The sequence below is a fragment of the Eumetopias jubatus genome, unplaced genomic scaffold (assembly GCF_037043125.1).
Source record: "Eumetopias jubatus isolate StellerSeaLion01/CBP00866 unplaced genomic scaffold, mEumJub1_p1.0 scaffold_3, whole genome shotgun sequence".
Taxonomy (NCBI): domain Eukaryota; kingdom Metazoa; phylum Chordata; class Mammalia; order Carnivora; family Otariidae; genus Eumetopias; species Eumetopias jubatus.
The window spans coordinates 19,352,277-19,421,019 of record NW_028274809.1 but is presented as its reverse complement, the minus strand read 5'-3'; the positions used below and the strand labels follow the sequence as shown (position 1 = coordinate 19,421,019).

The following is a 68,743-nucleotide window of genomic DNA, read 5'->3' as shown; positions in this document are numbered from 1 at the left end:
GTGAGAAGGGAGAAAGTGCAGAAACAGAGTAAGGTGCCTTCTCTTTACCGCCCAGAAGTGAACCTCAGGGAAGTGAGTCCAGGCTGAGGAGGGTAGTGGTGAAGAGGGCTCACAGCTCTACAAAGAGCCCAGCTTGGGTGAGGGGCTGACTGAGGAAAGAATGGAGATGGAAAATAGGATACAGAAACACAGCTGGAGCCATGACTCAGCACTTCCCCTGGCAAAGGACTGGGGTGGCTCTCCCAGCACAAGAGCAGCAGAGAGGGGAGGGAAGTAGGAAAGCAAATGTGTGGATAGACAGTGATCTGACCATTTGTTGCATGGATATACAACCAAAGGCACACAATTTAACCCAGAGAGCAGGTACATATACATTTATACTGATGAAGGCTCCTTCAGACATAACATGTACACATCTCCACTGCCTACTTCCCTGCCCCTCTTCCTGGAGCAGAGGACATTCTGTCCTGAGAGCTATGCTTGCCTGTCCCTGTAATACCTTGGTACTTAATGGGAAAGGAGAAATGAAAAAAAAAAATCGCAGACGTGGGGGCGGGGGTGTTGGTTGTCATGGTAACTGCTTTGCCTGCCAGACAGAGTGCCCAGCAACCAGAGCATCTGGCAATATCCAAGGGGATATCCTGTGGCCTCTACCTATGGGGACTCTGCCTCAGGCCCCCAGATGGGCATCTCTGGAAGATTTTGACAACAGAGGCTGCCACAGCAACCCCTTCCAGCCACATCACCGTGACCAAAGACAGGTGACAGCCAGGTTTGGAGGGCTGACCGTCTTTGCACGCCCCACTTTAAGTGGTACTCCTGATCCCTTTATACATGATAAACAACATTTGCTGTCAGTGACCTCAAGACAGCAGGTGTTAACACTTTAAGGACCTTCATTAAGACTGTTACCTTCCCTCTGAACACCTTGCTAAACACCCTACAAGAAGGTCATGTATATCCACACAGGCTAGGTGTGTAAATGCGGGCTAGGAAAATTGTTTTAGTTCGGTAATGAAAGATTGGGTGCAAAATAGATAAACTGCAGGGGATAGTCTCAGGATTCAACACATTAGTTGGCCTTAGTTTAATACATTGATGAGGTTTAGAGTCAGTCTCTCTGTTGCACTTACAGGCAACACCCACCTCTATTTTTGTTTTTTCTTTCCTCTATCTTAGGTTTAACCTCTTAGTTTCTGGATTAAAATTCCCCCAATCTAGATTAAGCTTTCATGTTTTTCTTTCCCCCTGGATTTTTTCCACTAGTTCTTTAGTAATTAGCTGCTCCTAGGGTCTCTTTCTATTTGGAGATATTGCCCACAGTAGTAACTCCCCTTTCTTAAGACTTCCCCTCCCCCCTTTCTTTACACCCCTTGGTCATAGTCTCCTGTGATTGATATTTATCTTCAAGTCCATAAATCATAAAATTAGTTTCTCTGTGTGCATTTTTACATATGACTACTTAAAAGGAAAGAGGGGTTATCACCCATTCTGTTATAATCTTTCAACATTTTACTCCTTAAAAAAAAAATTTACATATGATCCCAGAAAAACACAGAATATCAAGTAAAGCATAAGAAAGAAGAGTAATGATGGCGGGCTTGCCCTACCAGGTACTTAAATGTATTATAGAACTAAAGTAGTTAAAAATATATGGCACTGACTTAGGAATAGAAAATAGAACAGAATAGATATTCCAAAGCTGAACTCTGGCATACATGGGAATTTAATATATGATAAAGGCACCATTTCAAATCCACTGGGAAAGATGGGTTAGTCAGCATATGGTTTTGTACAACTGGGTAGTCATTCATATGAAGAAAAAAGGTCAATTATTCCTTATTCTTTACCCCAAAATAAATTCCAGATTTTTTTAATGTAAAGGGAAAAGCTATAAAACCCTTATAAGAGGAGACAGTTTTTTTTTTTAAGATTTTATTTATTTATTTGAGAGAGAGAGCACAAGGTGGGGGGGGTGCAGAGGGAGAAGCAGGCTCGCCACTGAGCAAGGAGCCTGATGCTGGATTTCGCGAGCCAAGGCAGACGCTTAACTGACTGAGCCACCTAGGTGCCCCAAAGAAGAGACAGTTTAAAAGTACCTACTAAAAATGTAAATGCACGTAGCTTTCTATTCAGGAATTCTGATTTCTAGTATTGACCCTGGAGAAATACTTGAATATGTGCACATAGAGACATGATAAAGATATTTTTGTTGTGTTATTGTTTGGAGAGAGATAAATTAGAATCAATGTAAATATTCACCAGTATGTTAGGGGTTAAATAAGCTTTGATACAGCCAAATTACTGAATACTATAGTATTCAGTTAAAAAGAATGGATTAGACTATATGTACTGATGAAAGATCTACAAAACATGTAGTATCATTAAAAGTTGCATAACAATATATACAGTACAATATAATTTATGCAAAAGCAAAACAAAATTAAAGCTTAATTTGTGTGTGTGTGTAATAGAAGCTTGAGAAAGATATACATCACTCTTAATAAATGACTTCTTGGAAGAACTGGGATTGATTTTGTCTAGAGGACATGCACCTTATCTGTGGAGTTTAATTTTTTACAGCAAAAATGTATTAGTATATTGTTTGCATAATTAGAAAGTAGTAGTTAATATATGGCAATAGTCAAATATTAAATAAAAATACTTAGAGAAAACAAGGATTATTTATTAGTATTGTTACTAGTGCATCTTGGGTTGGGTGATGAACATTTTTTTTGGCATAGACCTTGAAGGAAAAGATTTATTCATCTGACTCCATTTCAACTATTGAATGTTAGAGAAATAGAGAGAGAAAGAGCAACCACAAATAAGATTAAAAGACAAGTGACAAGCTGAGAGAACATATTTGCAGCAAAATATATTTTCAGTAGAAAATTAACTGAAACTGTGAAGATGTCATTCATGCCAAAAATGTAAATAATCAATAAACACATAGAAAGAGATTTTGTTATTGACAAGGAAATTCAAGTCAAAACAGTAATGGGAGATTCCATGTCTTATACTGACAAAGATTATATGGAAAATGTCGGCAATGATAAAAGCATGAGGAGATGTGCACTTTCTCATATTGGGGCAATTATATATATATATATATATATACCATATATATGTGTATGTGTTAGTTCAGTCTTTTTAGAGAGCTACTTGGCTAGGGATCAAAATGTGAAAGAGAGTACTCTTTGACCCAGCTTCACATTTCCAGAAATTTGCCCTAAGGAAATAAGTGGGAAAGGACACAAGGGTGCTTATCATAACATTGTTTATAATAATAAAAAAATAGATGTAAGAGTAGGAGATTAAGTAAGTTGTGATAAATCAATATTTGTTGGGATATTATGGACCACTAAAAATGATACATCAGTCTGTATTTATTGACATGAAAAATGACCATGATAAAATGAAAATATCTGGCTAAAAACAATATAATATGGCCCTATTTGTGTAAGAGGGAGAGAGAGATCTTTAAATAGCTGTCCTCTTCATGTCATTCAGATCTTGGCTTAATAGCCACCTCTTCTTGATGAATTCATCTCAGCCTGCCCCATAGTCACCTTCCTTCACATACCCCTGATTTCTTTTCTTTTCTTTTTTTTTAAGATCTTATTTATTTATTTATTTGACAGAGAGAGAGCACAAGCAGGGGGAGCGGCAAGCAGAGGAAGAGGGAGAAGCAGGCTCCCCACTGAGCAGAGAGCCGGATGCAGGGCTTGATCCCAAGACCTGGAGATCATGATCTGAGCTGAAGGCAGACACTTAACCATCTGAGCCACACAGGCACCCCTCCAATTTATTTTCTTCACAGAATTTGTCACCCCCAATTATTTTTTGTTGCTTATTTACTTTGTATCCTCTCAATAAAATGTCTGTCTTGTTCACTCCTAGATTTCCTGCACCAGCATAGTGCTGGGCACACAGTAGGCAGTCAATAGATCTACACCGAATGATTCTGTATGTGTGTGTGCATGCGTGCAGCAATAGACACTTTTAAGAAGTTTACTAAAATATTAATGTTGCTCTAAATGGTGGGATTTTAAATGATCAGTTTTACTCTCTTCTCGGTATTTTTCTGAGTTTCCTAGTTTGTTACAACGAATATTATTATTATTACCTTAAAAAGGAAGGAAAATCATGATGAAAGAAAAAGAGAGACAGAGAGAGAAATATGGAAGGAAGGGAGGGAGGGTAGGAGGAAAGAGGGAAGGAAGGAAAGAAGGAAGGGAGGGAGGGAGGGAGGAAGGAAGGGAGGGAGGGAGGGAGGAAGGAAGGGAGGGAGGGAGGGAGGGAGGGAGGGAAAAGTGAGGCTGGGCAGTGTCTGGGCAGCCCTGCCCTCCTCCTCTCTCACATATCTCCAAAGTCTCTTCACTCCCTTCCCTGTCCTCAACCTCTTTCCAAATCCCAAGAATTTAAGAGTGTCTTTTGCTGTACAAGTAAATTTAGATACCTATCTAGCACTGTGGGCATACATGTAGCCCGTTTGGTGAATGAACACACACAGAGCATGGGTACACGCATACACACTCTTACAAGGATCCCTCAAAGGCTATTTAAAAAACACTATCTTTGGCATAAATGCCACAGAAGACCCATTATCCTTTATTCAAATAATAAATGTAGGGGAAATTTTTCTCTTCACAGGAACTTATTCATATCCATTCTTTAAACCATGAGAACTAGCACAGTGCCTGGCATTTAGTCGGGTCTCAGTAAATGTGAAATAGTGACAGTTTCCATGTTTGTCTTTGGTTGCCAGCAAGTATACAACTATACTTTCATTCTTTAACCTATTTTGTAATTTATTTCTATATGTAGCAAGAAGTAGAGATATAATTGTGTTTTCCCAAATGAATAACAAGTTGTGCCAACCTTTGAACAGTCTTCCTTTCCCTATAGTGAATGCGATCTTTATCTTTTATGAAATTCCCACATATACATAGGTCTGTTTCAAGGCTCTACTCAGTTCTGTTGGTCTACTTAACTATTTCTATGCCAAACCACACCTTTAATAACTGTAGCTTTGCAGTATGCTCATTGTTCTTTTGCTAAAATTGTCCAGGCTCTTCTTAAACGTAGTCCATAAGAACTTTAGAACCAAGCCTATCAGAGACTGTATTACTTTTATAGACCAGTTTGAACAGATTTGACATTTTGCAATATTAAGTCATTCTACCCAGGAACATGCTAAGTGTTCCTTTTATTCAGGTCTTCCTTTATGTTCCTTAGTGGAGATTTGTCATTTTCCTCATTTAGATGTTTTCATGTCTTTCATTAGGTTTATCTAGGAGCATATTTTCTATTGCTGTTATAAATCTATTATTCCCAATTATTTCCCTTGTTTTTATGGGAGTTATAGGATAACCATAAGTTTTTGTATGTTAATCTTGTATGTTACTGGACATACTAGTTTCATTAGTTTTAATTGTGTTCCAGTTGGATCTGTTGGATTTTCTAGGTAGGCAGCCATACTATCTGCAAACAAGGACATCTTAATATCTTCCTTTCCAAGATTTGCATATAGAATATATCTTTTCTTGTCTTATTGCATTGACTAGGACCTTTAGTAGAATGTTCAGTGGTGGCAGTGATAAGGTTAGAAGGGGATAAAACAGATTTGCCTTGTCCTTGACTTATGAGAATGCTTCTCATATTTCACCAACTGCTTTTTTATTTGTCCTTTAAAACTGAATATTCCATTTTGTGTATATTGCTATATAGTAAGTCATCTCAAATAACTTTTTGGAAGGTGATAAGACCTTAATCAAAATAATCATTCAAATTGCCTGTTCTGAGGCATGTTGGCCTACATGATCCTGGGCATGTGCAGTTTGGGGATAAAGGATGGAGTGGCTGGATGTTCCCTTGCTACTCCTCCTCCCGCACTCTGCCCAAACATTTAAAGGCAGTGTGATATGATGCACTGAACAAAATTCCAGGAATCAGACGTTTGAGTCCTTATCCGATCATTAACTAACTAATTGATCTAAGTTATTCAACCTCTCTGAACTTCAGTTTTCTCATCTATCAGATGGAAACAAGGATTTCAGATGTGTTGTGGCTTAACAGGAATGACAATATTACTGTTGTTGGGGTAACAATCATTGCACTATTAACAAACATTGACAGAGGTAATAAGGGACCAAGACAGAGTCCAGAATGGAGCCCAGGGCTGCTCTGACCAGCTCTGCTGGCCCCTGAGGCAGTGGGGAGCTCTAGAGACCTGGACCTCCCATGAGCTATCTATAACCTTGGTGACATGTGTTTATTTCCTTGCTGCAGGCAAGGTTCCAGTGGGATCCACGTGCATCTCTCTGGAATGCCAGCCAGAGGACTTGCTTCAGCTGCTGGTATGTAGACACTTATGCCAGCCAGGCCCAGCCCAGCAGCATTCCTGAGTTGAGGCCTTTAGGCCAGCAGGCCAGGTCCCTCTTGGGATTCCACACTCTAAGGATCCCATGGCCCCAGGCTGGCTCTTGCCAGCAGGGAAAAACAGCTGAACCTTTCCTCTATATTGCACCTGCTTTGTGACCAAGGGTGGTGATAGGTGCATTTTGGGGCATCTTAGGACACTAGGCATGAAGAACCTTCAAACTGTGAGGATATGGAATTGCGTGCACACATGCATGTACCAATGGCTGTACTAACATCCATGCTTCAACATGTAGTGGAAATATGCTGAGATTTGCAGCAAATCTGAGCCCTGCTAATTCCTCACTGTGGGACCTTGAGACTTTTCCTCCTGTCATATGAGGAATTACAGAAGTTGTTGTAAGTATCAGGTAACATCATGTCTACAGATGTGCTTTGTAAACTGTAAAGTGCAGTACACATAAGGTGGTCCTGAGTTTTAGATGCATGGTCACAGATGTGGTCATTGTACAGAGGTGTGTGCAAGATGGATCCAGAACTTGTCTCTCTGTCTCTGTGTGTCAAAAGTAGAAAACCAAGGGAAAAGGGTAAAGGTATTGGAAAGGTGATCACAGGAAAGAAGGATGAAGCCCAGAGGTTGCTATCAGACCACAGACCCTTTCCCACTTTTCCCATTCATCTCCCCATCTGGTGTCACCCCAGATATCTCCATACTGCAGGATAAAAAAGACAGCACTGCCTGAAGCCTCCCTGATAACTTCCTGCTGTGTTGCTAAGCAACTTGTCCTCCTCTTCCAGAAAAAGGAACCTGATGTTCATGCTCAGGGTCTGGCCTCCAGACTCCTTTAACTACTCCCCCCCTCCCCTAATCTCTCAGAAATTCAAGGAAGGAGCTTCTCTGACACATGGAAAGAGACTTGGGGTAGGTACAGTTGGAGGATTAGACCATGGGAGATGGTTTGAGCTCACAGGGCAGGTCTCTGTTCTGGGCTGGTTGATGCTGGGGGGATGACACTTAGGAAGCCCCTCTCTGCGCTAGACTCTTTAGGCATATGCTCTGTCGTGGTAGCTAACCAACAAGGTGGGTATAATCAGCATCTTCTTTCTATAGATGAGGTCCCTGAGGCTCAGAGAGAGTAAGGAGCCTTCTTGGTTCCAATGAGAGTATGCAAAGGCTGGGTTTGTATCCATGTCCATTTGGGCTCCTTCTACTCTATCATGTCATTTGAGATAAATTCAAGGGTCACAGTTGGCCACAAGACTTCTGATGGGCATTTCTCACTTTATTTGTCTGGAACCCATGGTAAGTGCTGGATTTGGAACTTGTCGTGGGGTTGGGCTGGGGTTTAGGCATAGGTTATAGTCCTGCCACTTCCTGGGCCTCTCAGAATCTTAGGATCTGTTCATTCTTCCATGAGAGATGATAAGGGAATAAGAGGTGGGGAAAAGAGTGAGGTGGGCTGTTAGGGTTTGAATCACACCTCTATCTAGCAGCACTGTGACCCCAAGCAAGTTCTTTAACATTTTGTGCCTTAGTTTTCCTCATCTACAGAATGGGAATAATACTAGAACCAACTACAGAGGGTCATAAGGATTAAATGAACATAAAGCTCTTTAAATAGTGCCTGGCACGTAAGTGTTCAATAAGTATTAGCCATTATTATTATTATTATTATTATTATTATTATTATTATTTCTAGGAGGCTTTAGCATGTAAAGCTCTTTCACATCCTTAGTGGTTAAGAGAACTCACTCTTTCTGAATGAGACTGGGTGCAGATTCTGTTCTGCCCTTTCTCACTGTGTGACTTCAGGCTTAACCCCTCTGTGCCTAGTTTCCTCATCTATAAAGTGGGGGAAATCATAATGTCTATTTCAGAGGATTGTTGTAAAGATTCAATGTGATTTGGATATTAGTTATGGTAATGTTAGTTGCTGTAACAAGAAATCCTGCAAACTTCAAGGAATAGTCTAATGCATGTTGATGGGTGATTTCTTTCCATGTGGTGTTTTAGGAACCAAGATCCATCCATATGGTAGCTCTGCCTTCTCTTAGGAACTAATCCTCCTCTGAATCCAGATGGCAGAAAGGGAATAAGAAAGTATGGAAAAGGCACATCCATTTCTAAATGCTTGGACCTGTGAGCAACACATACTATCATTTCCATTCGTATTCTGTTGGCAAAAACAAATCACATGGCTCCCACCAAAATATAAGGAGAGCTGGAAAATGAGTCCCTGGCTCAGCAATCACTTCCCAGTGACACCTCTACTCTGTGAAGTAAGGAGCATGCAACTTTGGGGGGAGGGCAGAGCTAGCTGTGTCTGCTACATTGAGAGAAATAATATTAGGATATTATTTGGGTAGTGGTAAGTGTGAGAAGCAGGTTAGGTGCTATTGCTAATATTATTCTTTTTAAAATTTATGTATTTATTTTAGAGAGAGAGAGCAGGAGGAGGGGTAGAGGGAGAGAGAGACTCTCAAGCGGACTCCACGCTGAGCGAAGAGCCTGACACAGGGCTTGATCTCATGACCCTGAGATCATGACCTGAGCTGAAATCAAGAGTCAGACACTTAACTGACTGAGCCACCCAGGTGCCCCATATTGTTAACATTGTTCTTATTTAATCTACACAATGACCATGGGAAGTAAACATTACTATTGTTCACATTTTATTTTATTTTATTTATTTTTAAAGATTTTATTTATTTATTTGACAGAGAGAGAGATAGCAAGAGCAGGAACACAAGCAGGGGGAGTGGGAGAGGGAGAGGCATGCCTCCTGCTGAGCAGGAAGCCCGATGCGGGGCTCGATCCCAGGACCCTGGGATCACGACCCAAGCCGAAGGCTTGGTTTTATTTTATTTATTTTTTAAAGATTTTATTTATTCATTTGAGATAAAGAGAGCATGAGTGGAGGGCAGGCGGAGAAGGAGAAGTAGGCTCCCCTTTGATCAAGGAACCCAACATGGGGCTCCATCCCAGGACCCTGGGCATGACCTGAGTCGAAGGCTTAACTGACTAAGCCACCCAGGCATCCCTATTGTCCACATTTTAGAAAAGAAAACAAAGTCTCCAAATAGTATAGACAGATTTCCAAAGTGACAAGGCTGGTAACTAGCTGAGATCCTGTAATTCTAGATTCAGTATTACCACAAGAAGAAATGGAGGATGCACTGGGTATAGGAGGCTGCCCCATGTAACAGTAGCATGGCCCCATCACCAGTCAAGAGGCTGGTTCTTGGTGAAGCTCAGTAGGTGGGTCCAGAACAAGGTCTGGATTGGCCTAAAAAAGTAGATATGGCCACTCAAGTTCCTCCCAGGACACTTAGGGGCATCTGATTGGCACTAGAGGAAAAGAGGCAGGGACTTGCTTTGTTTAGGGTGGTTTTGTTGGTTTGTCAATAGAAAATATGGATATATGTACCAAGGTACTTATGTAATCATTTCATCTTTCAGCCCTCTAAGGTAGCTTCTGTTATTATCAAATCCATTTTGCAGATATGGTAATTGAGGCACAAAGAAGAAAAGTAACGTGCTTGAGGTCACACAGCTAGTAAGGGACAGAGCCAGCACCCAAGCCTGGGAAGTCCAGCTGCAGAGCCCTTGTTCCTATCCCCCCATACTATGTTGCCATTGTCTACAAAGAAAGGAAAGACAGAAATAGCAGGCAGGATCCAGTGAGAGAATCCTCAGAAATAGAAAAAGTCACAGTCAGTGGGACAGTGGGTCACTTGTCTCTACATATGAAACCCACCATTCCAAGACAGAGGAGAGTCAGGGAGAAATACCACTGACAAAACTGAGGTAGGAAATGCTACCAAAGTCAAGGTGCAGTCAGACCCCCCAGCCCCACCCCAGAGTAGAGTGATCTACTCCAAGCTTGTAGGAACACAAGTAGGAAGGTGAAGGCTTGCAAAAGACAAGGGGGAACAAAACAGTCTCTGATTTGCTCTTTATCAGATGGAAGCCCTAACTAATGGCACTCATAAGCCATCAATCTGCCCTTCATAACCATCTTCTGCTATGACAATTAAACAGGAGTACACCTGCAATGGGCAAGCGGCAGGTCACACCCACATGAGGAAGAGGCTCTCCAGGAAGGCCCTGCAGGAGGGCATGTGGTGTGATGCTGAGGACTTGGGCTCAGGGGTCACAGGCTGGGCCAGCCACTTGACTTCTCCGAGCGTGAGCTTCCTCATCTGGAAGGAGAGGTGACCATCCCCACCTGGCGAGGTTGTGGCCCACTCAGAGGAGATACCACATGAAAAGCGTCCGCATAGGGCAGAGCCTGACAGAGTCAGGTTCAATGAATGGTAGGGTTGCTCCTTTTTATTATCAGCAAGTCTACTTGATATGAATTATAAATAGGTTGAGGAACAAGCTGAAGTTAAGTGCATCTTAAAGACATGTTGGAAAAAGGATGAAGGCCAGAAAAGCAGAAGGGTCTGAGAAAAGTACAGCACAGAAGCCCATTTTGATGTCTATCTGTGGTCCCCTGAGCTAACATGTGCCTCTGTGACTGTGCAAGTATATCAGGCGGCGTGGACACAGATGTCCTCACCCCGCATGCTGTTCGGGCTTCTGAGTCCATCTGCAAGTGGGGCTTGGTGACATGGCAAACACATTATCCTCCACCTGTGGAGGAGACACAGGTGTGTGTAATCCTGGCCGGGGGTGGGAGGGATCCTACAAAGAGGGTAATCAAGGGCCACTCAGGACAATGGAGAAACCACTCAGCACTGGGAAAAGGCTTGGGAGAGAAACCAGAAGACACAGGTCCTAGAACAAACCTGAGACTTTAGCCAAGTCTCTTAACCTATTGGGCCTTGGTTTATTTATCCTTCTAGCGGGTAAAGCAATCCTTGCCCTGTCTTCCTCCCTGACCGTGGACGGGACCCATAAGACAATGGATGCGGAAGTGTTTTATAAACTCTGTAAGCATGTGGTGTTGGTGCGGGGGAGGTAGGAAGTGAGCCATATTTTCACCAGTGACATGAATGAGGAGATGGAGAAAAGGCTCAGGACTTCAAGGAATGTAAGAGGGACTGGACCTTGGGATGGGAGAGGGGAGCAATGGTGGGATCAGTACCCTGGATGGCCAAGAACCAAGGGGTGAAGGGCCCATGAGGATAGACCTGGATCATCAGGAAGCTGAGTGTAATAAAAGTGTGGCTTCTTTGGGGCTTGGGTGAGACTAGAGTCACCCCAAGGCCACAGTGACTCAGAGCTTGGAAATATCACCGAGGAAGGGATCTAGCTAGAGCCGAGGTGGCCTGGAGAAGAGAATAGCCATCTATGGGATTTGGGGGCTGGACACAACCTTAGAAATCACCTTGGACAGACATTTTCCAACTTTTTTTTTTTTTTTTGGAACAGAGAGAACCTAGGTGACCTCTGAGTTTCCACAGAGTAGAATTCTCAAATCCCTGGTTGAGCCTCATTATTTTAAGGAGACACAATGGAATCCCAGAGAAGAGATGTGGTTGTCCAAAGGTGACGTAGCAAGTGAGTTGTCACACTGGGACTGGAATTCAGGTTTTCTGATTCCCAATCCTGTATCTTAGCTTCCAAATGGGCTCTGTGTGTAGGAAAAAACAGGGGGGCAGGGTGGGCTTTAAGGATGTGATTTCATAAGTATGAAGATCCTCAAATCTAAGGACACCTCCCCTCAGCTGCCCAACGGTGCCTGAAATCCCACCTTTACCAACTTACTCACAGGACTTCCAGAGTCTCAAGTTTGGAGAAGTTACCTTCTCTCCCCCTCCCGCAGGCCCCCGGGGAAGGGGCTGCTGAGTACTGACAGAGGTGCTTCATTCAATCAAAGTGACATGTCTGTCTTCCTGTAGCTTCCTACTGCAAGTCCCAATACTGCCCTTCGTCACACACATCCAAGTCCTCTGCCACAGGCCAGCTCTTTGAGTAATCGAGGACAGTTCTCGTGTCCCTTTCCCCAGTGTGATTTCCAGGCTACATCTCTCATTGTCATTGGTTCTCCAGCTTTCTCTCTTTTCACTGCCTGAGCCCACTACTCTGTATGTTCTCCATTTGGTGTTCTCTCGGAAGTGCTCTCTAACACTGTGTCCCATTATGCTGGGGGCACACTCATTAGAGCAAGTGGGTCATTTCCTTCATCTTTGGGGCCATAGCTCCATCAATGCATCCTCAGATCACAATGATTTTCCTGCATTCCACCCTTCGGCCTCCCATTTAATACTGTGTTGACTAAGAAGCCACTAATTTATACACAGGCTCTCCTGAGCCACTTCCTTGCCATACCTCAGACTCTGACCTCCTGTCTTTTCATTTAAAGATCTAAGAGCAGGGCCTCACACTCTTTGCCAGGAAATTTCACCTTGTTACATTTAGCCCACAATTCTTAGCAGCCCAGATCTTTTTGGATCACGGTTCTGTCTCTCTGGTGAATCCGTTCTCCTTCCCAGGTTCCTGCCCCCTGCAGAGAGGTCCTTTGCACCTCCCTCCAAGTCACCGAGGCCTTCACAATGTGGGACTCGTCCCCTGGTCCATCTGCCCCATAGAATATGTGAGCCTGCTCTTCCACCTCATGACATCTATAGGGCATAATAATATGGAACATGCCTGTACCAGAATATTAGGTGACTAAAGTAAGGTACCATTAAATTCTAAAAGGCACAGTGCAAAGGAAAGAGATTATGTCAAAGAGATATGAATAGTGGCCTCTGTGTAATGGGTCATTTTTCTCCATGCTTCATTACACTCTTCATCCAAGTCATATTTAATGAAGGCCTTGTGTGTGTATCTTCCAAAATTTCTATGCCAAGGATGTGTTATTTGGAAAACCAGGAAAAAATTAAGTGAAAATAAAATGAAAAAAATAAAGACTCTTTCCCTAGGTGGACCTTGATGACTTCATCAGCACTCTTTGGGGAAAAGCATCCCAGCCCTCCCTGTACCGAACTGTGCTGCCCTCCACCTGCAAGTCCCCTTCTTGCAGGGAAATCTTCTCGGCCTCCTGCGGGAGCCCAGGGTGTTCTCCCCTCAACCCGCAATCCACAGAAACCTTGGGAAAGAAGCACCAAGACCATGGGGGAAGGGGGGGCTTGCCTTTGTGTGCAGCCCAACATCGCAGCAATCACTTCATGCACCTGCCCGGGTGTTGTTCCATCTAAGGGAACGCGTTTAAGGCAGTTTTCCTGCCAACAGTTTTTGTAAAATGCTCCAAGAGAGCATAAAGGCCATGGTCCCAGTGGGTGCAGGATTCAGAAGGGCCTCCAGGAGGGTGGTGAGGAAAAGGGCCCAGCCATTAAGCGTCTGCCTTCAGCTTAGGTTGTGATCCCAGGGTCCTGGGATCAAGCCCCACCTCGGGGCTTCTGATCTCTGCCAAGAGATCAGAAGTTTCTCCCTCTCCCTCTGCCCCCCCACTCATGCGCACTCTCTCTCTCAAATAAATAAAATCTTTAAAAAAGGGGAGGCAACCAGAATGACCCACTTGAGTCACTTCTAGAACTTCCTGAGGGAGGCAGGGCTAGGGTTCCTCCTCTGCCCTCCTCTCTGAAGACCAAAGGAAGCCTGGAAGTGTCGGGGTCCTTCTGGACTCCAGGAGATGGGACACCAGAGGCTTCACCAGGCTAAGTCCAGGCTTAGGGGCAAAACCCGGCCCTGGCTTACCCTCCTCCGACCAGCAGAGGGCGCGCGCCACCCGCGAGAAGGAGAGTGCCTCATCAAGCCACCGCCGGGAGCCGCGGGTGCGGAACCCGGGGCGGGGGGATCCGTCTTTCTGAAAATCAGGAGGCAGATCCACAGAAGAGAGAGCGTTGCAGATACAGGGGCAGGGGAGCGTTTTGTGAATGAGGGTGAGAGAAAGTCAAAGTGAGGGTAGGCTGGGGAGGGGAGGAGAGGTGGGGAAGGAGACGAACTGGAGACAGGAAAGGTTGAAATGGTGTGCGGATGAGACAGGCTGGGATGGGGGGTAGAGTGGGGTGAGGTGAAGGGGCAGGTGGAAGGCAGGGTGAGGCAGGTTGGGGTCGACTGCCCGGCGGTCAGTCGGGTGGGGCTGCTGCAGCAGGGCAATCTCGTTCTTGGGCTGAGCCTACCCACCAGAGGCTCCTCTGTCTCCTCTAGGAGCACCCAAGTCGGCTTTGCCCTCGTTTTCTTCAACTCTTCCTTGTAAGGCCTTTGTGCTCAGGCCTGAGCTGGGCATCTCCTTTTCCCCTGAAAGAAAGGTTCTGGTGCATCAAAGAACACAGAGAGGAGGCAGTGGGGAGCTTGGGAGCTTTAATGGGTCTGGAAGGGAATAGAAACACATCAGGCCATCCTGCGGGGGAGAGAGAGAGAGAGAGAGAGAGAGAGGAAGGGGGGCCGGAAGCTACCTAGATGAGCCACAGGGGCAGTGGCCCTCACCAAGTCCGGTGAAGCCCGGGTAGTCAAGGAGCAGGTGGACTGTGTGAGGCCGCTATCATTCTAGGATGGGGCAGCTCAGCGGGGGGAAGAAAAAACGAGAAAAGATTTGGAATTGGAAAAAGAGAGATTATAATGGAGGGGGCTTCCAGGAGCCAGGCGTAAGTACTGGTGGAGGGCAGAAAAAGACAGGAGAGGTCCGGGAACCCCCTTCGGGGCTCTGGGGCCTAGAAGATAGAGGTTAAAGAAAGCCGGGGGGGGGGGCACGGTCACTCTCCCCCAGGGGCTGAGGGTACAGCGAGGGGCGGGGGCGGTGGCAAATCCAGGGTTAAAAGAAGACGGAGGAGGCTTCAGGTCCCTTCCCTTCCCTCCCCCTCAGCCCCCCGGGGCTGGGTGCGGCGAGGGCGTAAAATCTGAGATCAAAGGAACGGTGGGGGAGGCTCCGGGCCCCTTCCCGGGTGTGAATGGGACCGAGCGAGGCTCTGGGCGCCTGGGAGAGGCCGCATGGCTCCCGGCCGCCCCGTCTAGTGGTAGTGGCCCCCCAAGTGCGAGGCGGCGGCCACCGCGCCGAAGGGCCCGGGCGGGGGCTGCAAGCCGGGGCTGGGGTAGAGTGCCGCGGTGGCGGCGGCGGTGGCGGCGGGGCCCGGGCCCGGCCAGTAGGAGAAGCCGGCGGGCGCGACGCCGGCCGACGCGGCCATAAGGTTGAGTTTGGAGAGGCCGGGGAAGGGCAGCGGGGCGAGGCCAGCCGGCAGCTTGTAGAGCGCGCCGTCCTGGGCGGCGGCAGCGGCGGCGGCGGCGGCGGCGGCGGCGGCGTGGGCGTGCGCGGGCGGCGGCTGGCAGGCCTGGGCCAGACCCTGGAAGTCGAAGCGGTAGGCGTAGCGCTTGCCGTGCACCTTGCTCATGATGTTCTTGTCGTAGTAGTAGCGCAGCGCGCGGCTCAGCTTGTCGTAGTTCATGTTGGGCTTGCTCTTGCGCTCGCCCCAGCGCCGCGCCACCTCGTCTGGGTCCGTGAGCTTGAACTCGCCGTGGCCGCCCTCCCACGCGATGCAGCCGGCGTTGGCGCGGTCCGCCAGGAGCTCCAGCAGAAACTGCCAGAGCTGGATCTGCCCGCTGCCTGTGGGGAGGGGGCGGTCAGCCACGGGCGGGACCGGGGAGGCGCGGGGCGGGGAAGGGGGACAGGTGAGGCGACTGACCGACCCGGCCGGGTGGGAACCCGCGTCGGGTGAGGGAAAAAGCGCGCGTCGGGCAGGGCAGCTGGGCGCCGCTGCAGCGGCTGGCCGGGGAGAGGCCGATCGGCCGAGCGGTTCTTAGCCTTTCCCGTGCTTTTGCACAATGGAAGCACGGCCCCCTCTTAGGAGGACGCAGCCCCCTCGGGCTCCTGGCTTTGTGAGAATTGGGCAGGAGGGCGAAGCACAGCCTCCTTGGCGTGGAGGTAGCGGCGCACCAGGGCACGCGGCTCTGGGAAGCCAGCAAGGGCCCAATATCCGCCCCTACTGCCACCTTGGCCCTGCGCCCTTATTCGGAGAGGAGAGGAGCCTACACGACCGCACAGGGTCGTCTGCGCAGGTGCTTAGACTGCCACATTCCAGCTGGACCATGTCCGCAAGTCCAGGGGGAAGAGGCCGTGGTGCAGGGGGACCAGCCCCGCCGCTAGACAAGGCCTAGCCCTCAAAGGCACACAGTTGGACCCGCCCCGCCTGAGGTGGAGAAGAGGTGGAGGCCGGCTTTCTTGCCGTACCAGTCAGACAGGAATGGGAGCAGTGGCCTCCAAAGCGTGCGAAGAGGGTCAGACTCTGAAGGCTCCTCACCCCCTCCAGGGTCGGGGGTGCAGAGCAACGCGCTGGCGTTACTGGGGTTCCGCCCTGTTTTTCGGACCAGCCGGGATTCCCGGCCTGGGAAGGTGTCACACTTTGGGGGCGTGATGCACAGCTCTTAGGAGAGGAGAGAAGACCTGGAAGCCGCTCGGCTTGGCTCCCTGCCTCCTACCATCTTTGGCCATCTCTGCGCTCTTTGGGCCGGGCCGTCCAGATTTCGGGATTTCTGGAAGGGGCAAGTAGGATTTTCCTGGATATTCGGGTGATGAGAGAGAGGGCTGCCCGATAATTCTCTCTCACTCCCCTGTTTTGGAGCCTCAGTCAGACAAGGGGAGAAAAATCTTGATACAAAGACTTCCTCTCACTCTCTTTTAGGGGAGAGGAGGGAAAAAAGGATTTTCCTCGAAGTATTCTGATTATTGATTCAAATCAAGCCTGGGGGAGCCTCTCTTCCTTTCTCAACCACTTGCTCTGAACCCAGACGCTGCCCCTCACCATCATTTCAACCCCAATCCCTCCACACCAGCTCAGCCAGTAGCTGCCTGACTCCAGGTTGGGAGCTTTAGGGTCAGGAACAAGGGAAGGTTAAGGGAAGGTTTGGGTTAAAATGTACAGTGGGCACCCACACAGACTGACATCAGAGGCTTGGAAACCCATTCTTGCTGGGAGTCAGTTCCCTTTTGGATAAAGCTGTTGCCAACGTTGTCATTGTGGTTACTGTAACTTGGTACTAGGTCTAGGGTACTGGGGGTAGGGGTAGGCTGTGGGGAGGCTTTGCCTGGAGGACCAGCCAGGCTCAGAGACCAACAAGACAAAGCCAAGAGTAATTTAGCGACTTGCGAAGCCGGGTGGAGGAACCTGAGGATCAATGTCAATGGCCCAGCCCACTTGGCCCCCAGAGCCCTGCTGGCCTGGGCCATTGAGGCAGGTAGGTGCTGACCCAGTGTGAGTGGTGAGAAGGATTGGAGTGGCCAGGGAGTAATTCCCCTTGCCCAGAGTTGCCCTGGCCTTGTGGTCCTGCTGCCAAGAGGGGAAGGACACCAAGCACCTGGGTTCTGGCCCCTCACTGTAAAAAGGCCAAGGGCCAGGATCCTCTCCCTCTGCCCTGGTCTGCAGGTCCAGCTCTGGGACTCAGAATATACTGGAGTGGAGCCCAAGGCCAAGTGGATGCCTCCTCCCCTCAGCCTCCCCACAGTCACGCCTGGACCCTCCCTTCCCAGAGCTCCGCTGTGCACATCGCCTCCACCCTCTGGTCAGGTGGCGGTGGCGCCTGTCCTTCTGGGGTGGGTGCCCCGGCCTCCATCCGCTGTCCTCACCCCCACCCTCAACCCCCGTCCGCGGGCCAGCTCACCTTTCTGTACCGCTGGGCTCAGCGGCCCCCACCCCGGGCTCTTCCCTTCCTTGAAGAGACCGTCTCCGACGGGATCTGTAGCAGCAGGAAAAAACAGTCAGGAGGACCCGGGCGGAGGTTGTGGGCTTGACCGAAAGGGCTCCGGGCCAAGGCTCGGGGCGGGGGGACGTGGGGGGTTGGTTCCTGGGTGCGAGGCTGGGGGCTCGAGCCGCCAGCCCCTCCTCCCCGAGCCTGGCCCGGGCGCGCGCCGCGCGGAGCCCCTCCATAACGCCCAAGTCAGGAAACGCGTCCAGGAAAAAGGAAATCCGCTTTCCGAACGGGCCGGCGGGAGCCTTATAAAGCCGAGCAGGGAGTGCGCCCGCGAAGCGGGAGCGCCCGGAGCCCATCGGAGAAGAGAGGAGGGCGCCTGGAAGGCTGGGCTGGTGGGAACGCTCGGAGCACCGAGGTGAGAAGCCACGAGGGCGCAGGGGCGACGCTCAGCTGACCACAGCTTCCCAATGCTGAACGCACACTGAGTCAGTCCCCTGCCACACCGAAGACCCCTGCCCCCCCTACCAGGCTCCCTCAGCCGCTGAGCTCACGCCCTCGGCCTCCCAGGTTCCCAATCTGCTCACTTCGAGTCCTTAGACCTCACACTAAAACCCCAAAGCTCTCTATCTGCCTTTAAGGTCCCCCAGTGCCCCTCGATTGCTCAGTCCTCCCAGCAATCCTAGTCTCTGGTCCCTTTCCCTTGGACCCCAGCAACCCCTTCCCATGCCCGAACCCAAACTTCCGGCCCCACGTCTTGGTGCCTCCAGCCCCCGGCTGGTCCCTGGTACCTGGCAGGTACATGTTGATCAGCAGGGGCTGGGAGGCGCCGCTCTGTCTCATCGCCGCCAGGGTCTGGGTGGTGGGAGGTGTGTGGGGGGGGATGAGAAAGGGGGGACGCGTCAGGCTTTGCGCTCCGGGGCACCGATCCCCGCCCGAGGCAACCGCGGGTGACAAGAAGACGGCGCGGGTCCGGGAGGGCCTGGCGGGAGGGGGCTGCCCGGGTGTGGCGGGGAATGGAGGGGGTCCTGGAGCGATGCTCCCAGCTAGCAGGCTGCCTGGAACCCTCCGGCCCCCCGCGCGGGCAGGGGCCGCAATTTCCGTTTTAATTAAAGCGCTGCTGCCTCGGCCCCCCGGGCCCCGCCCCCGCCCCTCTTATCGCCCCATCGCAATAAAGTCTCCAACGCGCCGCGCCGCAGCCAAGCGCACCCAGCAGCCCCCAGCGCCCCGCAACCCGGGAGACGCGCGGGGGATGGGCCTGGGCCTCCCGCTCTGATAGGGGTCGGGAGCGCGTTTCTTTTCCGCCTCCGTGACTCTCAGCAAACAGCGATGGGGCAGGGTACCCGGCCCCACCTCGGACCCCCGGGGCCACAGCCCCTCCTTCCACCCATTCCAGCCCCCATCAAGGCTCCACTCTCCTCCCCCCTTCCTCCCCCCACCCCCACCCGGGTTCCCGTCTCCAGGCTGCGTTATCTGCATCTTCACTTTTAAATTTCCGCTTCCCTCCCTCTCGCCTGTCGCTCCGCTCCCGGCCGGGCAGCAGTTGCTCGCTTTATCTCCGCCCCCACCTCCTCCCTGCGCCTTCTCCCTCCTCCACGGCTCCCACTCTCTGCTCTTCCCTAGAGACCCGATCTTCTTCCCTGTCTCCCTCTTGCTTTGGCCTGTTTCTCGCCTTTCCAGGGTTCCCAGGCCTCTGGGCCAGCGTTGTGTCGTCTCCCCACAACTTCTAGCAGGTTGCCCCTCCTCCCCCTTTTGTAGGTCTCTCCTTCCTCATCTACTCTCTTCAGTGCCATCCCCCCTTCCCGTCTCAATGTGCGCTCTCTCTGTCCTATCTCTCTCCTTCCCCTTCTTTTTTCATTCATTTGTTCCTCACTACTTTGGGTCATGCAGGAGGCTCATGAGCCCCTTTCCATTTCCCCCCAAAAGGGTTGCTCTTCCATCCTTCCCTATCCCCTGTCATCCCAGCCTATCATCCACCCTCTCAACTACTCCCATCCTGGTAATCCCTGAACCAGGCTGCAATTGGCACCTTGCTCTAGCAGGAGTAGAAGGCTTGAAACGGGGCTCTGTACTTATACGGCCTCCAACGCAGGGGAGGTGTGGAGGCTGAAATCCCTTCGAAAGACTCTCATTGTATATTAGCAAAGCTGATGTGGTTCCCAGGTGGCCTGAAGTCTCTGAGTACCTGTGGGGCTTCTTGGCTCAAGAGAGGCTAGCTAAGGAGGGATGCTAGCTGAAGATGAGGCTCTGGGTTTAGGAGCCCACCTGCAGGCATCCAGCACCTGGTGGCTACTGTCAGAATTGCTAATCTCGAGGCATTTCCTCCCACTGCTTGAGCCCAGGAGGTGAGGAGGCTGGGGACTTGATGGCACACAGATTGGAGTGGGCAAGTTTCCTGCAGGATCCGTGATCCTGGAGTGCCCAACTGACGATGGCTGGAAAGTCCAACTTGGGGGGTTCTTCAGGGCCCCTGTTCATTCCTCACTTGCTGTAACTGCTGGAGTATTCACCTTTCTGATGGAGGGTGCAAAAGTCAGAAGGAACAAAGGAGGAGTGAGGGAGGCAGAGTCCAGGGGGAACGAGGGGATCCCAGGACCCCAGGATCCTAAAGGAAGATGTGGATGAGGAATCTGGGGGGAACAAAGATGAGAGTTTAGGATGTTCCCTGGAGACCAAACCCAGGGGTTCACAGGAGGGGAGGGCCTTGGAGGTGGGGTTGAGGTCCTAATCCTTTTCCTTCATGCCTTCTTATTCCTTTCCCAGATGGAAACTGAGGAGCAGAAGGTCAGAGCTGAGAGTGGGGAGGCAGTGGAGTTTACTCAATGCTCTCAGCAGAAGGCTGAGACAGAAGGGAGAGGTGCTCAGAGTTGGAGGTCTATCCAGATATCCCAGCTCCGGACTGGAGCGGGATCAACAGCTCAGGCTCTGTGTCTCTGCCTCATTAAAGACTCAGGTGCTGAAGGGGTAGGTGAGCGCTGGAAAGAGCTTGAGAGGTGCCCCCCCTCACTGCCCCTGGGTCTTGGCTGCGCCAGAAAGGAGATGACCTCCTTCATCCCCTTTGGCCTTGGCTGAGTACAGCCAATGGACAAGTCCCAGCCAGCTTCTCCTCCATCCTCCTCCCACCTGGCTGGGTCTCAGTCCAACAGGGTTCTGCTGACCATCAGCCTACCTAGAATGGGAGAAGGTTGGAAAGGTGAAAACACTCCCAGCCTGGTCTTTGAGCCCCCTACTCTCTAGGTGCCAGTGTGGGATGCAGAGTTGGACCTCTAGGTCCAGGAAAACCTAGAAGGTTCCTGTTGACAAAGACTGCAGCAAATATTAGCTCTCTCAGCTCCCTAGTTGTACAGATGGGGACACTAAAACCTAGAGATGGGGAGTATCCTATTCAAGTTCCCACTGCCATTCCTGCAGCCATCTTGCTGACTCTTCCCAGCAGCCACAGACCCTCCTAGAGTGAGGGCAGTTTAGCTGATGGTGGATACTAGATCTCCTTTTGCCCATTGCCTACCCTTCCAAAGCAGGAAGAGGGAAGAAGGGCTGCTGGGCTCTGAGGCTAGTTTGTCTGGGTTCTGGGTTCAACTCTGGTTCTCCTATTTCCTAGCTGTATGACTTTGGGGAAGTTAGTCTCTTCCTCTGTAAAATGGGGATTACAGTACCTATCATACAGAATTATGAGGCTTATATAACCCATGCTGAGCACTCAGACAGCCTTACATTTAGCTATTATTATTATTATTATCATCCTCCAAGGGGACAGTTAAGAGCCTGTGACCAGGCAGGAACTCTAGACTCTTTGGGGGCCCACAGAGGTGTGGAGTTCTGCTGAGGCCTGAGGCTTTTAGCCCCAGCTCAGGTCAGCCTTCCCTTAACAGCCTGAATTTGAGGTCAGGAGCCCTGTGTTCAAGTCCTGGTTTTGTCACCAGTAAATTGGATGACCTCATCAAGGCTTCTCCCTCTCAGCCCAGAATCTTTCTTGATTAGTGAAATGGATGAAGTATGGGAGGTGTTAAGAGAACCAAATGCAGCAGGCGCCTGGACTCTAGAACCCATCCATTTAAAAAGCAGAATTCATACTCTACCCAGAATTCTGTCCCTTGCTCCCCCGACTCTACCCTGGGATCCATGGGGGGTGGGCAGTGCAGGGGAATGAGGGCCCTACTTTGACTGCCCCGGTGCTTTTACATAGCACCACAGGCATTTTCAGTGGTTTCTCCTTGAATCCTCACAACCCTGTGAGACAGACAAGGCAGGGATCAGTAGCTCCACTTCACAAGTGAGGGAATAGAGGTTCAAGGGTACTATATGATTGGATCCCAGATGTTCTGACTCCCGGTCCAGGGCTCTTCCCAAGGGAGCAGATGCCTGACTGCACAAGTGGGCCCTTGGGAATGGCTCAGGTCCAAGTCTAACTGTTCTCCAACATTGCCTTACCTCCTCTGGGCTCAGGCGATGATCTGGGCCACTCCTCCCCATTGATAGGTCCACTAGGGGCTTGAAAACACAAACATCCCTGAATGACAGAATGAGGGGAGTCCCAAGGGCCTTGAGGGCCCTGCCTATGTGGGATTGAGAGTATCATTAACTGGGCCAAATAGGGAACTGGGTAGAAACTGCATTGGTGCCAGGGGCTGCTACCACTCAGCCCCAACATGGCTGTGGGCTTCTGCCACCTGCCCCAGAACCCAGGCTCACTGTGGTCAGTGGCTGAGGGGTGGCCTCTCCAGCTCACCAATCCTCTGAAGAGAGGGGAGGGAGAGGAAGAATGAAGAGAGGGTTCTTTGGAAGAGCTGAGAGGAAGGGTATGAAAATGCTTTGTCTAAGCTGGAGCTCGATATCATGAAGGGATTGTTATTATTCAGGCAAAGGGCCTGGGGGCTCCACTAAGAGAGAGAAAGTCTCCCCTTTAGAAAGCCCTGGGAGGCAGTGGGACCTCCCACTCATTTTTCCTCCTACAGCCTTGCAGGGACTCTATAAACCTGGGAAAAGGGTGCAGGCTTTGCTCAGTTGGATATCGAGCCAAGGTAAAGAGAAAGGCTGGAAATGCCCTGGGGGTTAGGGAGGAACCCAACTGAGCTCTGCATAGAATTAAGGAGGTCCTGCCATAGGAGCATGCTGGTGCCTGGCCCACGTGGTTGAAATTCAGCTATGAGCCCCTGCTGTAGGGCTGTGTGCACCCAAACCAGAAGATGGCAAAGGCACCATGTGTGTGCTATGGTACACCTGACCCAAGCTGATGGGCCTTTACCAAGGAGAGGTGTGGGAGTGGTTGTATTTAACAGGATCCCCAAGATTCTTGCCAGCAGTTTTCTCAGCCCTATCAGGGTCTAGCCCCATACATCATAAGCCAGTTTATGCTCCATAGTCAAGAATCCTGAAGCCTGAGAGGAGGGTCAGGTTGGCAGGGAAAGACCTTAAGAAAGATTAAGATGAAGATCACAAAGCAAGACCACAAGAAAGAGGCAAGAGGGGCAGGCAGGTTCAGGAGCCTTTATTGAGGGTCCTCAGGGGAGGTGTCAGGGCTGTGGAGCTTAGTGCTGGACTCTTCGAATGGACTGCAGCAGCCCGGTGTGGGCCTGCGTGCCAAATTCACTGTAGGTACGGAACTCCCCACTGTGCCGGTCCCGCTCCAATACATACTGGTAGCCCCGGTAGCCTGGGTACTGGTAGGCCACCCACCTAGGCCAGTGAGAGCACAAGGGTGGTAAGCAGGCTCAGCCCCCACCCCCACCAATGTCTCCCATTAGTAGCCCTCCTTTCTCAGCCCCCAACCCCCCAGCTCCAAAACCATTGCTTCAATTTTCCCTACATGGATCTCTCTCTGCCCGGCCCACTGCTCCAAGTCTTCTTAACATGGTTCTCCCCTCATCCCCTATTCCCATCCTCCATTGCCTCCTCATCTGTCTTTTTAAAAATCTCTTCCTCTCCCCCCACATTGGCTCCCTGACTCCTATCTCCTACTACATGCCCCCCACAGTCTGTCTCCATCATCTCACTTCCCCCAGTCCCCAACATCTCTTTACCATGTCTCTTAGCACCCCATCACCTTTCCCAACCCCCCTCCATGGTGCCCATTGCCTCCCTTCTCTTCTCGTCTCCCTTGTTCCAGTCGCAGGACTCACGCTCCAGAGCTGACTTTGAGGGAACCCACATCCTTGCTGGCCCAACCCATGGAGGGCAGGGATGGGTAGTCATCGCTGAGTTCAAACTTGCTGCCCTGGAAGTTCTCTCTCTCAAACAGTGTCACACGGCTGTCACTGTGATTCTGGAAGGTGAGGGTGGACAGGTCAGGCCCTCCAAAGATTTTCCCCACCTCGCCTCCCAACACAGCTGCGCAGACACTTTGGCTCCACGGACATTCCCAGAGATCACTCCGTCAGGTCCATAGCAGTCTGGGAAGCTGGGATGCTCAGAAGTCCCCAGTCTAGTCCCTTCTATGGCTTTGGGTGGAGGTGGTGAGACTGAGGGTTTCCCAGAGACCTTTCCAGGTCAGGGCGAGAGGGCATCTTGTAATATGGACCTATTTGCAGAAGGAAAATAAGAGATCCTGAGAGAAATTTGGCCCATTAACCAAGACAGTTTTCCTAAAGGTCTCAATGACTACTCAATCCCCTGCCCAGCACCTTGGGTACAGCCTCTCACAGGATTAGGCCCAGCTAAGGGACGCCAGCTGACAGAGCCAGAATAGACAGGCCAGGGCATCAGAGTTGGTTGGGTCTTGCCTTCCATAGCCCTACAGCCTTCCCCTCCTGGAATGGAGAAGCTAGGCTGAATCAGCATTTGCTCTTTGCCCTCTACCTCTCAGCCGCAGGCCTCAACAGTAGGGTACTTAAGTCAGCACAAGTGAGAAGTGAGAGCCTCACCTCCAGTGACTCATTTGATTCATTGCCAACCCTTCCCCCACATACACACACACAGAGACTGACCCCTTTTCACCAATGATCTCTGAATCGAGTTCTAGTTTCATCTTCATGTTAACACTTGCGTCTGAGAGCAAGACACTTTGCCCTTCTGAGCCCCATTTCCACAGCTGTATATGAGGCTAACAGCAGCCACCCCAACCTTGCAGGACTGTGTGATGACAGAAGCACTCTCTTACAGGTGTGGGGGACACAAATTGAGGAACAGTAGGTGCTCAAGACTGGCCCCGTCTCGGTGCTGTCCGTGGTGCTGATTTTGGGCACCTGACTTAGGCCCACTTTCTGAACTTTTGGAGACTCTTCTGGTTCTGGGAAGTAATGCCACTACCACCCATCTAGGAATTGTATTTACACATCTCCATACAGTGACTGGACAGCTTTTCTGAGGCACCATGGTGGGGTCAGGGCCTGGAGCTAGGAGCTAGGAGGCAGAGGGACAAGGGGAGGGCTGTGCTTACCGCGCAGAGCACTGGCCGGAAAGAGAGCAGCTGGTCACTGTGGTGGCCACCACTGCCGCTCCAGGCGCTCCAGCAAGGATAGTCACCCTTCTCCAGAATGAACTGCTGTCCCTGGAAGTCGGGGTACTCAAAGGCCACCCAACTGGGGAAAGATAAAGGAAGCTGGGAGGCATCTGCTCCAGCCTCACTCCTTCCTCCCCACCCTCATCCTCATTGTGCTCGAAAAGACTGAAACTAATCTTTTTCTCCAACCCCAGGCCCTTACCCTGACATACACAGCTCACAGCAATCTGGCCCCCTCTAGAAGCTAAAGACACTAAACCACCTGCTATCCAGGGTTTGAGGGACCCAAGCTTCCAGCTTAGGCTCCCCAGGTTGGAAGGAATTTTCCAGCTTCTGAAGATCACCTAATCAAGGGTTCCTAACTCAAGGATTTAGGTGCCAGCAAAGGTAGGTGTAGGAATCCCCCAAACCTGCAGTAGCGATCTGTGATAACAACAACCTGCAAAAGTCGGGGGCCTCAGCTCTCCTGAGGGCCCCAGGCTCTCAGAGAACAGGGTGGAGCGAGAGGAAGGGATTTGGCTTCTTTTATTATACCAAGCGCAGAGCCATCTAACTCTGCACAGAGAAAAACTCTGGGGAGGAAATAACTACACTGGGAGCCGCTTCAGGGTTCAGGCTGGTCCCATGGGGCGCCCACAAAGGGTTGCCTCTCGCCTATATCCCTTTAGTTCACATGGTTTGTCTTGTGGCGCACGGGGAGTTCTGGGGAGGCCAAGGGGTTCCCCATGTGGATCGGTCTCTCTCAGGCAGGACTAACAGTCTGGGAAACGGAGGGTCGAGAGCTGAGGTCCCAGGCTTAGGCCAGGGGAGCCCCGCGCGTCCCAACCCAGCCCGGCCGCTCCTGGACCATCACTCACGCGCCATTTTCCACCTTGACAGAGCGCACCCTGCGCAGGCCTCCGCGCTCGGCGATGTTCGCGCAGTCGCTCAGCAGCCGGCAGCGGCGGCCCTGGAAGTCCTCCTCGTCCCAGAGCGTGAGGCTGGCGGGCGCTGGGCCCGGCGCGGGGGCGCTGCTCATGCTGCTGCGGGCGAGAAGGGCGGGACCAGAAGTTCAGCGTCCGACTGCCCCCCTCCGGGGCCCAGGCCCTCCCAACCCAGGCCGGGGGTGAAGAATTCCGGGCCGCACCGGGCTGCTAGCGGCTCTCCCTCACCTCGCCCTCCCCCGCCCCGGAAAGACCCTGCCCCAGCCCCGAGTATTCACCGGGTGGGGTGAGGGCTGGACTGACGGAAAATGGAGAGGCTGCGCGCGGGCCCGGCGGCGTGTGGGGCTTTATACTGGGCCTCGCCCCCCTCCCCGCATTCTCTCCCGCTGCGGTGGGGGAGCTGAGTCAGCGGGCAGGCTGCGGTCAGTTCTCGTGTCCTCTGGGGGAGCCCAGGCCTTTCCCGCAGCCTCCAATCTGGCCCCAGCCCTCGGGGATCACAATAGAAAGTGCTGAGGCACACGTCCCGCGCCCGCCACAGCTGAGGCTGACTCCGCTTTTTCTTTTCTGGGGGACTGAGCCAAGCAAGGCGCACCCGACCTCTGGGCAGAACGCGCCCTCCCTGGCCCAGACCTTTAGTGATGGAGGTACCAGGCCACTCTGGGGCCACCCGGCTAAGACCGCGAATTCTTGACTTGAGTCTCGGGAGTTCTTCCCAACGTCTAAACTCCACCTCCTCCTTAGGCCTACGTCGAGGCCTCTCTTTCGAGCGACACTGGACGGAGTCAGACGCGGTTCTCCGCAAGCGACTTTCCTCACACCCCTCAGTCCTCTTTCCCACTGTGGCTCCTTTCCTCCCAAGCTTGAATTCCCAGACCCGGCTCGGCGCTCCGGAATTTTTCTTGCGCGAAGGGGCCAAGACTCACCGCGAGGCGGCGCTGAGCTCAGGCAGCATAAACCGCCCTAGGGAGGGCGTGGATTTAGGAAGCGCTTAGAAATAATAGTAACTAAGGGAGTGGCTCACTGTGGTAGGTGGAATATTTCAACCTCAGCGCTACGCTCCCAGTCGCCAGACAGAGCTCCAGGGTCTGGTCGGGACCTGAAGGTCCTAGGCTCTTGCCCTCAATCCCAGTGCCCTGTGTGGTGGGGAGAAGGGTGGAGAGTGGGGGAAGGAGAGGAGGAGGAGGAAGAAAGGCTTGGGACCCCCAAGGGAAGCTGCAGGGAGGACATTTCCTCCCAGTTCACAGCCGAATTTCCTAATCATCATAGCTGTCAATAAGGCACAAGGACTTCTGGCAAAATTGTGAGCTTTCCTTAACGGAGGGGCTATTTCAGCGGAAGTGGAGGGGAGAGTGAGAAGGAAGCTACTGTTTTGTTGTAGGTGCTCAACACGAGTCCAGTGAGGGTAGGCGTGGACATATAGACGTGGAAACTGAGGCACCAGGGGGCACAGGGCCTCCTCCACATTCCCACGGCTCTTACCACTCAACATCCTGTGACTAAAAGGACTCAGGCCAGATGCAGCCGCCCCAGCTCCTGGCAGTCTACCATGCTGGTCAGCCATCCTTTCTCCCAACTGCCAAGTTCATTCCCACCTCAGAGCCTCCCATTACCTGGGGTGTCTTAGTCACAAGATCTTGGCAAGCTTTCTCGTTTGCTATCTCCTAGGTGATGCTGTTCCTGGTATTTACTGTTCATCATATCACCTTGTTTTCTTTAGGGTTTATCACTCTCTAAAGTTGTCTTCTTCATCTTTTGTTTATGAGTGTTTGTGGGTGCACTGACTGTCTCCCTTACTAGAGTGTAAGCTCCATTTAAAGGGGCAGGGGTTATATCAGTCTTGTTCTTTGTTATCCTCAAACCCAGCACAGTACTGGACACAGAGTAGGTGCTCAATAAAACTTGAGTGAGGGAACAAGCTGGTCAGGCTGGGCCAAATGTCCATGGAGGAAGGGGTATTGAGGAAATTCCCCAGTGAGAGCGCAAGGGTATTTGCCCACTCTACCCCCCTCCCCATCCCCAAAATTCTGGAGTGCTGAGAACAAGCGCTGGTATCCACTGAAACCTCCCTTAGGTCTCTCTTTTTTACTGGTGAGGAATTACTATTGAGGATCATAAGGTATGTGAAGGTGAATGCCAAGAGTAAAGCGCCCTAAAACAGGAGGAGTAAAGTCCAAGTTAGGAAAGTTTGCGTCACAAGGACGACCACAGCCAGGCTTGACTGGAGATGGAGTCGGAAGCACGCCCAGTCCCCGGATTCCCTACCCCAGAGGGGGTTTGGAGAAACACAAATAGGGTATAATTTCCCCCAAATCCATAAGGGAGGAATACAGACTGTGGAGAGAGGCCAGAGGCCCTCCTGGATTCTTCGTGTCCTGGCCCTTGCACTTGGTCTCACAAGTCGGGACTACGGACGTGGCGGGAGGTGAGGACCGAATCTCTCCTTCCCTCCCTCTCCCTCCCTCCTCTTCCTCTATCGGGCAATTCTGGATGCGGCCGCCAGGGGGCGCGAGCGGGCCGCGCTGGGTGGGAAGCCGGGAAGGTGGGGTGGGGTGGAAGGGGGAGTTGGTGGGAGGCTGAGGGCCGAGGGGCGGTGCGCGCGGGTGGCGAGTGCGTCAGCCTGTGCGTCTGCGCTGGTCGGTGACGCGGGCGCCCGGTGTTAGCCTCGAGGGTGCGCGGATGTCTGTCAGAGGACGGACGCTACGTCTGCGGGAGCTGGGGCTGGGGGCCTGGGCATGGCCCTGAGATCAGGGTTCCACCTGATGGTCAGTTTCTGATCCAGCCGTCGGCCAGACGACCACATGCTACAGGAGGGTGTGTGTGTGTGTGTGTGTGTGTGGCCAGGGAAGTAGTGGGGAGGTAATAATAGCTGAGATCCAAATTAGAATTAGGAGTCCAGCTGGGATTTGGGGTGGAGACCCTTCGTGTGAGAAAGGTTTCCTTTCTAGTCCTAAATCCTGAGCTTGGCTCTGCTCTAAGAAGGTGTGAGGCACTAGCCAGCCTCTTCCCTCCTGTGTACCTCAGTTTCCTCATCAGAAAAATGGTGTGTGGGGCCCCCAGTCCATGGCCTTTAGTTCTATAGCTGTCTGTGACCAGCTCTCTCAGAAATGGGCACACCCACCAAGACCACCAATAGCCAGTTGCCTAGACCTCTCTCAGGGTCCCCACATCCCCCAGACCTTCCCCCCACCACCCCCCCGCTCTGGGTTTCAAAGTCATGGAGAAAGGGAAGAATGAGCCGCTGAAGGAGAAGGGGCTGTCAGGCGGCCCTGCCTGGTGTGCTAGAATTGGACTCTGGGATCCTTGTCCCTTTCTCGTGCTATGGACCCCATCCCAGCCTCCTTTCTCCACGAGGCTGATCCAGCTCCAGCCCCCCAGCTTCCCCCCACCCACTCCCCTCCTAGCCCCCTTTTCCCCCCCAGCAGCTGGTCCTGTTTGTTTTCCCTGATCGGTTGCACTCAGAGCTTCCTGAAGGATGGATGCACAGGTGGCTTTGTTTGCCAGCTCAGCACCCTCACCCCCACCTCCTCCCCATCCACAGCCTCAGCCTTTGGGCGTGGAGGGGGAAGTTAGGCAAAAAAGAAAAAAAAAAAAGTGTCCCCAGATCTACACCTCCAGGAGACCTCAAGACCTCATAGGGATCTCATCACCCTCAAAGAACTCCCCATCCCCAGCCCACCCTCTCCAGTCCTTCATCTTATATGGGGACTTTTCCTCCCAACCATAGAGAAATCTTCAGGACCACCCTCCCCACGATTCTACCAAGACACAAATCCCACAAGGTACCTTAAGATCCCACAGAGAAACCCTCAGACTCAATCCTGTGTTCTCAGCACCTGCGACCCTCAGATCCCACTCAGAGCCCTATCCCATCCAGGGACATACAGATCTGATAAAGAACCCCTCAACCTGATCCTTGACTGCCACCCAGGTCTCTATCCCATATAAAGGCCCTGAGAATCCCCAGAGACATCTCCCTCAGAGCCCCATCCCTGAACAGCCCCCATCTCAGTATTGCTGGGCAGCTTAGAATCGCCCAGTAGCCAATGTCTTCTCCTCAAGTTGGCCCGCTCCCATCCCTTACCCCTCATTTCACTGGGAAATCAGCCACTGCTTCGGTGCCTGAAGATGCAAATTCTGTGACTAGTGCCCTCCCCCTCCCCTGGTCCCCTCCCCTGGTCCCCTCCCCAGCCTCTCCTTTGCAGCCCTGCTCTTCCACCCCCAGCCCCCACCCCACGTCTGGAGCCAGGAACAGGCAGATGAGCACCTTCCCTGGGGCTGTGAGGTCTGGTCTCCTGGGAGACAGAGATAACTGAGTGAGAAATCAGCTCAGTTCAGGCAGGGTCCAACAGCTGGCCCAAAAGAGGGGGGTCCTGAGGGGGTGGGAGCCCCACCCACACACCCGTTGTTCTTCCCTGCTAGAAACGGAGCCCCTCTTCTCTGCCCCTCAGTGGGGACGTGGAGCTAGCTACCATCCAGGGAGATGGGCGGCAGCTTCCAGCACCGCCCACTCCCCAGGCACAAAGCCATGGGGCTCACACAGGGCAGCAGGGAGAGGGCATGCGTGCACACGCATTCACGCAGTTCCAGGCACACAGACAGATCCCACCCGCATCACGGGTGAGCACTCTCCAGGATTCAATAGACCCCCAAAGTCACACTCATTTATGGGCAGACACTTGTTCACTCACTTGTTTCTCAGACATTTAATAAAATGTACCATGTGTCCCTCTGTGCTGGGAGTCGGAGTCACACACAAGTGTGCCCTTGTGACTTACACTTGCACCTATCCCATTCCACCGTCACCCGTCACCGAGAGAAGGAGAGAAGGCCCTTCAGTCACCTGCCCACGATCAAACAGACACCGGAGGGTTAAGAGTGCTCTGGCGTCTTGCACTGCTGCCTGGGGTCACATCCAAGCTCCACTGCTTATCACTTGCACTCTACTCCTCAGTTTTTCCCTCTGTAAAATGGGAACCATAGTCTTAAAAGCTGTTGTCAAGATGTAAGAACATGTAAAAACAGAACCGGTCTGCAGTATGTACACAATAAATGTTAGCTGTTATTGCCACCGTGGTTGTGGTTATGACTGGCTTTGCTGCATGGTTTCCTTTCCCCCATACCCCCAGGCCTGGCTGGGATGGAGATTGGGGTCAGGGCAGCAAGCATAGCTCTGGGATCTGCATGCCCCTTCCCACATTGGTCTTGTGGAAGCCCCCTAGCACTCAGGATGGGGAGCCTTCCTGCCTCACCGCATTCAAGCCCCTCTGCTCCTGATCTCAGTTTGGGAGGGTTGGGAGGGTCAGAGGGGGCTTTCTCAATTTCCTTTCCTCTGCCCTTCTGGAAAAAGCACTTGGGAGTGGAATTGGAGACCTGACTTCTGGTCCCTGTGCTTTTCTGACTCCATATGTGCCCTTGGGCAGGTCACTCCCTCTCTTGAGGCCCCAGTTTTGTACTAACTGCTGATCAGGGAGGGGCCTCCCAGCCCTGACTGCTGGGATCCTGTGATGCCTCAGGAAAGCTCACTCCCCTCCCCACCCAGCCTCTGCACACACCGGCCCCACCCCCCAGCCAGAGTGAGGGGGCCAGTTGCCAAGGTCGCCATGGGGACTAATCTCTAAGAAGGTCAGTGAGGTTCTGGTCCTACCTTGGTCGGATGGGGATTAGCACCTGGTTATGAACCCCCCCACACACACTGGTGCCTCCACTCCCAGGTGCCCTGAGTCTCACGTAGACCCTGGGCAGAGGTTCCAAGGCTGGGCCACAACCAGTAGGTGGGTAGGGGTCAGGTCGGCTGCCAAAGCTGTCTCTATAGCTGTGGACAGGAGAGAAAAGGACAGAGATGGGCTCAGACCCATGCCCGTCACTGCTCAGTGTCCAGCGGGGCCTGAGTCTTGACCCTCTTTGTCTTTTGCCCTTTAATGGGGAGATGGGTCTCCCAAGAGAAGGGTTATCAGCCCTACTCCCTGGCTGTAGAGGCCACCTCTCTCTCTCCTCTCTTGGGGGTAATTTCCCCCAATGTGGGGATGGAGGCTGTTCTCACTTGGTGGACCCCTACCTCCACACACACCATGCCTTCCACCTCCGGTTTCCCTGACCTTTGACCTGGCATCTCCACATCTCTCTGTCTCTCAGAATTGTACGTCTCTGGTTATGTCTGGTTGCCTCTGTTCTTCTCTGGTTTCTCTCTGGTTGTCTCTGCCCTCTCCCTAGCTCTGGCTTTCACGGGGGATTGGGGAGGGCTGCAGCCTCTCCAGGTCCTGAAATCTCCCCTGGGTCTCCCATCCCTCTGGGCTGCATCCGCTGTCTTTCTGCCCCGCTTGTGTTTTCTGCTCTCCTTCTCCCCTCCCCATTTCTCCTCCGTGCTCTCCCAGTCCCGCGGCTGCCCGCACTCCAACTGCTCAGTCCCTCCCCCCCCCGCCCCCCCTTCCTCCACTACCTGTCCCCTCCCCCGCCTGGGGTGCTGACAGGGATGACAGGAAGCAGGCTCCGGCTGGGAGCAGGAAGGGGGAGGGGTAAGGGGGCTGCTCGAACACCAGCTGCTGAGCACCCCCCCTCCCCAAGCCCCGCACCTGCAGGCCAGCCTGGCGCCTGGAGTCTCCACCCCTGGCCGGGCAGGGAGGAGGAACCTGGACGAGAGGCCTGATTTCTGGCCTCGGTCAGGAAATGCGGGTCTTGGGGATAGGGGGTGGAGGTCTGGGGAATTTAGGCCCCTGGGTAGGGGGGAGGCAGTGGCTCTGTCACAAGAGCAGACCCAGTCCACTGGCGGCCTCATTCTTCCCAACCCCCCCCACCCCAATGACTGTGTGTGTGGAAGAGGGTAATTTCAGGGGGAGCTCTCTTCATTGTGCAACCCCAAATCTGAAATCCCAGCCCGAGGTGGGGAGCTCTAGCCCCCTTCCATGATTAGGGAGGGAAGAGGAAGCCCTCACAGACCCAGGAAAGATGTGCCGGGGCCAGGCCCGGCCCCTGACAGGCAAATCATGGGGCCAGGCAAGGAGCAGAGGGCTGGGCCCAGCACAGAAGTCTGGTCAGGGAGGGCAGGATGGGGGCTGCACACACCCCAGCCCAGCCTGGGGACCCATAGATGCCTCCCTCCCCAGGGCTGCTGCAGTCCACCCCCTCCCAGAACTGCCTGGAATCTGTCAGAGCCATCTCGTCCCCTCCCCCTCCCTTTTCTCTGCATAGAGGACTCAGCAGATCCCACGGGGCCTGCGGGTAGTTGGGTGGGGATGGGGGGAGGGGGCAGGGGACAGGTAGAAGGGACAAGACAGCACCTCCAGGAACATCCAAAATGGCGCTGGAAGGGACCAGTGACTCCTGACCCTCGTTCGTTCTCTCTCTCTCTCTCTCTCCTGGGGGGATGGGAGAGGGGACTACATCTGCCTGGGTGTGCGGTGGGTATAGTCCATAGCCCATGATGCTTCCTCACTCTAAGGGGAAACTGTAGCTCCTTACTGCTAAGGCTTCTCTCCGCTTCGGACCTACAACAAGCCCCTCTCTCTGGGGCTAGACCAGCACCACCATCAATTTTGGGGAGGAGGAATGGAGGACACCCCAGGTCAAAGGACAGAGACTGGGCTAAGGGCTCAGACTGACCTCAGGCTGTGTGTGGAACTCTCAGTTCTAGACTCTCCAGGAGGGAGGCCAGGGTCTAGGGCAATCTCCACTCCCTCCCCCATGTCAGACCTTAGCACTTGGAATCACTGCAGAAGGGGCCAGTCTGTCTCAGGTTTGGGTGGTGGCTAATAATCCATGGGCTCCTGCCTAGGAAGAAGGCCATTCACACCCACCCTCACCCCACCTGTAGCTGCATGAAACAGGAGGCCTTGGGATTATGGAGTTTGGGAAAGGTGGTGAGCTGCAGTCCCTGGGGACCCCATCTGGCAAGGGCTACCGGACCCCATGTTTGTCCTTTCAATCAGTCTGTCTGTCTCACACATGGGAAGACTGAGAGGGGCCAGGGAGATGGCAGGGAGTGAACCCTCAGGATGTCAGCACCAAACAGATCCAGAGAAGCACACTTGATCTTCATCTGGCTCTAACTCTCCCAACCCAGCTTTTCCACCCCCCCCCCCACTCCCCCGCTACTGCTCCAACCTCTTGAGGGCCTCCAACTTCCCAGGTCAGGTGGCTCAGAATTATTGCTGGAAGCCCAGAAACCAGGATCTGGGGACTGGTGAGGTGCTCGCAGCAGGCCAGACCAATCCCTCTCATTGAGCAAAGAGGAAAACCCGAGGAGAGGCTGGGAAATGACTTGCCCAAGGCCACAGAAGTCGCTGGGACAGAGCCGGACTAGAAGTTGGGTTTCCACTTCCAGAGGGCTCCTGTTTCTGCCACAGCCCCTTATGCCACCCGGTGGAGCCTGTTCGGCCGGCCCATACTACCCGGAATCAAGCCGGGCAGCCCTGGAGTTGCGGGCAGGACAAGGCAGGACGGGCGGGGCCGGATGGGAGCCGGATCTCCCCTGGGAGCAGCGCACAGCCTCTCCGTCCCCGTACGGCGGCGGCGGCGGCAGGTGCCTGCGTGGCGGTCGAGCCCGGCCCCCGGGCGGGTGCTGAGAGGCCACCCCTGCCTCACGCGAGCCGAACGAACAAAACGCTCAGGTCCGGTTTGTGCGAGGGGCTCGTCGCGGGGCGGGAGCGGAGGGCCAGGGGGCCTGGCTGTGGCCCTGGGCGATCTCCTGGTCCTGGTCTTCTGCGAGCGCCGTGCCGCACAGCGCGCCGCTAGCCGCCGCCCTCACCTGCGCGCATCTGCGGCTGACACGTCGCCCGCCCAGGCGGCCACCGCAGGTGCGCACCTGGCCCGCCCCTCCCTTCCTCCCTTCCTGGCCACCCTTCACCTGGCCGGGCTCTGCTTGGCTTGGTCCCCAGCCCACTCCCCGGAGCTTGTGCAGGAGCCTGGGCTCAGCGCGCTCTTATACTGCCTGCTCAGTCCCCGCCCCTACACACACACACATACATACACACACACACACTCACACCTGTCCGGGCGCCAGTTTGCTCGGAGCAAATATTGACTCAGAGGAGGCGGAGCGCCCCCACCCCCTCCCCGCCCCCGCCTGGGTTCTGGGGCCGGAGCTCTTCCGAGGCCTTGGCCGCGGCGGCGGGGGGGGGGGGGGGCTGTCGGGGACCTGGGCGCCTCTGGAACAACACCAGATGTCACTTTTCCACCCACCTGCCTGGAGGGGGGTGGAGTTGCAGAAGACAGAGGCTGCCGGGAGGAGGTTAGGGGGAGCGGGAGGTGGGTATCCTAGGGAAGGCCGGACATCACCTGGGCTGGGGATTCAGGTTCACGATGGGAGTCGCTTAGTAGGGCCTGTGGCCCGCTGTCTAGCTGTGACCTCCACCCGCAACCCAGAGTGTAGCTCTTAGCCCTCCGCGACGTGCCTCGGTTTCCCTTTCTTCTCAACCTCTCAGCACAGTCCCGGGAGCCCGACACATGCAGAGAAAAGGCTGGCGATGCAGGGACCGAGCCTCAGAGCAGGCGCAACGGGGAAAGGGGAGGGGTGGTCACCTCGCCCTGCAGCCACCTGCTGCGCCGATAAGGCCTGGCGCTCAGTTCCTGTCCCCCAGGCAATGCTGGGGCAAAGGCCAGTTAGGCCCCGCCGGAAGCGCCCTCCACTGGCCAAACCAGGTCCAGCGCCGGGCAGCGAGCAGCCGGAACTCTGGCCCAGCTGCGCTGTGGAGGGGAGAGAAGCAACCTCCCAGCACCCAAGGCTGCAACGAGTCGCTGCAGTCCACCTCGGCCGCTCCAACCATCTGTCCCTCCCAGAGCGCGCTCGAGAATTCCTCCTACGTCGGGGAAATAAAGTCAAGGCAGATACAGAAGGCTAGATGCTTTAGTGGTGGGGCGGTGGAGAGGGGGGCCCTGAGGGCAGCAAGTCGGAGGGGCTGGACTGTGGCATCCTCAAAGAGTCGGTAGGGGGCCGCGCCACCAGGCAGGGCACCTCGGCATGCTGCAGCCCGAGGGGCGCCGCCGAAAGCAAGTCGGGAGTCTCAATCCTGGAAGACAGAAAGCCCCAGGGAGAGGTTGGAGAGAGACTTCGAGCCAAGTCTGCCCGCCCCTGCCGCCCCTCGCGCCCCTCCGGCGCAGTCGGCGTCCCCACCTGGAAACGCTGAGCGGCGGCAGGGCGATGACGCGCGGCCGCGAGGTGAGAACCACCTCCCCGCGGCTCGCCTCCACCAGGATGTTCTGGATCATGTTCTCCAGCAGCGCCTCCTGCAGGTTGGCGAACGCCGGGAGCCTGCAGGGGGTGGGGTGTGTGGTGGGGGTGGAGGATGCGGATGTCAGCACCGCCATCGACTGCGCTCGCCTTCTCCGGGGGCCTCTTGCTGCTGTACACTGTGTGCCCTGGGCTATATCTCCGCGGGTTCTCATTCCACCCCCCGCCCTCCCAGCACTATAAGGCATCCTTGTTCCAATTTTACAGACGCTCAAATTGTGGCTTAAAGGCACCAAGTTGCCAAACGTCCTGCTGCTGGAACAAGTGGTGGGACCAGAGTTCAGGCAACTGTAGGTCCCATCTCAGCGCCAGGTGTGGGGAGGAGGCATCAAGCTGTGAGAGGGCCCCAAGGGACTGGCTGGGGCCTAAGGAATCCCAACATGGACAGGGAGGGCCACAGAGCAGCCCCGGGCAAAGGCCCTCCGGGAAGCGGTGGCACTTCTCTCCTGGCTCTAGAAATCCACTGAATGACCCCCTGAAAGTGGTGTGCTAGAAAATGTTAACAGCCAGGTCTTGGAGGGACAGACTAAAGCTCAGAAGGCCTTAAGCCACCAGCGGGATGTCAGTGAACGCGGAGCTGGGAAGAGCCTTACACCCAGCCAGAGGCTGGCCCCAGCACCCCACTGCCTCCTGGGATCCTTCTGCACACCCTGCCGTGCGAACCCTCATCTGGGTCTGGCTGCTCACCGGCTGGTGGTCTCCTTCTCATCCTGTTCTTGCTCCTCTTTCACCATGACCTTCAGCTGCTGCTGCCACTGACATTTCAGGGACTCCTGGGCCGTGGGCTGCAGTGTGGGCTCAGTCCCCGTCCAGGGCACCTTCTCTTCCTTCTCCCCCCGCTCCTCCTCCTCCTGCTCCTCCTCTTCCATCTCCTCCTCTTCCTCCTCTTCCTCCTCCAGCTCCTCCTCTTCCTCTTCGCTCTTCTCCTCTGCTTCCCCCATTTTCTTCTCCAGCCTCAGTTTGTCGTCCTCAGACTCCTTGTCTCTGCTGCCCTCCCAGCTGCTGGCGGATGGAGACAGGACTGGTGCTAACTGCAGGGTGTTGTTCTGGGCCGTGAACTTGGCTGACTGCTCATTCCAGAACTGGCAGAAGTAAGGCATCTTCTCCACCAGGCTTTGGTTCACGGCCTCATGGAAGACCTTGTCTTCTAGCAGACCCCTGCATGGCAAGGAGGAGGAGGCCCTTGCCAAGAGGACTTGCGAGGGGGCTTTGCAACCCCTGTGGGGCTCTGGCTCCAGAGTTCCTCAAGGGGCAGTTCTGACTTCGACGTCTACAAATGGGTGCTGGATGTGGGAGGCCAGCCCTTAAGTCAGTTGCCCCGCCCACCCGTCCTTTGGAGGAAGGCTTCTCTGGGCTCCGTGGGTTCTTAAGAGGCAGAGCCAGGAGGTCAGAGTTACACAGATAAGGGACAGGAACCCCGGGGGAAACAGTGAACTGGCTCAGACCTTATCTACTAGCCCTGGACAGGATAAAACTCAGGATCCAGCCCTGAGGATCCTTCCAGCAAGCTCCATTAGAGCTGCCCCATACTGCAGGGCCTGGGACCACCAGTGGAAGGATCTTGTGAGGAAGTTCTATTTTTCAGGAAAGGAAGGGCTGCGGCTTCAGGGGCCACGGGTGGACACAGAGCTGGCTGAATGAGCTGCTGAGACGAGGGGGATGGTGAGGGTCCAGGGTGGGTACCTGATGATGGCGGTGAGACAGTCAATCAGGAGCTGCTTCTCCTGCTTGGAGACAGGTGCCCAATTGTCTGGGGATTCTCCCTCAGAAGCCTCCAACTCCTCCTTGGGGTATTTCCTCTTTGGCAGCTCCCTGGAGCAGGCCATGACATTCTGAGTGGCCTGGGCAAGCCACCAGGCTGGGGGTAGGGTCACGAGCAGTGGCGGTGGCCATGCAGTCATGAGAACATAGATGAGCTTGGGACAGCCCCCCCGCCTTGGCCCAAGTGTAGTGCTACTGCATTTGGGGACGGAAGCCCAAACCTCAAGGTTGGTGCAGGACCTGGAGAGGCTCCAAATTGGAAAGGGGAGGAAGGAGGTGGGGCAGGAGGCCTAGGGGTGTTCCCCAGGGGGTAGAGACCCCTCCCTCCCTGAGAATTCACCGGTGCAGGAAGTGCTGGGGAAAGTCGGAGAAGAAGTTGGCCAGGAAGTAGTCAGTGGCATGAGCACGGGCCGTGAGGCCCAAGCACAGCATGTCTGGCAAGGGTGGCTGGGGACAGAGCCAGAATATCTTCTTCTTTGGGATCTTAAGGTTCCAGCTGACAGGCCGGTTGAGAGGCTGCTGATTCTTGATGGGGGGCAGTGTCTTTGGAAAGGGGAAGACATGGATGACAGGGGTTTGGGGACGTCACTGCCTCACTGCTGGGTCCCTAGCCCCAACCAGGCCTTTGGAGCCAAATCGGAGTGTGACCCCACCCATTGGCACTTCCATCCCTCCCTTCTAGGAGGCTGGGCCAGCAGTTGGAGGTATCTCTGGGAGCAAGCAAGGACCTCTCAATTTATCCCAAGGAGACGGGGCTTATGAGCTCACCCTGTACCTCCTCCTAGGTGCACAAGCTCTACAATATGCTCCTCCCTGTGAAAGCAAAGAGACCCGTGCTTAGGATACAAGAAGCCTAGAGGAGTTCCTCTCTTCTTACCTTTCTGCCAACCCATGGGGTGAGGGTGAGGGGCTGGAAGCCAATGCCAGGACCTGCTGCCCTCTTGATCTCACCCAACTCCCAGCCACACCCCCTTCCAGGACCTTCTTTAGGGAAGTGCTCCCTGCAGACAAGGAAAATCAGATCACCCAACCAGAGGAAAGAAAAGGTGATGCCACCAAATGTAGGCAGGCTGTACCAAGGGTGCTTGTCCTTGTGCCTCGGGTCACAAATACTCTCCTTTATGAAGATTTCATTCAGAAATCCCTTCTCCCGCACCATCCAGACATGATTTGCATTCATAGTTGGGCCAGAGCTTCAGAGGGGAGTGGTGCCTCCCCGGGGGCTGAGTGTGGTGAGTGCAGAGGTGAGCAAGGTGCAAGAATACCAGCACAAGGAGGCTGGGAGACTGGAAGAGGGAGAAGGGAGCTGTTCTGTCTCACATTTACTCTCCAGCTCCCCTACAGATACGAATAGCCTGCTTAGTGCATGCTTACTGCTTACACTGCTGTAGGCACTGTACGTGCTTTAGCTCATTCAATCCTCACAACAGTGCTGCGAAGCAGGCACTATTTTACTTGCATTCAAAATATTTTTTAAACCTTTACTTTTAACCTTCTTAATATGGAAAATTTCAAATGTATAGGACAGTAGAGAGAACGTACAGAGTCCTCTGTTACCCACCACCCAGCTTCAACAATCAGCAGCTCATGGCCAATCTTGTCTCATCTGTGCCCCACCTCTGGATTATGTTTTTTTTTTTTTTAAGATTTATTTATTTATTTGAGAGAGAGAGAGCGCGTGTGCACACACACTTGTGGGAGCAGGGGGGGAAGGGCAGAGGCAGGGGGAGAGGGAAAATCTCAAGCAGACTCCCTACTGAGGGCAGAGCCTGACCTCAGTCCCATGACCCTGAGATCATGACCTGAGCCGAAATCAAGAGTCAGACGCTTCCCCAACTGCGCCATCAGGTGCCCCTGGATTATCTTGAAGTCAATCCCAGATGTAACATTACCCCTATTTTATAGTTGAGGGAACTGAGATGTTATGTTAAGTAACTTGACCAAGATACCAGAACTAGAAATCATCAAAGCCAGAATCAAAACTGGGCAACTTGTCTCCAGAGCCTGCCCCCAAAACCCTTGTCCCACACCGTCTTCCATCAGAAGGTGAGCTGTCTTGTCTCCCCTGGGTCCCCGGTGCCCAGCGCTTAGCATGCACCCATTAAACACTGGCTACGTGAGGCAGGGAATGGTCAGCCAGTCTTCTGAGTCCAGAAGACAGTCTCTTGGGGAGATGCTATGCTTGGTCTAATGAAAGCAAGCTAATCTAGGACAGGCTGGCCAGTTTTGCACATAGGACCACCTCACGTCACCGCCTCTGTCCCCCCTTGGTAAAGCCAATCAGAAAGATCTGTGGTGTTCAAGGCTCACTCTGGCCTCCTCACCTTCCCTTTCCTATCTGTGATGGTGAACTCCACCTCCTGTCGAACTTCCTCATCCTTCCACTCCTGTAGTTCCTTATGGTACTGATTCAGGAGTTTCTGTCGGTATACCTATAGCCCAGGACAAGGAAAGAGAAGGCCAAGGTCTGGAGCACCTGTGTGCCATGGACCCCCACCCCCCACTCCCCAGGGGCTGGCCCCCGCCTTTCTGTGAAGGTCTGGGGATCTCATAGCTCACCCACATCCCAGTACTGGGAGCCATGCTCCATCCTAGCTTCACTCTGGTGCTGGTCCTACCTTGCATACCAGGTCTATGCTGTAGAAGCTGGCATGCACTGAGGTCTTCAAGGTCACCACAAATGGGACTGTTTCTTCAGGAGCCACCTTCCCTGTCATGGGACTCACAGACACCTGTTTGGGGGAAGGGGTCTTTGGAGCTTCACAGGAATGGGATAGAGTGGGATGAAATGGGGTGGGTATGATGGGGTGGGGTGGGATGGGATGGAATGGGGTGGGGTGGGGTTAGATGGGGTAAGATGGGTTAGGATGGGGTGGGATTCAGTGGGATGGAATGGGATGGGGTGGGATGGGGTGGGGTTGGATGGAATGGGATAAGATGGGTTGGAATTCAGTGGTATGGGGTGGGATGGAATGGGGCGGGATGGGATGGCCTGGGGTGGGTGGTGGGGTGGGATGGGGTAAGATGAGACAAGATGGGATAGGGTGGGGTGGAATAGGGTGGGCCTGGAGCCCTGCTAGAGGTTCTGATTCTGCGGAAATAGGGGACTCCCACCTCCCCAAAGTCTAGAGGCTTCAGCTGCCACTCAAAGACAACTGGCTCGTTCTTGGAGATGTTGTTGAGGAACAGCAGGCGGCTGCACTTAGTCTGCACAGGAATGTTCCCCAGCGAGATATGGGACTGGGACAGGAAGACATTCTGTTGGTGGAGACAACACAACAGCCACTTTGGGCGGTGACAAAATCATAACCATAGCAACCTCTCCCAGTTACTGAGTGCCTTCAGCAGGCACCATGGTAGGCCGTTCACACACATTTGGTCCTCACCATGGCCCTGTGATATTTGTATTATCATCCCCACTTTACAGATAGATGTGCTGCTAAGGTTTAGAGGGCATAAAGAATTTTTCCAAAGGTCTCTTACAGGCACAGTGGGGATAAACCCAGTCTCACTCTAAAGTCTAGGCTTTTGACCATTAAAATAGGCTTGGAAGGGCTGAGAAATCAGAATTCGCTTAGAGAAGACAGAACTAAAGCCAATGTAATTTGAATCCCTGAAGGATGGTTGTAAATGAATGGGGGGATGGGCAGTTGGCATCTTCAAATAGGAACAGAACAGTAGGGGGTCTGGAAAGACTGAGGCCACATGGAAGGGGCACTTTCTCTCTGTCCAGACCCTGAGTGTCTCCAGGTCTGGGACTTTGGCTCTTCTTTGTGTCCTCAGGGCCTCCATAGTGCTCATCATGCAGTTACGGTCCAGAAAGGGTAGGAGTGGAAGGGTGGACAGGCCGATGTATGGGTATATAGTGACTGGACGGCTGTATGGAAGGATGGATGGAGAAGTGGGTAGATGGGTGGCTGGATGGATCAGTAAATGGGCATGTGGGCCAATGGGGAGGAGATGGATGGATGGGTGGATGAATGAATGGGTCAGACATCCCAACATTGGGGTGTGTTTGAACTAAAGATGGGGTTATTGACCTTGGATACCTTACAGCAAAATCCATCTAGGTCCAGGAATGGACTGTTCTGGATGAAGATAATACTTTACAGCCCTAAAATGGGAGAGCTTCCTTCTACCCCTTCCAAAATCCCCATCCCAATGCCCAGAGTGACTTGAGCAGGAACACCTATGGGCACTAGGTGGCAGGGTAAGCCTCTCATGGAGCGGGTGCTGCCTGCTGGAGCTCGGTGAGGGCTGGTTCCAGGCTTCCCCTCTGCATCCTTCCCTTATCACCTCCATCACATTTCCTTCCCAGCTTCCCTCTGCACTGGCCCCCCCGGGGCCCTTCTAAGCCTCAGGCCTTCCTACCTCCCTTCCCCCTACCTGTCCAGGAACCATCAGCCTAGTATGCTTGGGGTTGTCATGCCAAGAGGAGATGTTGTGGAATGGGGCTGTGTCTCCCATGACATGGGGGTCATAGCCCACTCCCTGGAAGCGGATCATGGCTGAGTTCCATCCCAGGACGTGTATGGGCACATCCACCTAGGAAGTTAGGAGGGTGGGGAAGGGACTGGTCAGAGCACGGCTTGCTGAGGAAGCCAACACCAACCTCCACCCATAATCAGCCCAGGCTGCGGCTCACAGTGTAGGTCTTGGCCTCAATAGGTGAGAAGATCCACAAGACCTGAGCAGTTGTGCCTGGCTGGATCTCCCCTTGGGGGTTGAGGCAGCTGAAGATGGGGTGATTGAAATTTTTTTCCTGAACCTGCGACAGGATGTTCGTCTGGATCTCGTATGTCACGGGCACCGAGCCACCATTATACAGCTCATAAATCTGCAGGCGGGGTAGGGGGGCGGGAATAATGAAACCTCCACACCAACTGAGGGCTGCAAAGCAGAGAGCCTGGGGTCCTGTGTCCACTGCGGGAGGGCAGGCTGATCTCCATGATGTCCCCCTTACAGCCCCAGAGCCCCCTAACTACCTCTAATTTCCCTTATGGCCCAATGATCCAAGAAGTATGTAATTGTATTTTCAGTCTGGGACATTTTAGGATAATCTGTAATCCTTATTTTATTTGCTCTTAATTTACTTTTGCCAAGGTATAAGGGGACACTAAGGCTCGTGTCTCTAGTGTGGGGATTTACAGAAGTGTCCATGCACACACCCTCCAGACCCTTCAGCATCTTCAAGGCTCTCGCTCTAATCACCCGGGAGGCTGCCACTTTCCACGTCTGCCCTTACAGGCAGTCCTGCTTAAGGGCAGATGAGGGAGGGAAAGGAAGCTATGACATCCCCCAAGACTAAATCCAAAGTGTGGGAATCACAGAATGTCCTGGAAGCAACCTGAGATCTTCTGGTCCAATCCCTCATTTTAGGATTAGAAAATGGAAGCCAGAGAGAGCAAACAGTTTGTTTGGATCTAGGTCTTGCCCCCTCATCTTTCCCAGCACCCACTCCTGAATATGCTGATTTTATTTCTCTAGCCTGGGCCACCTCTGAGCTCCAGACCTGGTATCCAACTTCCACTCCACAAGCCCTCCCTGCCCCCTCACCAGCCACTGATTGTCTCACAGACATCTCAAATTTGGTAAAAACCAAACTCTTCACTAGAAAGTTCTACCCCCACCCCGGAATCTCCTTTCAGTAAATGCTCAAACTAGGAATTCAATACATCTCGATCCCTCCCTTTCTCCCACTTTCCCAAACTGGCCCCAGCAAGTCCCAATGATTCTGCCTCTAAAATGTAAATTAAATCTGTTCACTTCTACTTCTGCTGTCCTCTTATGGATCCAGGCCACCATCTGTCATCATCTCATAAATGAAAGCAGAAGCTTGGCCACAGTTGTGGAGATTGGTTGGAGGCACAGTTGGGTCTCCTTGCTCTAGATCTGGGGGCATTTTTCATTGTCTATGTTCAGAGCCACAGGGAAGTGGTCTAGTCTCTCAGGAAAGCTCTCCAGGGGGCACTGAGTCTTTGCCTTCCTTTTCAAGGACATGGGTCTCTGCGGCCCTGTTTTGGGGGGGAGGGGGGTGGCTTCCAGGAAGCCAGTAGGGTAGAGGGTGGTGTAGGGAAGCATACAGAGCTCAGGGCTAGGGGTCCCACCCTCTCAGGTTCAGAAAGCCCATTCCTCTGACTCTAGGCTGGATGACCAGAGGCCTCTGCTCAGAAATACAAGGACTTCTAAATAGTTAGAAATTTCACAGCTATGGCATGTTTGGGAAAATACTCTGTCCCCCTCTGGGAGATTTCCAATGTACATTTTCAGAGCAAAGGAACCCAATTCCCTCCACTTGATAAAGAAAATTCTATGGTTTCGCAAGGATTCAGTCTCGTTTTTCACACTCCAGAAAAATGTCCTTCCTGGAGCAGTGATTTTCAACCTGGGGCTGAGACCTATTAGTGAGCAGATCATGAAAGCAATTTAGCAGGTGGAACAGAATAAAATAAAAACGGAAAACATCAGAATGCTTTGCGTGTAGTAGTGTATATATTCATTTGTGGTACTTTAAGTATATGTGTATGTATGTACTTACTGGGTTATTATCCAAAATATATTAGTGTGATTCATGATCAAAGAAGTTTGAAGAATCTTGTGCTAGAAGAGAGAACCCCCTGCTTTTGCATGGGGACACAGGAACAAGGCCTGGCAAAGGGCTTACTTAGTACCAAGCACCAGGAAGCGGAAGCCTCTCACCTTGGATCTCTCCTAGTTGCCCAAACTCAGGGTTTGACCTGTAGCCCCACCTCTTAGAGTGAGGACTTCTGGAGGGTAGGGTCTTTGTCACCTTGTAAAAGGCTGATGCAGATACACAGAGATCAATGCTTAGGCTTCTTGGGAACCAGGACAATGTAGACCACTGACCTGCCTTGGGGGCAGTGTGTCACCGATGGGGACAGGGACGAACTGGTGGCTAGTGGAGGTGAAGTGCACGTACTTTTGCTCCAGCTTCACTGTCACACCTATGAAATTTAGCTGGAAATACAAAACCCATGAGTAGCATCCTTCCCTGGGAGAAACGGAAGTACCCAGCAGAAAGATCTGGACCCTAGCTCCCTGGGGGGCATAGTTCCCTGCTCCTCTCTCAGGAGTCCAGGACAAGACGAGGTCTGGGGTCTCACCAGGATCTCCCGGCCATGGGACACTTTGAAGAGCACCGGGAGGCGATCGGTGCCCACGAACACGTGGCTGGAAGGGAAGAGATGAATCTGGGTTGCGTTATGGAGCCCCGGTACCAGCAAGAGAGCAAGGCCCCTGGAAGCATGTGGAAACCTCTGAGCTGGGATGGGGCAAGAGGGACATGAAACCTCCCCGCCAAGTGGGTGGACGGGGTCCTCCCCTGGCGGTGGGCACTTAAGGTACTCTGGAGTCACAGAGTGCAAGGCCAAGCTCCTCCAGGAGCGCAGGGAAAGGGAGGGGTGGGGGCAGGGTCTCCAGGACTGGAAGTGTAGGACAGGCAGCGGGAGGAGCACCTGTATTTGAGTTCCACCACCTGCTCTTGTCCAGGACTCAGGCTCCCAGCCTTGGGGCTGATGGAGAATATGCAGTTGTCCTGCACACGCATTTGGTGAAGCTCGGTGGCGTCAAACTCTGCTTGCTGTGCCCACAGCTCCAGGTCAATCTGCTGGTCACTTGGAAAGAGGAAGGCCCTGGAAGAGGGGTGCAAGCCTCTTAGAACAGAGAGGCAGGGGCTCTGAGCTGCAAGCAGAGTGGATGCTCCCCCGATTTGGCAAGCTGCCCCATGCATGGCTGAGCAAACACGCTATGGTGGATTCTCACTTCATAATGGCCCCCAAACCCAAACCCAGGAATGGCAGCAGGTCCCTGGTGACAAAGTGGAAAGTGGAGATTGGGGCTTCCATTGTGGGGGACAGGGGTCTAGGGGGACTACTTGTGTATGTGGGTAACGGTGAGCTAGCTAGTCACTAACCCCAGGGGGGGAGTAGTTTGTGTGATAAAGCTCTTAGGAAGGGCCATTTGAAGCATCTAAAAACGCCAGCAGCACCAACCAGGCACCCCGCCCCCCCACCGAGAGGGAGGGTGTCTAGGTCAGCAGGAGCATAGGGCAGAGAAGAGATGCCCCAGCAGGGCTGGCATTCTTGAATCTGGAGCAAGTCTGGGCATAGAATTAACGCCCCCCACAAATGCCTCACGTTGTAGGAAAGTAGATACTGCACTCTAGCTGGTTGACAAAACAAGCGGTGAAGGGTTCCCTGGGTTACGATCTGAAAAGGAGGACCCCTTCACTTGCAGAGACATGGCACAGAACTGGCCTAACACTGGGCAGACGGCATGAACGGGGAGCAGCCAAAAGGGGAAATGCTCAACAAAGAGTCAAGGAAATCACAAATCACGACTCTCTTCAATCAGTCTTAAATAGTTTCACATTAGCAACGGGGTAAACAGTTCTACTCGATACTGGTAAGTTTAGAGAGAATGGACACCTTCAAACAGGTAGAGAGAGAAGGTATGGCTACACCTTTTGTTGTAGGAATTTTGACAGTGTCTACTAGAATAAAAACCGCATGAGCCCTTTGACTCAGACATTCTCTCCTGGGGAAGTACCCTGCGGGAATAAATGCATGCGTGCTCACGCTCACACACAAGTTTATTACAACTTTCTTTGTAGTGGCAATAAAAAAAACAACCCAGTACAGGGAGTTTAATAACTTAAGGGCCATTCATATTACGGAATATTATGCCAAGTATTACAAAGAAAGAGTTAAGGGGCGCCGGGGTGGCTCAGTGGGTTAAGCATCGGTGAAGCATCTGCCTTGGACTCAGATCTTGATCGCAGGGTCCTGGGATCAAGCCCCTTATGACATCCCATCATTGCATGGGGCTCCCTGCTCAGCGAGGAGTCTGCTTCTCCCTCTGCCCCTCCCCCTGCCCCTGGTTCATGTTCTTTCGCACGCGCTCTCTCTCAGATGAATAAATAAAAAATCTTTTAAAAAAAAGAGTCAAGAGTTTTATGCGTTAATCTGTATTGATCTGAAGGGAATGTTATTGGCACAATGCTGAGTGAAAATGTTAATGATCTAATGCTAGGCGGAAAGTAATATGTACAGCATTGAGCTGTTACTGCAAAAAAAAAAAAAAAAAAAAAAAAATTCAAGGGAAACAGAATAACCCCCGGGCTGCGTTTGCGTGTGTGTGTTGTAAGTGCTGAGGATGGAAACTCCCTTCAAACCCTCCATCACCCCAGCAGAGTGGACATGCAGCAGGAGCTGAGGAGTTTCCTGCTTCCATCACCTTTGTGTCTTTTGACTGGTGAATAAACTGCTTTTGTTATTTTTTCGAAGGGATACTGATCAGCAGCAAAACTGGAGATCTTGCTACTTTGGGGTTATCCAGATCGTTTCGACACCTCTGTTTCCCTTGCTGCCCTCACCCAGTCCCCGGCCAAATAATCCCAACCCGCTCTTCCCTGCCAGTCCTCGGGTGTGGGCCCCCTCGCCTGCTCCCCTGCCTCAGGCTGCTAGTCCATTTCTCTCCCTGCACCCTGCACCCCAGACCAGAGTGGCAGGTCTTAAAGGCAGATCATGTCTTTGTCCCCCGGCCCCTCTTACATCGCCACCATGCCCTCAGGAAGAAGTCCAAACTCTTAGGAGAAGGATGCCAAGGTCCCGATGTTGTGGCCCTCGTCCACCTCTCAAGTCACATCCGGCACCCCTTCCTCCCTATCAGTGCTCCAGCCAGGCTGAGCCCTTTTCTGTTACCCGTGTACATACCAAGACCTCTGTCTGGAAAGTTTTTCTTTTTTAATTAATTAATTAATTTGTTAGAGAGAGAGCACAAGCAGGGGGAGCAGCATGAAGAGGGAGAAGCAGGCTCCCCACTAAGCAGGGAGCCTGATGCGGGACTTGATCCCAGGACCCTGGGATCATGACCTGAGCCGAAGGCAGGCTTAACTGACTGAGCCACCCAGGTGCCCCTGTCTGGAAGGTTCTTTGCAGCCTCTCTGTGTCTTCTCCCTAAGCTGCAGGTCTAGCTCAGTTGTAGCTTTCTTCAGCATCCATCACCCTACCCCAGACCCCTGCAGCACCCGGAGGGCCAGGCTTGGACCTGTCGGCACCTTGATTCTGAGGGCCAGGGCGGGAGCCCAGGCCTAGAAGCCCCCCGTAAATGTTTAGTCAAGACTTAATGAGTGCACGAGGGACCAGGAGATGTTAACTACTGTATCTGATGTCAGTAAGGCCCTCAGCCTCCCTGGGCCGGGAGCAGAAGCATCAGAGAAGACCCAGAGGGAGCGGGGCAGGCAGCTATAGGCTCCTATTTCCTCCGATGCTCCCCCTCCCACTTGGGGTTCTCACTCTGTCCTGCCTGCTGCTGCCTCCAGGCCAAGTCCACACTCCCCATTTCTTACTGGTCTTGGCAGGAATAAAACCTTCAGTCTGTTCTTTATGAGCTCAGCAGAGACCAGCTAGAATTTTCAAAAATAGCCTTCTAAGAAATTGAAAGGAAACACAACAACACAAAAAAACCTAGGAGAGTCAAGCCTTCCAAGGAAGGTTCGCTGTGCTTGGACTCCTGGAAGAAGCACGGACTCCCTTCCTGAACCTCAGATGATCTCCTGATGGATAGGCTCAGCTCAACGGGCACTGTGCCTGGGTTTCCTCCCACCTCGGTTTCCAGCCACCTGGCCTCTCTCCACAGAGAGTGTGAGCTGGCTTGCTCCTACACAAACACACTTGCATGCATAATCCACCAAAATATCCTGCTCCATGCCAGGACGGACTAATGCTGCTTTTCCTGTAGCGCCTGGCTTCCGGCCATTCCAGTAGCCCCAGTGAATGGCGGGTCTGGAGCTCAGGCGGACCCCGGGCCTTCCCCATCAGCCAGCAACCCTGCCTGCCAAGCTTCCTCAAGTCATCAGGGCCAGGAGTCCTCAGCTACTCGTAGTCCTGGCCCTTCTCAGACAGGAGCCACGTAAGGAGCCATGTAAGGAACCAGCCTCCCCAGTTGCCTTTATCCCAGCCAGGGGCAGGACAATCCAGAAAGTAAGGGCAGCCATTGCACCCCTGATGGTGCAGCCCCCAACCCAGCTTTGCCCCCACACACCCCAAGACTCTGCTCAGGCAGGAATGTTCCTGAGATCACAGAAGCACCCCCTCCTCCCCCTCCCGCCGCACGTATTTTCCCAGGCTGGGCCCCTGGCTCTCTCTCCCAAGCCTTACCCAGATGGGTGCACTTGTTTCTCACCTCCGTTTAGGCAAGAAATGTTAGAAGTCATCAAAAGGAAATTTACTAGGAAGTCCAGACACGTGGCAGAGGCAGGGAGGAAGAACAAGAAAAGGCCCTGGCATGGAAACAGGATGTTTACTGGGCACAAGTTCGGGCCCCGACGGGAGGAAAGTCAAGCACAGGAAGGTCCACGCTTGGCAGGCTCAGGGCTCCAGGCCTGGGCCCCTGTGACTGGAGAGGTGCAGCCTGCCCCGCAGCCAGCCTCAAGCCTTCCAGTAGCCCACGTGGCTTCGCTCAGCCACATCTTCCTCCCCGACACTGGCTTGGTGGCAGGCTGTCCCTGTCCTTCCCCACCAGAGATCTAAACTCGCTCCCATGCAGGCCTGGCCTCCCCAGACTGAAGCTCTGTCGGGAGCACCCCACTGCCTAGCACAGTGCCTGGTACACGGGAGCACTCTGAAGACTTCTTGCTGACTAACCTTTACCGATCTGGCTTTGAATTTGGCACTGCCTAACAGCTGAGCAGCCTTAGCTGAGTCCTTAGCCTCCATTGATTGGCAAAAGAGTCAGCAGAGGAGGATTTTTTTCCCCAGGGTTGGTGTGAGGCTTGGAGGAGAAAAGGCTCGTAAATCAGTGGCCTGGCACGCAGCAGGTGTCCAAAAGGATACTCCCCACTCGTTAAGCTTAGGATGACCGTGCTGGTCTCCATCAGTCTCCCCCACTCTTGAGCCTATGGACATGTCTCTGGCAGTGACAGGTTTGGAGTGCTGAAGGGTGATCCCCAATCCCACGCTGGCCTCCCCGCCCTATCAGTGAGGGGATCCACTTCTCACAGACCCCAGCCAGGTCCACCCCAAGCCAGAGACGGCCTCCTGCGCCTGTCTCCTGGGTCCCTCAGCAGCCCCCTCCAAGCCCGCCGTACCAGTCCAGGGGAACCACTCCGCTGTTCTTCAGGGCCAAGAGCACCACTGAGGGTAGGGCCTCTATCGGTGCTGCCCCAAAATTGAAGTCAAGCTTCAGAGGGGTGAAGATGGTGGGGATCTGGCTTGTGCTGTGTGGAGCAGAGAAACAGACCCAGAGACAGATGGGGACAGTATGGGGCCCTCCCAGGGCTGCCTGGCTGGCTGGCTGGCTGGGCAATCATCTTCCTGCAGGTGGGAATTGGGAGAACCTGGGACTCAGGGGCAGGGGCCAGACCTTGAGCCAATCCCTGACTTCTCTAGGCCCCTCCAGGGATGGGCAAGAATTTGGGGGGGAGATGGGGAGCCACTCCATGGACAGGTCCTCGTACTGGGGGGGGTGTGGGCAGAAAGCTCCAAGAATACACCCAGATAGGTCCTGCCCCTTCCCTGGGGCCCACCTCACCTGTGCCGGGTGGGCACCTTGTAGGTGAGCTCCCAGGGGGTGGGGTCACGCTCCAAGTAACTGTTGAGCCTGTCCAGGGAAAAGAGGTGCCACAGGTGTTTCCGGGTGATGCCCTTGGCGCTGCCCATGGAGCAGACATCCAGGATGGAGAGTAAGGGGTACACAGCCATCAGGAAGACGCGACACAACTCCTGCCTCTTCCCAGCCTTGTTATCTAGGATGGGGTGTGGAAGAGAGGAGTGGCCTCACCTCCCAGCTGCCCTGGGGCGCAGCATGCAGGCTGAGGGTGTAGGACCCCTGGCCACCTGCCCAGGACCCTTGTCAGGAGCAGATGTCTCCCAGGCTCTAGGATGTTTCCAGCAACAGCCAAGCCTCATCTGGTACTTTCTATGTGTCAAGCATTGTCCGAAACGCTCCACATGCATCACTGTGTTAACTGTGCACTGTTACTTGTTTTCAAACTGACTCTCACTAATGGCTTTATTGAGATAGAATTTATATACCATAAAATTAACCCTTTTAACCCATATAATTCGGATTTGTCGTATATGCAGAGCTGTGCAACCATCACCACTAATTTAGAGCATTTTCGTCATCCCAAAAAGAAACCCAGCACCAAACAGTTGTCACCCCCATTGCCCCCCCCCCCCCCAGCAACCACTGATCTACTTTCTGCTGTATCTACAGATTTGCCTGTTCGGGATATTTCACATACATGGAATCATACAGTATGTGGCTTTTGGTGACTGGCTTTTTTCACTTGGCGTAATGTTTTCAAGATTCATTCATTCATTCATTCAAGCACATATCAGTGCTTCAGTTTTTTTTCTTTTTTGCACACATGCACACACATACACAGACATCTGCACAAATGGATGCGGTTGGTATGAGGCATACATGCCAGTCCCCCAAAGGCACACCCTAGAATGCTAATGCTCACCCGGCCAGCCCCGTCTGGACCCTCAGCACCCTCCCACCCCAAGTCCTGCTCACACAGTCCTCCCCCTTTCCTCCCTGGCCCTGACTCTGCCAGATGGCCCAGGTACCTCTGTGGGAGAGGAGAGAGTAACTGATCTTCCAGCAGTACTGGGACCGCTGGTGGGGACAAGCAGTCAAGCAGACGGTGTCCTGGGACCGGGGTGGCATGCTCCCCTCTGTGCGGTCCAGCTGCAAGGCTGCTCAGGGATGACCCGGGTGGGGCCGAGGGCAGAAGAGGCACTCAGCGCAGGCCAGAGAGTCCCGGCCTCTCCTCCTGCTCCTTTCCAGATACCCTTCCCCTGGGCCAGCAGAGCACTGGCCAGAGAGCAGGCCCAGAGCCAGGAAACAGGGAGCAGTCCCTCTTCCCAGACCAGACAGAGGAAACCAGTCTTTGGGTCTTTGCCAGCAACAGTCCCATTTTACAGATGAGGCAGCTGAGGCTCAGAGAGTCACCGGCCCATGCCACACATGTAAAAGGTGGAAGCACCAAGTGTTAAGCCCTGCTCTATCTGCCCCCAAACCTTGATCTGGTTAACCATCATCCCTCACTGCCTGCCTCCCCGGCCCCCCGCCCCCATCCCGGTCCAGGCCCGAGTACCAAGGGGGCCGTCGTCCACGACCTCAGGGCTGCACTGCTCCAGGAACAGGCGATAATAAAGAGTGCAGTTGCCATCGTTCAGAAGCATCAGCAACCTGGACTGCTTGCTGTTCACCAGCACGTTCCCAAAATCCAGCTCCTTTTCCTTCACCTGAGGCCCAGAGTCAGCCAGCCACAGCCCTGGCTTTCCCACCCCTGGCCTCAGATAATCTCCAAGTCAGGGCAGGTCCAGAGGGCCAGAGGGCTCCCATCCCCTGCCCCCTTGGAATTGGGCACCCTGGGGCCTTCCCTCCCACCTGTGCCCTGGCCCCCAACTCCCCAGCCCCACCTGCCACGGTTCTCCTACTCACGGAGAGGCTGCTGGTGATGCCCACACCCACCAGCCGGAGCATATAGTGGGTGGTGGTAGGGGGCTTGGTGTCTGGGGGCAGACCGGCTTCCCAGACCCACATCCCCACTCGGAACAGGTACTTGGTCTCCTCCAGAGGGCTGAAGGTCCACGTCAGCGTCTGGGGCCACAGAGATCATCCCTGCGTGGGGCTCTCCAGAACCCCCTACCCAGACTCCTGGCCACCAGAGGTCCCACTGCTGGAGATCAAGCTATGGTACCCCTTTCTGAGTATTTGCCCTGTGCCGGGCACTTTCTATACATCTCTCAGCCCTTCCATCCTTTATCCCCACGAGGTAAGCCGTATTATTTAGTACCTCGTTTTCTGGGACAGAGAAGTGGGGGTAACTTGCCCAAGGTCACACGGCTGGCGAGAGGCTTGGTGGAAGCTGGAGTATAAACTCCTGAAACCAAATCCAGAGCCTATGTGGTCTCTTGCCTCCCTGTCTACTACCTGGGTTCTTCCAGACACCATGTGTTGGTGGTTCTTGGCCCAAGTTTGGCCAATTAGTCATAAGGCCCTAGTCCAGGGAATGGGGCTCTGCTAGATCGGGCCCCAGCCGGTGCCCCCTCCAGACTGCTGCTGGGACCTCGAGGATGCCCCTTCCTCATGCCTTAATGAAACCCACCCATTTGGCCCCCAATCCAACTGCTCCAAACCACCTCCCAGTGATCTCGCAGCTTTGGGGAACAGGGATGGAGAGCAGACTCTCCCCTTGAAACTGGATCAAGTGCCAGCCCCACCTCCTCATTTGTAATCTTCATAAATGGCTTTTTCTTCTCTAAGTTTTGATTCTTCTTTGTAAAAAGGGCGTTTTAAGACAATGGTAACCATCCCACCCACTTCTAAGGCAGGGGAGGTGATTACGGATCAAATGGGAGGGGGCACACTGTAAGCCTGGCCTCTGAGAGGCATGAGTAAAAGATGATGGTGAAAGCGAAGAGGACCTTGGCTCTCCTTGGAGACAGCCCACCCCAGCTCACGCAGACGTCCCTGGGTGCGTGCCTTGGCTGGGGGGCGGGGAGCAGGCAGACGGGAGCATGGGCCCCCAGCCGTGGGGCGGGGCACTCACAAGGCTCTCACTGGGCTGGATAAGTCCCCGAGCAGGCTGGACGGCCAGCACCTTTCTGTGCAGCTGGGAAATCCTCCATTCAAACTCCAGGGGCAGACGCGAGGGGTTGTGGAAAGTGAAGAGGCTGGTGGAGGAGCAGCCCACCCAGGTGGGCTTGAAGAACACGCGCTTACAGGTGTCCAGCTTCAGCTGCAGAGGCTCCTCCCGGCTCTGCATGCTTACCTCCTAGGGCCGGAGGAAGGAGGGCAGTGCCCTGATGTCACCCCGCTGCCCTGGCTCCCTCCCCCAAATGTCCAAAAAGCCTGGGCACGGGCAACTTCTGGCAAGACAGAGTAGGTAGTGACCAACCCAGGAGATGGTTCTTGAAAAGAACTCAGGGACTGAGAGAGGCGGTACAGACCATTTCATAGGCCAGATATGGGCCCACCACCCTGGCCCCTTTCCCTGGCCCAGCCCCAAACGCCCCTCTGCAACCTGCAGATATGAGTCTTATATTGCCCCCACGCATTCCTTTGGGACCTCTGCACCCCTTTTCTTGTCCCAGACACCTTGAGGTGGACATGCTGGGCCCTGAGGGTGGGAAAGTTGTTCACAGATGTGGCAGAAGGGTCTTCTCCCTGCTATGGCACTTCCTGGGGGGAGAAGCAGCCCCTTGACTACTTTAGGGGAGCAAGAGAGGCCAAACCCAGAATTTGGCTTTGAGAAGGGAAGCCCCAGACTATGGCCCACTCCTCAGGACCCAGTCCCCTAGCCTTGCTTTTTACCTTGAGATACCGGGGGCAAAAATTGAACTGCAAGTAGAAAACGTGCTGCTTCCAGGAGTTGCCCTTGGGGTAGGTACAGACGAGGAAGATCTGGTGGGCCCTGGGGGCCACGAGGCCCGAGCTGGGACGCAGGGAGATGTCTGAGCAGCTTTGGGGGGCCAAGTTGAAGGTCAACATCATGGAGCCTTTGTTGATCAACAGCAGGCTACGGTAGGAGGGTTCGTTGGGGGACACTGCAGGAAAGAGCTGGGGTACAGGACAAGAGGGACCCACGCTCAGATCTGTGCGCTTCCCTCTCCCCTAACCCACTGATCTGCACACGGGCACCACATCCCTCGATATTCCCTGGATGCCCAGGGGCTCAGAGAAGTCTATGTGGGTTTGGGTGGGCCTGTCTCCAAAGAGAGCCAAGTACCTCCACACATACCAGTCACTACCCTGTGAACAGGGAATAGAGGGATATAGCTTGGCCCCCAAAAATGCTTTTGTCCTCCAGAGACTTCCAGGCAGGGAGATGGAGTGGCTATAGGAAGTGGGCCCAGGAAACGCAGGCATCTGAGACCCCCCCACACCCCTGCAAAGTTAAGTAGGTCTTTCATTTTAGGGTGCCCTCAAATCATCCTTTGGAGAATTCACTTTCAGAGATTCTGGTCCAGAAGCTCTGGGATAAGCAGCCACTTCTAGATGATTCTCTTACAGATGGCTGAGGGGAACCTCCGAGAAAGGGAAAGCCCCAGAAATCCCAGCTTCCAAACCTTCCTAAAGCATGTAGGGTATGGCCAGCTGCAGGCTAAGAGCTAGGCCGGCCATATCACACAAGGCCCGAGATCGCTGACCAGGGCGCCCAGGCCAGCTGGGGCAGACGTGCCCGTACCCGTGCGTGAGGCGGTGGGGGGCAACCCAGGCCCAGAATCGGCTGGACAGCAGTAAAGGCCACAAACTGCTGGGACAAACCAGTCAAAGAAAGGGACGGGGGTCCAGGAGGGGAACCCCGGGCAGTCAGGGAGGGACTTGAGCTGAATCTCGGGGGTGAAGTCGGTTGGGGATTGGAGAGCAGAAGTGTAGCTGGTGGTGGGGGGCAGGATCACCTCCAGCACAGGGCCCCAGAGTGGCGCCTTTCCAGCACTATGAGGCGTGAGAGCAGTGGGGACGGATGGGAAGGGTGACAAAGGTAAGGGAGGCTGGGAAGAGGTATCGAAGGAGAAGCCAGGACTGGAACTTGGCCGACTGGCTCTGGAGTTGATGCTTTTAAACCTTCTGTCATCTCACTGCTGGGGTCAAACAGGGCCTCCAAGGGCTCCTCAGAGAGGCCGGGGAATTATGACTTAGGAAGCTGAGGGACCAGCTCTGTGACCCACAGCAGCCTGCGCAATCTCCAAGGCCAGGGGCTCATGGTGGGTGGTCGGATCCCTAGCAGGTGCTCAGCAAACAAGGCACAGAAAAATGAAGGAGCTAGAGAATCTTCAACCTCAGTGCGAGAAGCCCAGGGAGTATTTCAGATGGAGCAAGGAGGGGTCAGGGGTCTGAGCCCCAGACTGGCCCACAAGAGAGCTCTCCATGACCAGAGCCCCAGGGGCTGGTGGTGGGGAGGTTGGGATGGCCTGGGAGGGTGCTGGGATGTATCTGAGGCCAGCAGAGTGTGGACCGAGGCAGAAGCCAAGCTCCCCTGTCCCACCTCCCACTGCTCCTGGGGCCACGCTCACCTTGGGGGCCTGCAGGGAATATTGAGGGATGTGGTGCTCCAGGGCAGCACGATAGCTGTGGCCTCGTGCCCGGAGGGTCAGGCACCAGGAGGGACACACGGTACAGTCCTCCTCGATGTTATTGTAGCTCCGCAGGACCTGCACGGGGGCCGGACCCAAGGACAAGCTGAGAGTCCTGTGTCGGACCCTGCGGGGCCCCCCAGCCCGCCCCTCTGTGCTACAGGAGTCCCACACTGGGCACAGAGGGAGGAGAAGGGCTCTCTGGGAAGACAGTGCAGAGACAGCTGTCAAAACGACTCTGACCGCAGCAGCACCAGGACAGCGCCGGGGCTGGGATGCACAGACAGCATTCATCCTGCAGGAATGTGCCTAGAAAAGTGACGGCCAATAGAAACAGAACGCGAGCCACAAATGCAAGCAGCAAAGGTAGTTTTACATGTCCTAGCAGCCACATTAACAGAGGGAAAAACGAGAAATTCATTTCAGCGATACGTCTTATTTACCCCAAGAGATCCAAAATCTTACCATTTCAACCTATTATCAATATATAAGTGACACGTGAGACACCTTACATTCTTTTTGCGCCAAAGTCTTTGAAAGCCGGTGGGTCTCATACAATGTGTCTCAATTTGGACTCGCCACATTGCAGGTGTTCGGTGGCCCCATGTGGTTGGTGGTTGTCATATCAGACAGTGCCGGGCCAGAGCCAGTAGCCTAACAATCTGGAAGGCTCAGCCTTGGCAAAGCCAGGTGTCCACAGCCTTATTCCTACAAGCCTCCACATCCCCTCACTGCCAAGATATTAGAACAGAGGCAATTAAAATCTCAGCTTTGGAAAGCCTTCTCAAAAGTTCAGATACGACCCCAAGTTTTTAGATGAGAAGACCAGGGCTCAGGGACATTAAGGGACTTGCTCAGGGTCACACAGCCAGAGGTCACACACCTCACCCACAGTAAGGGATGCTTATCTCTCAGCCCCAGCACTCTGGCCCCTGGGAAAGAACAGCAGCGTAGGCAGAGCTGACAAGGAAGGGAAAAGGCAGGACCAGAGATGAGGGAGCGACCAGCGTCTGTGACCAAGAGGCTGGGCTGAGCACAACCAAGGGAGGTTGTGCTAGAAGCCCCTCCCCCCCACACCTAATTATCCGGCCCCCCTGACTTGGTCCCCCAGGCTCTGGTTCCAGCCCATGGCTCTTTTGGCTGGACCACTTCCTACTTCAGGGACTAGAGAGAAGCCAGGAGCCCCAGGGAGTGACTCCTTGTGTGCTGAATTTTCCCAAAGGGCTTGACCCCAGCTGAGTTCTCCCTCTGGAGGGAGTGGAAGGCCACATACGCGTGAGATGTAATCAGATGGGGCAAGAATTCCCTTGGCCAAGGCAGCCTATGAGCCTGGGAGCAGACAAACCAGTAAGGACCACCGTGTGGCCAAGGAGGAGCTTGGCACATTGAGGATGGGTCCCACGGCAGCCCGCATCACTCCCTCCAACCCCGCCCTGCCATTCAAGCTCCAGGGCAGAGAGGCAGCCCTCCCCCGGTGTTGGAGGGAGCGGTGGGGGCTGCCCCGTAGAGATCCCCGTGGGATCTCTACTGCCCCCACGCACCTTATAAACAGCGAAGGCCTCGAGCTCCACAGCATACAGGCGGTTGGGGTAAGGTGGATGGAAGTGCAGGCGCATGGCCATGGACTTGAGTGGAGGCACGTCACAGGTGTCTGGGGTCACCCAGAAGGGGCAGTCAGACCTCTGCGTCCAGACCACCGTGATTGTGCCTTTGGTGTGGTTCATCAAGCACAGGGGGACAGGGTAGGGGTTCTTGGGCCCAGGGCAGGCACCAAAATCCACGTCAGTGGGCTCTATGCTGACAGGTGGGGGGAAGATGGCTATGTCGCTGGTACCATCGAAGAAGTACTCAGTCATGGGAGGAATGAGAGGATACTTCAGGGCTGACGCGTCTGCCAGGTCCTGTGCGGGGAGAGACAGGTGAGTGGGGGCCAACTGCCATTCCTCCTGCCACTGCCCCTCATCTGCATGCCCCTTTCATCCCCAACTACTAATGGTGCCCACAGGGCTCTGGGGGAACACGACTTGCCAAGAATTTCTAGAGAAGGGGGCATGAACCTGGGGAGGGGAGCCTGTCTGTAGGGGGCCCAAGACAGTCCATCAAACCTCAGTGGGAATCCTGAGGGCCCCATTCTGATCTTGCTCCAGCTTCTTCTCCCTCAGCAAGATGCCCAGGATGTCAGGAGGGTAGAACGTCAGGCCCCGTGCCAGGTGTGTGCGGTACCAAGCGAGGTGCTGAGGCCTCAGGATGGCTGGCTTGGTGCTGTCCGAGTGGCAGGTCCCAATCAGGTCCAGGAACAGCGGGTCCTGTGACATGTGTCTGTGTAAGGCCAGATTTCAATCCCCGCCGAAAAGGGATGTGACCAGGTGCCAAGTGGTCAGGGCACAATTTGTAGGATCTTGCCCACGGCCCTGAGTTGGGTCCTCACTTCAAGGCTCTCTACTCTGAGTCCAGTACCCCCTCTCCCCAGCCCATCAGCAGCAGCAGCAGGAGCAGCAGAAAAGCCCTTGACCTGGCTTGGAGTGAACCTTTCTGTGCTGTTAGCCGAGCTCTGGCTCCAAAAGCCAGGCCGGGGCCCTGGCAGAGATGACCCAGGCAGAGGTTCCAGAATACAGGAGAGGGGTCACCAAGCACTGTCTTCATCACTGGGCCGCAGATTGGCTCCTCCAAGGCCCAGGAGAGCCCCTCCTTGCCTCCTCCCCCACTGCTCACCTGGTGGTGAATGAGACAGGCCACTCGCCGAGAGTAGATGATGGGGTGAGTGGGCTGGAAGGTACAGTGCAGGGTCATGCGGGCCTTGCCCACCAGGGTCCCAAAGGCTGGTCTGATGCCGAAGACACTCTCTTGGCAGTCAATGGCAAACTGGAAGTAGGCTGTGCAGTCCGACTTGTTCTCAATCCACAGAGGCTGCTCTGAGGTCTGCCCGAGGTTGACGCAGCTGAAGTTGACACAGCAATGTTTCAGGGACACATCAGGACCTGGGTGGAGATGGGGCTCCTGTGAGCAGCCCCATCACCTGGGTGGGGCTGGGCTATCAGCCTCCCAGAGGATGTCTCAGAATGGGTCCCCCTGATGGGAGGTGGCCTTCCTGGAGACTGAAGGCTGGGCTGGAAAGACCCAGAGCCCCAGCAACCTGAGCTGACCTCCAAGTTCACCAGGGGTGAGGGCAGGAACATTATCTCCAGGTGTCCCAAACTGATTCCACACTGAGCCACCAGGGGGCAGCAGACACCCAGGCTGAAGGGCAAGGAGGCATCAGGCCCTTCAAGCAGGCAAGGAACCCTTCCCAATCCTAAACGGGGGCTGCTCCTGGCCCCAGAGGCAGTGCGGCGTCCTAGGGTGGCCAGTACCTCTACAGAAACCAACGACTTTGAGCAGGGTTTGGGAGGCACAGCCAGACGGCATGATGGACAAGTAGTCAGTAGTTCTGACGTCCAAGGTCTCGGGGTGAAAGGACACCGACACTAACTTCTCCCCTCCTGGAGGCACAATGCCATTGGTAGTGGGGCACGAGAAGGTGTGATCTTTGGCCAGCATGTCTGGGGCTACTTCGATCCGGAAGGGGGCGCTCACCTGTGGGGCGGTGGGGGGGGTGGCAGGAAGGGTCAGGTCACAGGGTGAGGCAGCTGTCCTTACCCAAGTGCCCAGCTGAGGGGGTGAGGGCAGCTGAAGTCCAGTCTGTGCCCCACTTGTCAGCTGGAGCATGGAGGCCACCTCTGCCAGGAGGAAGGAAGTGTGCCGGGCGCTGGGACTGCCTGGGGGGCACTCTTTTCTTTCCCAAAGGTACCAGAAAGGCTAGCTGTGGTCCTGGAGGTAGGACCACCTTAGGGCTGCTCTTGGAGTTGCTTTGGGGATGGTCAAGGGATACTCCAGCCCAGCCCCCAGCTGAGATGAAAAGACACCTGTTGCCTGACACATGCGTGTATCAACAGATGTGGGTTATGTGAGGCTTGGGGCCAAAAGTATGGAGAGAAAGAGGGCATCTTGTAAAGGGGATGGGTTTTAGGAGCAGCCGGTCCTGTGGTCCTGCCCCCTGCACCCCCATACACACACACAGGACACATACCACTGAAGGGTTATAGAGCTTGATCTGCCTCTCGGCGGTGCGGCCCACAGCGACGGTGCCAAAGTGCAGCACTTTCTGGATGCCTTCAGCATCCTGGTCCTCTGGTCGCTTCTGCTTTATGCTCACCAGCAGCTGGGCGCATTTGGCTGGGGCAGAGATGAGGGAGTCTTGGGAAGAAACCCACCAGGGCCTCTGTGGCCCCAGCGGAACAGTCCCTCGAAGAAGGCAGGTATCCCCAGGGAAACACTGGTCTGCCCCACCAAGGAAGGCAAAGGAAAGGCAAAGCCTGCAGGGCTAGGGGAGGGTGGGAAGCTGGCGGAGGTCCTGTGGAGGACAGGCCAGCGGGGGACGTGGGGGGGCACATTGAGGCTTTGAGACCCAGGAGGGGCAGCAAGTGGGCTCTGGGGACAGGTGAGGGGTCGGGCCTCACCCACAGCCTGCAACTGGATGCTGCTCTTCTGCTTACTGCCCTCTCCATACCAGCATGTGGCCTGAACTTCATAGATGATGGCCAAAAGGGGGTGAAAGGTCACCTTGATGTAGGAAGCCTGGCCTGGCTCCAGCAGCCCCGTGGTGGGCAGTACATGGAATGGGCTGGAGAACTCCCAGGTGAAGAAGGTGGGCAAGTCCCTGGAGGGGGGGGATACAGATCGGAGCCACTGGGCTCATTCTGACCCCTGCCCCTACTTTAGAAAGGCAGAGATGCTGGGCCCCTCTTCTCCTCCTTTCCCCCACCAGCACCCCGGGACCCTCCTCACCGAGCTCACTCTCCCCGCCTCTGAGCCTCAGCTGCTCCCCTCACCCCACATTTTCCAGGCAGAACCAGGCCTCGGCCGTGTCCCCCACAGCACACATGGGCAACTGCAGGGACGGTGGGCAGATCAGACTGTGGCAAGGCAGGGTGGCCCTCAGGTCCACACAGAACATTCCCTCTTCTTTCTCAAACCAGAGCTGGTCCATGTACTCCTTCTGCAATGTGGGGGGTGGGAGGCCGGGGGTGGAGGCAGTCGTTGATGGGTGGTATCTGCATGGTACTCAGGGACCACACATCCCACCCCAGCTCTTGGCCATGCCCCCGACACAGTCACCGAGGGCGGTGTCCGAGGAGGTGTCCTCTAACACGGTCTTGGTCTCAGAGACAGGGGGCCTCTTTTGTATTTGGGGGAATGTTTTGAGAGTAGGAAGAGGCTAAGGAATCTAAGGCTTTCTGGTGGCTAACACAGTAGCACAGATTTTAGCCCCCAACATCCAACTAGGAACTCCCCGTGGTTTCATGAGTTTAGGGTCGGAGCCTCTCCAGGGCTTCCTAAGCTGGAGTTTCTGCTACAGCTGTCAGGATGAGTATGTGTGTGTCCTGGTGGGGAAGCGGGGGGTGCTCCCTGCTGCTCTGCCCTGCTTCCTGTTCCAAGGTCACAGTGCCTATGTCCCTCCCTGCCAGTGCCCTTAAAGTGGCAGACCTTACCTCCTCCAGAGGCCGGAAGATAATGGGGAGTGTGAAGGTTATGCCCGGGCTCAGCAAGATGGGCTGGGGGATGACTGTGAAGAAGAACTTGGTCTTGGGGGACCTGCAGGAGAGAGCCAGGGCTTAAGCACTTTAGGATCAGGGCTCAGAAAACAAGAAAAATCCCCGAGTGCTGAGCTGGGGGGGAACCAAGGCCGAGAACAGAGGGGCCAGGATGCCGATCCAAGCAGAGATGTAGGCAGGGTTATAGAGCTTCAGCATGGGTCAAAACCATAGACAGTGCAGATTTAAAAAATAGTCACAGAAAGACGATACTGCCAATAACTCTATACCAATCAATGTTAAAGTTTAGGTGACATAAACCCATTTTTAGGAAAGTTTAACTTACCAAAGTGGACTCAAAAATTAGATAATACAAGGGTGCCTGGGTGGCTCAGTGGGTTAAACGTCTGCCTTTGGCTCAGGTCATGATCCCAGGGTCCTGGGATCGAGCCCCGCATCAGGCTCCCTGATCAGCGGGGAGTCTGCTTTTCCCTTTCTATCTCCCTCTGCCCTTCCCCCCTGCTTGTGCTCCCCCTCTTGCCCCCATCTCTCTCTCTCAAGTGAATAAAAAATCTTTTTTTTTTAAGATTTTATTTATTTATTTGACAGAGAGAGACACAGTGAGAGAGGGAACACAAGCAGGGGGAGTGGGAGAGGGAGAAGCAGGCTTCCCGCCGAGCAGGGAGCCCGATGTGGGGCTCGATCCCAGGACCCCGGGATCATGACCTGAGCCGAAGGCAGACACTTAACAGCTGAGCCACCCAGATGCCCTGAATAAAAAATCTTTTAAAAAAAGAATTAGATAATAAATTTTATGGCCACCTCACCTAAAATCATCAAAGCCATTAAATAAGTAGTCAAAAATCTTTCCACAGAGAAAACACTAGGCCGGATGGCTTCACAGCAAGTCCTACCAAACATGTGATAAAAAATAACCTCAGCCTTACCTTCCCAGTAATATAAAATGAGGAAACACTCCCCAAAGTATTCTATGGATCCATCATAATGTTGTTACCAAAATCTGACAGAGGTAGGAGAGGAATGGAAAATTACAGGCCTATCTCTCTCATAAACAAAATGAGAGAGCCCAAAGAATTTAGCAATGTACAGAAAGAATAGTGAATTATGACGAAGTTGAGCTTACTCCAGGAAATACATGGTTGGTTCAACAGAGGAAATCAATGTCCTCCACCAGGTTAACAAATTAAGACAGAAAAAAAAATCAAATGATCACCTCAATGAAGAAAAATATTAGATAACCTTCAACATATTTGTGAGAAAAACTCTTAACAAACGAGGGATAGAAGGGAATGTCCTTAACCTGATAAAATCTTTAAAAACCCAAGCCAAAACAAAGGCCACAGGAAACATCTAAACCAATGGTGATACACTGGAATTTTTCACGTTGAGATCACAAAGGAAACAAGGATAAACATCAGTGGTGGAGGAGATCATCAGGGAAAGTATGAACTTTTCAACAAATGGCTTGGGGACATTTGGACATTTGTTTGAGGAAAAGAATTATTGGATCCCTACTTGAAACCATTCACATACACACACACACAAATAAAAGAAAACCATTCACAAAAATCAATTCTGCATAGATAAAAGACAAACATGAAAAGCAAAACTATTGTCTTTAGAAGATACTACAGGAGACTGTCTTCATGACCTAGGTAGGGGGAGAGAAGGACTTCCTAAGCAAGATACAAAACAGCACCAACCATAATATAAAAACATTGATACATTTGATTCCTTTGAAATGAAGAACTTCAATTCTTCAAAAGACATGGTAAAGAGAGGAAAAGACAAGTCACAGGTGGGAGAAGATATTTACAAAACATAACTGACAAAGGATTAGTAGCCCTAAGAATTTCTATTAGAGACAGGGGCGCCTGGCACTGGGACTCTTGATCTTGGGGGTTGTGAGTTCGAGGCCTGCATGGGGGTGGAGTTCACTTAAAAAAAAAAAAAATCCAATAGAAAAATGAGTACAGACTTGAACACGAATTCCACAGATGAAATGGTCAATAGCACATGAAAGACACTCAGCTGTATCAGTAAGATGGGAAATGCAAATTAGAGCCACAAAAAATTACCATTGTCGGAAAAATTGTAAATTCTGACAATAACAATGGTTGGTAAAAATGCAGAGGTGCGGGAATTCATGCATGGCTGGTGGGAATAGAAATATAAATGAGTACTTTAGAGAACGGTTTGGCTTTATCTATAAAAGGCAAACATGGACACGCTCTAGGTCACAGCAATTCTCCTCCTATGTAGCTACCCTAGGAAAAAGTCCTGTAAGTGAAGATCTATACATGAATGTTGATCACAGTCCCAAACCAGAAACAACCAAAACATCCCTCAACAGAAGAATGGATGAATATACTACAATATAAGCATCTGTTGGAATATTATACCGTGATGACAAAGAATGAACTATTGTTGCATGCAGATGAGTCTTCCAAATGTAACTTAACAAAAGCCAAGGAATTACAAAAATATACCATACTATTCCACTTATGCCAAGTTTGTAAGAAAGTAAAATTAAACTATATCATTTAGGGATGCAAACATAGGTGATAAATCCATTCAATTGAGAAAAGCAAGGAAATCATTATCATTAAGTCAGGAGAGTGGTTACTTTTATGGTAGAGAAGGTGTTTCAACAGGGGAGTGACACACCATGGGAGAAGGTGAGCTTCAGACACTATTCCACTCGTAATCTGGTCACATGGGCTCCACTTCCAATAATCATTCAAACTGTGCATGTTTTATATAATCTTCTAATTTTATACGATAACTTTATTTTTTTTAAATGTATTTATTTTAGAGAGAGTGTGGTGGGGAGGGCCAGAAGGAGAAGGAGAGAGAGAATCTCAGACTCCCCGCTGAGCGAGGAGCTGGATGCAAAACTGATCTCACGACCCTGAGATCATGATCTGAGCCAAAACCAAGAGTCGACACTTAACTGACTGAGCCACCCAGGTGCCCCTAATTTTATACGATAATTTTAAAGTTTGTTTTCTAAAGAGTGACGGGGGGGCTTGAGGGCTCAGGGGCTGGGTCTCTGACCCCTGATACTGGTACCTGTATGTCATCTTCTGGGTTTTCAAGGACAGATTTTTCAGAGCCAGGCTCTTGGTGATCTCCTTCCCGAGTGTCCAGCCTTGCCACTGCAGCACCTCAGCCACCTCAATGCCCCAGATGACCCTCTTCTTCACTTTGTCTTGCTTTTTTGAGAAGCACATGCGAGTGTCCGTCAAGCTGGCAGCCTGGAGAAGAAAGGACGCATTAGCGGGGTAAGATTGAAATACCCAGAGAACAGGCAAAAAGCTCCCATCTCCAGAAAGCAAGGAATTGACCCGACCCTTGGTCCCTAAGGGATGGTCTGGAGAGAGAAGATGAGGGGCAGTCAGATATTACCATTTCCGAGGCCACTGCAATGGTTTTCCAACGAGATTCTCCATGACCCTTCCCCTGCAGCCTTCCCTGGAGCCTTCCCTGGACCACTCCATTGGGCACTGAGCAGGCTTAGCTGGTGGGTTCTGTTCCGCAGTGCACCCAAAGATACCAGTCCCCTCAGGTGCTGCCTTTTCCTTTCCTTCCTTCCCATCCTACCCTTTTGCTGCGGAAGCCTCTCCTAGCTGGAGTGGTCTATCCCACGCACTTTGTGAGACCACAAGAATACTCTACCATTCCCTCTCCCATCCCTCAAGTGGCTGGTGGAGCAGAGGAAGGAGTCAATTTGCCTTCAAGAAATCCCCACCCCCTGTCGTGATGTGGGGGCTACTCCAAGCACTGCTCCTGACGATGTAGAGGCGCAGTGTGCCAAAGCTTCCCATGTATAATGGAAAATCCTTCCCAAGCTGATCCCTAGTCCCATCTACCTGAGGAGGGAGGGGGACGGAGGGGGCAAAGCCCAAGTGAAGGGAAAATGAACAAGGTACCTCTTCCTACCACAGTCATTGCAGTGAACATTCCACTCACTGCCATGTTATTTTATCTTTGGCCAAGTATTGCTTCTATATTGTTACTTAACATAAAGAATTATTCATCCACTGGACAAATATTTGTTGACTACGTATCATGAGCCAGACATTGTGCTAGGTGCCAGGACTATAATAGTGAACAAGACAGACACATCTTTTCTGTCTTGGAGCTTATTACACTCTCAGCTTAAATATTTACAGAGAGTATCAGGTGGCCAATATAGTATTTTCTTTCCTGGTTGGCCCATAGAGGAAAGGTGACATGGATGAGCCAGGGTAATTTATGGTAAATATCAGTAGGGACATCAGTCAGGGTCCAATCAGGAAAACAGAAGCCACCATGGGTGTTCAAAACAAGGAATTTAATGCACAACCAAGGCACAGTGAAGTAACCCAGAAGCTAGCGACATCAAGAAGCTGCTACCACGCTAGGTTAGGGGAGGTACTGGGGTTCTCACAGCCCCAAGGCCTGTCTGGTGGGGACTGGAGTCACGGGGAGATGCAGCTGCTGATGGGAATACTGTCACGAAAGTGGGTGAGGGGAGAGAAATGCCCTGGCTCCTCCTTTCCTCCCCACTTTCAATCTCCTCCCAGCTCAGCGCAGAGTGGGTAAGGGCCGTGAGGGAACATGGGGCAAACAGGCCCGGAATGGCACAGATGGAGGGGTGAGGTGACCCCCGGTCCTCAGGAGACACAAGAATGCACACACGACACAGACACACATTGCACCCCACACAGTCCTACCCCACAGTCACACTCCTTGTGTGTGACTCCTCCCCTGCTATGTCAGCCAAGAGCTGCAAAAAAGTCAGCAACATCCACATCTTGGTCAAACACAAGGGGTGAAGCCCAGAAGAACTTTCTGAGGCAAGAGAGAACCCTTGACTACTCTCTCAGCTCTAACTGGCACCTCCCCAGAGTTCTTCACATGCACCCCCACCCCTCATGGCCACTCTTGCTGCTGCCACCACTCCAGGCGGCTTGGTGCTCAGTGTATGCAGGGTCTAGGGTCGGGGTCTGGACAGGGGGAGTCAGGTCTTTCCAGATTCCTAAGCACCCCTGCCGGCCCTGCAGCACCCCGCCCCACCCCCCCCGGACACGTGCTCACGTGGGCACTGGTGTTGCTGCCGCAGGCACTCAGCACCACACTGCTGCCAGTGATGGTGGGAACGGCCACTGTGCTGGTGCTCAGGCAGGAGCCAGAGTTCATGGTGCAGTCCCTGCTGTCCCTCGTCTTCATCAGGGGGCTTGAGGCTGCCTGGATGAGCATCAGCCACCTGGAACACAAGTCCAAGGGGAGCACTCTGGCTGAGCCAGGAGTTCTGCCAATGTGGAGCTAGGAAGAGACCGGAGGGGACACAAGAGGGACATCAAAGAGAGAGGCTCGTGGAGTAAACTGGCCGTGGCCATCATTATTACAGGGGGGCCCGCTTACCAGCTGTGGCATGGAGGTACGAGGTGGCACCATGAGCAAAAAGCCAGGGTACAAGATCCAGCGCTCTACCCAGGAGCCTAGAAACTCATCATTCAGGAGAGGGACTCAGGGATGAGGCCCACCCAGCCCTGCCTGCCATGGCCACTCTTTGTATTTCTCAGGAAGCCCCCAGTGAGTGTCACTGAAGCACACGTATTACTTTTATCTGGCTTTTGCTCTCTACTTGTTTCTTCGGAGTGTGTCTTGCCTCCTGTGAGAAGGAGAAGGGGCAACGAAGAGGTAAGTGAGACTGGATGAATCCCGGTCTTTCGGGTTTCCTCTATCGGTATGCAACCTGCAGTCCAGGTTTAAAGTAAGCATTCACTGAAATAATCACTCAATCCAAAGATAAGCAAGTCAACTTCTAGAGCAGAGGGATCCATGGAGAGACTGCAGCTGGAAATTATATGCAAATATATGCAAAGGTTATATGCAAACCATATGCAAAATGTCATATATATGGCGAAGTGCTTTTTTTCCAGGGAAAGTGTCCACAGCTTTCACCAAATACTCAAAAGGGTGTTTGGTCCTGCTCTAGGGAACACACACGGGGCCTAAACTCCCAATCCCCTCTTCCTTTAGGAGATTCCTTCAGCACACACACACCCAGGTGTGGCTACCATATTGGACAGCGTCAATCTAACACCTTTTTGAAATTATGTATATTTTTCAGACTACTCAGTGTCCTTCCCCACCTCTTTGAATAATAATCTCAAAAATAGTAACAACTTTTACTGACATTTATTGAGAACTTATGTGCCAAGCAGTGTTGTAAGGCCTTCTCACGTATTTTATTTTATCATTTTTTAAGATTTTATTTTTAAGTAATCTCTACACCCAACGTGGGGCTCGAACTCACAAACCTGGGGTCAAGAGTCACATGTTCCACCAACTGAGCCAGCCAGGTGCCCCTTATGTATTTTAATCTTTACAACAATTTATGATGATATGTAAGCTGTCTTTTCTTTGGCCTAAAATTACCTCTCTTCCAGGCACCCGGGTGGCTCAGTCGGTTAAGTGACTGTTGATATCAACTCAGGTCTTGATCTCAGGGTTGTTGAGTTCAAGCCCCATGTTGGACTCCACCCGGGCGTGGAACCTACTTAAAAAAAATTACCTCTTTTCAAGTTTGGGGTTCAGCTTTCAACTCCTTATTATAACATATTACACTTTAGTCAATGATTTTATGGTTATCCTTTAAAAATTTATACAATTTCATCAGACACTCCCATCCCCTCCCCACCACCATCCAAAGCAAAAGATTCTGTTGATTCAGTTTTTCCTAATT

The 68,743-nt window shown here is 53.2% G+C and overlaps 3 protein-coding genes across 3 annotated transcripts; all 3 read right to left on the bottom strand.

The window, feature by feature from the left end:
• Positions 1-15,288: 15,288 nt before the first annotated feature.
• FEV (FEV transcription factor, ETS family member) lies at positions 15,289-18,799 on the bottom strand. The gene is made up of 3 exons (XM_028092133.2): positions 18,748-18,799; positions 17,930-18,004; positions 15,289-15,878 (listed from the first exon to the last, which is right to left on the bottom strand). Exons 1-3 carry the CDS (start codon positions 18,797-18,799, stop codon positions 15,289-15,291), a joined length of 717 nt encoding a protein of 238 aa, XP_027947934.1.
• Positions 18,800-23,484: 4,685 nt separating this feature from the next.
• Positions 23,485-26,678, bottom strand: CRYBA2 (crystallin beta A2). The gene is made up of 5 exons (XM_028092189.2): positions 26,596-26,678; positions 26,252-26,416; positions 25,332-25,473; positions 24,076-24,218; positions 23,485-23,632 (listed from the first exon to the last, which is right to left on the bottom strand). The coding sequence occupies exons 2-5, from the start codon at positions 26,410-26,412 to the stop codon at positions 23,485-23,487; spliced, it is 594 nt and encodes a 197-aa protein (XP_027947990.1). The 5' UTR covers positions 26,413-26,416; positions 26,596-26,678.
• A 9,477-nt stretch (positions 26,679-36,155) lies between these two features.
• CFAP65 (cilia and flagella associated protein 65) lies at positions 36,156-67,266 on the bottom strand. The gene is made up of 32 exons (XM_028092211.2): positions 67,090-67,266; positions 65,080-65,264; positions 61,945-62,047; positions 61,285-61,451; positions 60,913-61,112; positions 60,483-60,628; positions 59,767-59,989; positions 59,129-59,394; positions 58,522-58,722; positions 57,958-58,317; positions 56,357-56,494; positions 54,654-54,899; positions 53,890-54,114; positions 52,779-52,937; positions 52,429-52,579; positions 51,899-52,027; positions 50,853-51,066; positions 50,410-50,538; positions 45,776-45,952; positions 45,425-45,491; positions 45,168-45,278; positions 42,946-43,137; positions 42,687-42,845; positions 41,415-41,558; positions 40,919-41,032; positions 40,625-40,732; positions 39,069-39,113; positions 38,641-38,843; positions 38,223-38,351; positions 37,227-37,697; positions 36,423-36,560; positions 36,156-36,318 (listed from the first exon to the last, which is right to left on the bottom strand). Exons 1-32 carry the CDS (start codon positions 67,249-67,251, stop codon positions 36,156-36,158), a joined length of 5,625 nt encoding a protein of 1,874 aa, XP_027948012.2. The 5' UTR covers positions 67,252-67,266.
• Positions 67,267-68,743: the final 1,477 nt, after the last annotated feature.

Excerpts from the sequence above, each read along its gene's own strand:
- FEV (XM_028092133.2), bottom strand. The coding sequence starts at position 18,799 with ATGAGACAGAGCGGCGCCTCCCAGCCCCTGCTGATCAACATGTACCTG. Across the intron at positions 18,005-18,747 it reads GATCAACATGTACCTGCCAG|ATCCCGTCGGAGACGGTCTC; the intron begins GTACCAGGGACC and ends CTGCTGCTACAG. Across the intron at positions 15,879-17,929 it reads GAGCCCAGCGGTACAGAAAG|GCAGCGGGCAGATCCAGCTC; the intron begins GTGAGCTGGCCC and ends CCCTCCCCACAG.
- CRYBA2 (XM_028092189.2), bottom strand. The coding sequence starts at position 26,412 with ATGAGCAGCGCCCCCGCGCCGGGCCCAGCGCCCGCCAGCCTCACGCTC. Across the intron at positions 25,474-26,251 it reads GTCAAGGTGGAAAATGGCGC|TTGGGTGGCCTTTGAGTACC; the intron begins GTGAGTGATGGT and ends ATCTTTCCCCAG. Across the intron at positions 23,633-24,075 it reads CTCAAAGTCAGCTCTGGAGC|GTGGGTGGCCTACCAGTACC; the intron begins GTGAGTCCTGCG and ends TCACTGGCCTAG.
- CFAP65 (XM_028092211.2), bottom strand. The coding sequence starts at position 67,251 with ATGCTCATCCAGGCAGCCTCAAGCCCCCTGATGAAGACGAGGGACAGC. Across the intron at positions 52,938-53,889 it reads TCCAGCCCAGTGAGAGCCTT|ACGCTGACGTGGACCTTCAG; the intron begins GTGAGTGCCCCG and ends CTGTGGCCCCAG. Across the intron at positions 37,698-38,222 it reads TGTCTCACCGCCATCATCAG|GGGTCTGCTAGAAGACAAGG; the intron begins GTACCCACCCTG and ends CTTGCCATGCAG.